The 72,089-nt window shown below is 40.1% G+C and overlaps 1 protein-coding gene across 4 annotated transcripts; it reads right to left on the reverse strand.

The window, feature by feature from the left end:
- Positions 1-3,954: 3,954 nt before the first annotated feature.
- On the reverse strand, positions 3,955-53,284 carry PCDH18 (protocadherin 18). Of its 4 annotated transcripts, XM_055796525.1 has the most exons (9): positions 52,987-53,284; positions 51,407-51,457; positions 46,429-46,475; positions 37,301-37,408; positions 28,682-28,807; positions 10,676-16,396; positions 9,697-9,785; positions 9,398-9,561; positions 3,955-5,123 (listed from the first exon to the last, which is right to left on the reverse strand). In XM_055796525.1, the coding sequence occupies exons 6-9, from the start codon at positions 13,178-13,180 to the stop codon at positions 4,447-4,449; spliced, it is 3,435 nt and encodes a 1,144-aa protein (XP_055652500.1). In that variant the 5' UTR covers positions 13,181-16,396; positions 28,682-28,807; positions 37,301-37,408; positions 46,429-46,475; positions 51,407-51,457; positions 52,987-53,284; the 3' UTR covers positions 3,955-4,446. The 4 variants fall into 4 exon arrangements, with proteins under 4 accessions (XP_055652500.1, XP_055652498.1, XP_055652501.1 ...); XM_055796523.1 differs by lacking the exon at positions 46,429-46,475; XM_055796526.1 differs by lacking the exons at positions 46,429-46,475; positions 51,407-51,457; positions 52,987-53,284 and adding an exon at positions 40,352-41,871.
- Positions 53,285-72,089: the final 18,805 nt, after the last annotated feature.

Genomic DNA, 72,089 nt, shown 5'->3' on the forward strand with positions numbered 1-72,089 from the left:
AAATATTTTGTGGTAGCTTTTGTTTGCTTTCTATCGCTGTTCTTACACTAAGTAACTATAAACACAACCGGGTGTAGAATGCAAAGACATTGACAGCCACATCCTCCACATCCTCTCAACGTGTTTACCCTAATGGACACCGACTAGCAAAGTGCAATGCAGTGGTTACAGAAATACTTTAAACACAAATTAAATAAGTGGTCAAACAACCCACTGTTTCTGATCATTATTTCAATGCATTTTTGAGTTTACCCATTTCAGAAATTACTAAAAATGAAAGCGTACATGGAGTCTGGAGAAAAGTAACAGCTGAGCATCCATTAATTGAGCTTTGTATCTGTTCAAAAGTCATGCTAATTTAATCAATGCTAGCAATAACATCCCCCCAGCACACAGTATTAACCAGTACTTTGGGAATTAGTATTTGCCAATTTTCATTACTTTCTGTTATGATACCAAGAAGCAAAACTTTTTGTCTTCAAGGATAAAACTCTGCCAAGCATTTACAGAAGTGCTAGCACCCTAGTGTTCTGGACATGATAATCATGCTCATGTTTGGTGCTTAAATTACAGCATGAACCTCAAACCCACTATTAGCTGTTAAAATGTAGCAAATGCAGTGTTTCAGGCTTTGTGAGTCAGGTTTTGCGGGTTTTTTTGTTGTTGTTGTTTCCCTCCCCAAATCTGTGTAATAGCAATTTTTCCTGTCCTTGACACAGAAGAGATTTGCTACTAGGGTTTTTATGTATGTGTGTACACACAGGCACGCATAGACACATATATAAGATTTCTCTCACTTATAAAGGAAGCCTGAGAAAAACAGGAACGCTAAACAGAGGAAGATTAAGATAGATTTTCCCCTCATTTACCACAATCTACAGATCTTTTAGCAAGCTTCCCATCAATAATAAATGCAGCTCAAACTCTGACGCGTTTCAGATATAATCTAAGTAAACACTTTTGCTCCTGGAGACTGGTCTTGTAACTGGTCTCTTTACATGATAAGATTCTTGAGCAATGCACATACCAAATGCTATTACTGTGTGTTGGTACAGAAATCCCCTCTAGGAAAACCGTATGTATTTTATGATATTTGGATGCCTAGTGCTACCAGAGAAATTCATTGCAATCTATTTTTGCTAGAAAGCCCCTTCTGCAAACAATGGCTCTTTAAATCATTGAGACTATCCATGTGACATGGGCCAGTGGGCATAAACTGATTTAAGGATTTTAAATTTAAAACAGGTTGGTAATCCCTAGTGGATGATGGGACTGTAAAAATAGAGCTTATCACGCTGCTCTGCAAGTCTGTAGACAGCGCAAACCAGTCTGAGCCTGAAGGGCTAATATTGCCTCTTCTAGAAGTAGAAGCAATACCTATCTGCATTTATTTACAAAGGAGGAATCTGCTCTACTTGGGGGGAATCTCATCCTCAGCTGCCGATTTCATTAACAGACAGCGTTTGATCCATGTCAATAGAACACTAAAATAATTTCCAGGTTTAATAGCTGGGCACATCAACCTGCCACCACCCCATACAGTCCCCAGTAAAAGGCAGGGGGTGTGGAGCTTACAATTACCCATGGAAAAATTGGGGCAAGAAAGGATTTGAGGAATGCATTAACTAGATGCAGCTGAAGAGGTAGAAACTTGGAATTTCAGTCATAGGCAATGCTACTGGGACACCACATACTTAATAAACAGAGAAGTATAACCATAGGCTGCGCAGGGTTGTGGACAAGGCTGACTTAAAGGAAGCAGACTCAGAGAGCTGAGAAGGAGAATGAGATGGGGGGCAAAGGGCGGAGGGAAAGAGATTGGAGAACAGGACCAAAACTGGATACTGACAAAGAGGGAAACGGAAAGGAGGGGAGGCTGCAATGAGACAGAAACAACCTAGCGAAGGAGGAAGCCGTGTCATTGTGAATTTCAGGGCTCAGTAGGGCTGCTACAGCATCTAAACTGGTTTCACAGTCAACCTGCCCTGGCTGATAGGGGCAAGACTTGGGATGAACTGGGGCATGTGGGACTGTCAGGGAGCACCAAGAGCAGGGCTGCTGCAGGGAGTGGGGCAGGAGAAACACCAGGAGCTGAGAGCTATCCCAACACAGGCAGTACCCTCAGTGACAAAGTGCCACCCTACAGTACCTGAATGCAGCAGGTTGAGCCAGGTGCCATCAACAGCCTCCAACGCAGCAAGACAACCAGGGTGATGGTCTATCCAAGGACTCCTTCCAGCAACAGCTGGACGCAGAGTTGGAGGCTCTGCCATAAAGTCCCAGATCCAGCCAGGAGGAAGAGTAGGGACCAACATTCATACAACAGCTGAATACCCCAGGCTGAGCTTAAATGAGCTCCTGAGCCCTTGGGGTGAGGGCAAGTGGGAGGGTGGGACCCAGGTGAGGCTGGCTGGGGCCATTAAAACCTGTTAGTGGGGTGGAAGGGGGAAAAACAGAGGTTTTCAAATATTTGATAAATGAGATGTTAATGTTATAACTTCTTCCTTTCAGTAAGACACATTAGCTCAATGAAACTGAGATCTTGCTCGCACTCAAAGGTGCTGTGACAGCTCTCAAAAACAGAAACAGAACCTCCATGTTTAGAGGATCTTCTTGTACCAATGCTAATAAGCCAGTTCCCTCAAATGTGTAAGTCATGCTGACAAAATGACATTTTGATAGTTCCACCTGCTAATACAGATACTCGGTTAGAAATCTGAGGTCCTGGTATTTCTAACCAGCATGGCTACATTTAGGAACTCCTGAAATGTAAATAAGGTGAGAATCTCCCCTTTATTCAGGTGTCAACAAATGTCTACAGGTCTACAAATGTTCACCTGCAGCACTGGGAAACCAATAAGGAGATTAAAGTTTCCTTATACACAGACCAAACAAATAAAGCTTATACATGCAATGAAATTCTGCCTTTTTTTTTTAAGGTAACATTAAACAGGATTTTTCTGTATCTACCATTAACAAGTATTCTATAGGGTACTTTACAAGTGCAATTCTCCAAAATAAAGGTTATGTGCCAGTTCTTCTGCTCAGGTTCACTTGGATTATTTCAACAGTTTTTCACACTTCTGGTAAAAAATACACTCTATGACAAATATGCATCTGCAGATCTGAATGAGAGCCCACAATACCAGTTTTTCTGGCCATCTCTTAATAACTTAACACTCTCCTGTAATGAACACCAGGAGTCCAGAACCTACCCGTGTTTCTCAACTGTAAGATTGGTTTGTTCAGTATTGCAAAAATCTCCCTGTGTAAGACAGACTAACCAAAAATACTTTTGAAAAAAAAGGAACTAAAAGGACCACACTGACTTTTATCTGAGAAATAGTAGTTACAACACACACACACACGCACGCACACACGCACAGGCATGGCACCACTGTGGAAGTATGGAATTCAGTGAGAGCCAATGTACCTGCAGGATAGCTCTTTCCTAGGAAATTAAGCATTTCTGTACTACTTTGCAAATACAGGATACGCACACTTACAACAGAGGCAAAATATAGCTATAATCAGCCACTTTCCTGGGAGATGCAACATTCCTTTTATTTTGGTGTTATTTACAAGGATAAAGCAGTCAATTGCAATTTTTTATTTACATAAATTGAGAATTCAGCTTGAGGTCAGAAAAGCTGATTTTATTGCTGTCTTTCAAGTATACACCACTCACTTCAACTGGTTTTGCAGCATAACAACAGCAAATTTTTTTTATTTTTTTTTTTCCAGAAATAACATTGGAAGTCCCATCATGGAATTCCACAATTTGTTCACTTGGGAAAACACCTACCTGTAAAAGAGAAGAAGACCCCAGCCGGCAATAACCCATTAATTAAATGGGAAAATGACTCTATAGACCAAAAGCATCAAAAGAAAAAGGACATTTTAGGTTTCATGGGAGTTGACAACTCTTTTATTACAAGAATGAAACGTTGCAAGAAGGTGTTGGATCATTTATTGAAACTAACATTTGCATAATTTTTCAGTGGTTTGCATTTGTATTTGTAACATTTGAGACTTAAAAGAAATAAGGGAAAGCAATATCCCTCCTTTTTTTCTTTTTTTTCTTTTTTTTTTTTTAACATGCCCGTGTGGCAAGAATGCTGTAAATTTGACAAGGGTGGTACCATCTATATACATTTAGGAAAACATGCTTGCTGTGGGTGTACAAAAATAAAATTTATTTGTTAAATTACACATAAATATAAGGTACAAATGTATTTTTAAAATACAGATAAAGATAATCACACTTGCATTGTGTACATATGAAAATACAGTATTTTAATATTCAACATACACAGACACATTTATGATAAATGCAACTAGTTGGCAATGCCAGTTCTTCTCAGTCTGTTTTTTGTCCTTTTCTTTCGCCCCCCCCCCCCCCCTTCCAGTTTTCCATAAATATGGAAAAAAAGGCTTTTGAAACAATTAGTTCTGCCGGACATCTTGCAGCAGCTTGTTAATTTCTGCCACCAGCTCACTGGCATCCATGAGTTCGTGTTTACCATCACTGAGGTGGTTGAGCACATTGTCAAAATCATCTTCCTCGTAATTCTCTGGGATCTCCTCCATGGCTGGCAGCCACTTGGAGGAAGGCTGCGCGCTCGAGTGAGTCCCCATAGTGGGCCCGTTGTTGGCAGGATTTTGGAAATGTGTGCTGGCTGCCCAGGCTGCCACCCCCTGCGGATAATTTACAGTCTTGGCTGGCAAATGTCCCTTCCTGCGCTCCAACGAGTTGGAGCGATCCATCTCATTGCACTCCGCGTAGGCATCTAGCGAGGGAGGCAGCAGGCGCTGGAAGACACTGCTCATTTCAGAAAGGAGAGAGGAGGTACAGGTGTCCCCTGAATCCTCCTCGCTCTGGCAGTCTTTACCAAATGTGGAAAAGCTCTTCTTCTTCTCACTGGCGTCAGCAGGCTGCGCATCTTCCTCAAGGCCCTGCTGCTGCTGCTGCTGCAGCTGCAGCTGCTGCTGGGGTGACTGGAACTCCTCTCCAGGGATGAACATGTTACTTCTGTAGTCAGAGGAGGGAGAGGGCAACGGTGGCATCCAGCACTGGTCAGAGTGCCCCAGAACCCTGCACTCCTCCGTGCACAGTCGCATCGCTGCAAGAGAGAAAAGAGGAGAGTGAGCACCCGCCTCCTGCTGCAGGTAGCACTGAGCATTGGCAGGGGCTAACACAGGGACCCCACTTCTCCAGAGATCTTAGAATCCGGTGGTTGGGTTCACCTCCTGTGTGTAGGAAATGGCAAATACAAATAGTCTGGATCTAAATATACTTGCATTGCCGAATGGTCTCAAAAAATGGGAGCGATAAATGCAGAGTATGTATGACAGTAATGGAATCTCTTAACTAGGGCTGCAGATAAACATGTAAATCCTAGGTGGAAAACAAGTATTCGTGACTTAAAGCCATTTGTTCCCTTTGTACAGTGCTGTTTCATTCAAATAACTAACTAACTAACTAAATAAATAGAAGCGTTTCTACCTCCAAGCATTTACTTAAGTTTTACTGAAGTCTTCCACATGCAATTAGAGAAGCATATAAGTGTAATAAAGTGGGAATAAACGGACAGGGGAAATCAAGAAGAATGAACTGTCATGTGCAGAGGGATCTCCCTCTTCAGTAACACATCTTCTGATCAGACAGCGAGGGGTATGTTGAATATTGCCTTTTTAGCTGAATCACCTAAATTTTAGCCAGTTATCAGAACACCTAGGGTTTAATTCACACCCCGTGTGACTCCAGTGTTTATACTGGAGTTACCCTGAGATGCACTTGCAGCTCTGTAGCTCAGGTAACTGGAACGTGCTGGCTCAGGCGCTGGCACAAGGGGGCCTCTGACCCACAGGGTGGGCATCCGGAAGGGCTGAAGAGCAGAAGACAACAGAGCCACTCTTTCAGCTGCCTGGTTTTAGTGGTGTCTCTCAGGGAGAAACAATATGATGGGGCAAGTGACTGCACCCCTGGGAGCTACGCTGGTCTGAACTGGTCCATGGAGGGGCACTGCAAGAGTCCTCTGCAAACACCTGAAGAGGTCTGGGTGTGCAAAGACGGATGTGCCAGGAGAGAGGCTAAATTTTCCTCTCCAAAGGGAACTGATTCTGTAGGACTCAAAGCCTTGGCTCAGGCTGGGCACTGCCTGGGTACCTGGCAGACCTGCTGGAAAAGGTCTAGGTGCTGCAGCAGCACTGACTTGAGCTGGAGTCACATACTTCAGAATAAAGTTTTCAGAAATGCCAAGCTCTTTGCATTATGCATGTTCTAGCCGTAAGAAACTTTTGCACTAATCCCCTGTGAATCAACAGTTAGATTAGCCCACACAGTATAGTTTCTTCTTCTTTCCCTTTATATACTGAATACATAAGAAATGTTTGCAGTTACGCCCTGTAAATTTCCCTCATTTCTCATCACATTTCCCACCTGGCTCTGGATCCACTCAGTTTATCAAAAAATCTTTTTGCAGTGGTGTAAAGAGAACGTATTTCAGCTTAGGACGTACCAGTGACTGACAAAGTCCTACTCTCATACTGTCAGCAGTATTTACCTCTGCGCTTTACGCAGCCTTTCATATTGTTCCCTTTCCTAATGCCCTTTCCTTTTCTCCGAGTATAAACTTTCGCTGTGAAAGTGAGAGAGTTCATACACGAGAGTATGAACTTCTTCAAGAACACAGGCTCTAGCTGCAGGCTGAATATCGCACAAGCTACTGCAGATGGCCTGCTGATCCAGGGAGCTGCAAGCAAACACCAACACCTAGAAAATACCAGTGGCTGAAGTCTGGATATGAGCGACTGAAACGCCTTCACGCGCTTTGCTCCCACCTATGAAAAGCACACCTGTCCTGTTCTACAGAAAACACCCAAGAGTTAGAAAGGAGCAGAGATAGCGAAGTGATCCATGGTGCTTGGACGAGCTCTCAACTCATCCCAGAAGATGAGGATTACTTTTCTAATTAAGAAGACTCCTGTAAATTAATGAGAGGCTTTCAATGGTCTAGTATTTCATTACTAGTGAGCACTGCCTTATTGTGAGTTTTGTTACTGATGTTGTCAGGATTGGTTTTGGTATAAAATAATGAATTCTGACATTCCTGAACATAAGATCAAAAGATACTCTGAGCAAACTGAACGGTGTCATAGTCTATCCTTAAATCAGCAATAAATAAAAGAAAAACCCAGATGCACAACAGCATTTTATTTCTTTTAGCCAGAACGTAAAGCTTATTGGTGAAGATTTAAAGTGAGAGAGAAAAAGAAACAAGTCTTTCAAGGGTAGTTATTGACCTTTCTGTTCATGTCATTTTCGAAGTTTTGGGGGACTGACACCATTCCTTTCCAGTTCCACCTTAAAGGGACAAACTGGAAGAACTTTCTCACAGCATTTTGTCTGTGTCCAGACTGACAATGCAGAAACCTTTCAAAATGGAGAACAGGAAACCTGTAGGAAGTTTTCTTTTCCTTTTCATTTGTTTGGATTGCCAGTCAGTTCAGGTCTCATCTGAACAGGTTCATCACACTTATCTGATAGATTAAGACCACGTGTAGCGGCAAACAGACATCTGGGTGAACTTAAATGCCTGTCTTGATAGCCCAACCCAGTTCTGTCTGCACTCAGCAGGAGTTTTCCTCACTTTGAATGTGATTAGCCGGGCGCTTTTGGAAATCCTACCCGTTGGCTTCCTGTTTAGAGACCCAAGTGCAATAGCTTAAAACGAATCACGAATCACGGGCACTTCAGCCAGCCAAGAGGGCAGCCCCCCCTGCCTGCTGGCAGCCCCCAGCTGCCCGCCGGGAAGGGGACAAGCTCTGCCTTGGCAGCAGCGGGGCTGGATGCCAGTGCAAACATCATTGCACTTGAAGTTCTCCTGGCAACTGAGAGCTCCAGCAGATCCCTCCCTGGCTCTTTGCTAACCACAGGAGTGAATGAGACATGCCTCGTGCTAGCTGGCAGAGGAATAAGTAGCAGGAGCTGGGGGAGATGAGGATAAAAATATATTAGGGCTCCAGATTTAGGTTAAAGGTTTGGAAAAAATAGTAACTTTTCAAGACCTCCAGTTTTGAACCATTAAGTGTAGAAGACTAGTTAGAGGAGGTAGGTGAATGGCTGGGTAGGTGACACAAGACCTAGCCTGAAGCAAAATACACAAAGCAATTTTTAAAGTAAAAATGTGTAACAAGAACAAATCAGACTTTTGGGGTTTACTCTTGCCTAGCATAACAGCATATTTCCCAGGGTAAAACACACCAAGGCCAGTGTGTAACAACAATAAGCTGCATAGTAATAACTTGAGAACTTTTGGGTCATTGAAAACTGGTGTTTTCCATGGCAGCAGAGAGAATGAGCTGCAGCAGTGTATCTCCTCTCCTCCAGCCCTGGGCAACACACGGGGGTTGCTTTAGGAGGGAGTACATGCTGCACTGCCCCACAAAGCAATGTGCCCCACGTATGAAGTGATTTTACTTAACTTCTTAAGTTTACACTCTTGGTTCAGTGAACCATATTGAAATTACCCAGCCCTGTTGGTTATACTGAGAAAACTAAGTATGATGTGAAATAATTACAAGACCTAGGGTACAACCAGTGGCTGTATAATTACTAAAGTAATTACAAAATCCTCATATCGGTACTTAGCATGATTTCCCATAGACTCCTTTATTCAACTTATAACTGGGCTTAAATTTAAAAGTGGTACTTCATACAGATGAATATGGATGTATATGTCCATCTTCCCTTCACTCGCCCTTTTCCAGCTTTTTCCTTTTCTGCCCTCTGTCCCTGAATTGTACCTCTTAAGCTCTTTCTTCTAGAAATCAGGGTCGAAAGATTTAAATTCTGGGATATATTTTGATCCTTCTCTTGCCACTCAAGTTCATTTTTCGCTAGGAGAAAAATACACTTTTCTTTCCTCTCCATCCACATTTCTAGACTACCCTCACAATTCATTTCTGAATGGCAGAAGTTTGTATCCTATGGATCAAACCCTGTGTGGAAAATGTATCTCCCAAATTATAGTTCAGTGTATTTTTAACAAACCACAACTGCCTGGCTTTGCAAAAACATCCACCCAGTCATTAGAAGTCTAAGGACATGGAGCAGATCGTGCTTTTGGGGGGAATCTGGAGCCAGCTTAGGATGATATGAATAACAGAAAAAAAATGTAGTCATTGCTCTAGGCTGACCTTCAGTTGTGAGTGAGGTTTCATTTTGCTAGATATGTGAAGGCTTCAGCTCAGTATTTATCATGAAGCAGAGTAAAAAGGAAGGAAACACAGGGCTTGAAAGCTAAAGAACTTTTGCTTTCTTAGTAGCAGCTTTATCAAAGTGACAGCCAGGCAGCACTGTAAATAAACCGGTCAGCTTCCATTGTGCTCTCACCTGCAGGAATTCTCCCATCTGTAAGGAAAAGGTCACTGAATCCTTCCCCAAGAAGTCTGTCAATTGGAGACTCTCTCCCCAAATCATAATCACTGTCTCCAGCTTCACTGTCACCTCGGCCACTGTCTTTCAAGCTGAATTTATCCATATCTTGTAGGGCATACCTGTAAAGAGAATTGTGGCGATTGTGGAATTAGATTATGTCATGTACCTTATATTCCACTTTTTGATTAAAGAGACATGTCTGTATTTTCTGGTACACATGCATGCATATGTAGCAGAACAGTTCAGATCCTTACCTGTAGCTTCTGGAATACTTGTTTCCTCGAAAACTTGGCCTTGGTTGATACTGGCCCTGGTGGAGCATCGAGAGAAGCTGAGAAACCTGCTAAAGAAAGGGTGAAAAGACTGATTCCATGAAATGAAATGAAGTTTCTAGCTGTAAAACCACTAATTCACTTCTCAGGTTTGTTTGTAGGGAGGTTTGGCATTTTTTTCTCCTTTAAAGTTTAATTAAATCAAATTCCCGCACATATATAATGCAGTACAACACACTATTTTGTACTGTAGCGTCTGCCACAGGAAACATCTAAAGACTTTGTACAATGAGGAAATACACTGCTGTTCATTAGCCTCTGAACTCATAATAATTAATTCATTAACAAGTTAAACAAGTAATTAAACAGAGCCGGAGTTTTGTTTTGTTTTAGTAGATCAGAACCAACCCTTTACCATTCCAGGCTCCTAGTTCAGAACAAAATGCCATCGCTCTGCATGTAAAGAGTTACCAGGATGCAGCTCTCATTTAAGCTACGCTCATATATTACAATAGCTGTACTTAAACTGTGTCTGTGTTTAACCTTTTAGTTCTCCATCCCCATTAACGAAAGACTTTCCTGCATCGTTTCTCTGTAGAAATACTTGGGCACTTCTTAAACGGAGCCATACAGAGGGAAAAGGAAGGGAAGGCAGGGAGGAAAGGGCACTAAACCAGAGCAGAGTACTGTCAATTGCACTCCACTGTTTCGACCTTACAGGGAAGAACCCAGAAATAACGTTACTAATAACAGATTTAATCCTATTCCCCGTGGTAATGGCTTCAGTTGATATTGTGAGTAAAACCGCAAAGCTGTGACATCTAAAAAGAAATCCATAGCACGTTCTCACTAGGCAGAGACCCACTTGCCTGCTGCTCTCCCAGGCTGCACGCAGAGCACCTCCATGCTCCCAAGGGAACGCATGAGTGAACGTGTGTGTACACCATGGTATGGACCTTACCTCAACAGCCGGAGTAGCGTGGGTGAGTTCCAGCGAGAAGTTTTCAGGCACGTGGTTAGAGGAGATTGTCACCAGGCTGTTCAGCGATTGGTGGCTGTGGTGGCTCTGCCGGCTGCTCATCTGTCCCCTTTCCAGGGTCGGAGATGGCGACGGAGAAGCTCTGTGGTGAGATCTGATGGGCAAAGTGCCATTAACTGTTGGCACTAACGTAATGTCCCCTTTGTGGATCTGTCGTGAGGGTCGTTTTGGGTGGTGCTGGTAGGTCGACTCCGCCACGCGACAGTTGTAGGATCTGGTGTCCTTCTTCTCCCGATTACATCTTGTAGCAAAGATAACCATAATGACCAACAACACAGCACATATCGATCCTAAGGATATAATGGTTATCATGGAGACATCCAGGGAGGGCTGGCTCACCAAAGTTGCTTCTGTGCTTGCAAATGAATAGACATACTCAAAAACGGTGCATTTCAGAAGTGCTTTAGTACTAAGCTGAGGACTGCCTTTATCCTGGACTATCACAAAAAACTCCCATTGTTTTGCTGGCACTGATTCTATGCTCACATTGATAGAGATGTCACAAGTTTTGGGATCCATCACAAAGATGCTGTTTTCCTTGTCAGCTGCTATGGAGCAGCTGAGCTCAGAGTTCATACCAGAGTCTCTATCCGTGGCCCTTACCCTGGTGACAAGAAAGCCAATGCCAGCATCTTTAGGGATGGAGATTTCTGCTGTGCTGTTGCGTAGCACTGGCCCCACAATGACGGGAGCGTTGTCATTTTCGTCGATGACGGTCAGTACAACCGTGGTATTACTAACAAGCTGCTGACTCCCTCCATCCCTAGCTTGAACCACAAAGGCAATTTGATTTACTTCTTCATGGTCAAAGGTTCGCAGGGCATAGATCGCCCCATTGGAGGGATCGATGGTCACATAGGTTGTTACAGAACTTCCCAAAATATAGCTCTCCAAAATGGTGTACGTCACCTGCCCGTTGTCACCTAGATCTGGGTCTGTGGCTGTGACTGACGTGATGTACGCTCCCGGAGAGTTATTTTCCAAGATAACAACTTCGTATCTGTTTGTCTGGAAGCGGGGAGGGTTGTCATTTTCATCACTGATTTGGACAGTAAAGTGTTTCACTGTGGAAAGACTTGGCGTTCCCTTGTCCTCCGCTATTACAGTCAAGCTGTATTCAGATCTCTTTTCCCTATCTAGAGTGGCATTAGTCAAGATTAAATAGTTATTTTCATAAGTCTTTTGGAGTTTAAAGTGGCCATGTCCATGGAGCTTGCAAACTATCTCTCCATTCATACCAGAGTCCTTGTCTTGCACTCTGACCAGGGCCACGAAAGTGTCCAAGGGTGACCCTTCAGAAACGTAGGCTATCTCTTCTTTCTCTGGGGACATCAGGTTTAAGTTAATTTCAGGTCTGTTGTCATTCACATCCACAACTTTAATTATGATTTTGCAATGAGCTGGAATAGAATTCGGCCCCAAATCTTGAGCCTGAGCATCAATTTCATAGGATTTGGTTGCTTCATAGTCCACTTGCTTCAGGAGGGTCAGGTGCCCTCTTTCTGAATCTATCTTAAAAGTCTCTACAATTTTGGCAGAAACATGACTACTGAAGGAGTACACGACTTTACCGTTAGCGCCCTCATCTGGGTCAGTGGCATTGAGGTCTATGAGCAAAGTCCCGATGGGTGAGTTTTCTAGGAGCTGGATTATATAGGACTGCTGCTCGAAAACCGGGCTGTTGTCATTGGAATCAGAAATGCTTATTTTCAGGAGGGATGAGCCGGATCTCTGAGGCACCCCTTTATCTGAGGCAGTGAGCTGGAGTTCATAACTTGACTTCAACTCCCGGTCCAGCTCTCTGACCACAATCAGCTCCGCATACTTAGCACCATCGGTCCTGGTTCGCACCTCAATGCTAAAAAAATCATTTGTAGAAAGGGAGTAAGTGTGAAGGGAGTTATCCCCTACATCTGGATCAAAAGCGCTGTCCAAAGGGATCCGGGTTCCTACGGCTGCGCTCTCTGATATTTCGATCGGGATGAGAGCTCTGGAAAACTGGGGAGAGTTGTCGTTAATATCCAGCACTTCAACTTCAACATGGAAAAGCTGCAGATGTTCAGTGGGCAGAGTGATCACATCAAACTCGATGGAGCAGTTTAAGTTTTTCTGGCAGAGTTGCTCCCGATCAATTTTAGCCCCTATGCTGATCTCTCCGTTATCCTCGCGGACTACGAGCAAGGGAGAATTCCCCCTCTGCATGGCTCGAAACCGAACCGAGGAAGGGTTAGGCATTTTTAATAAAACATCAGCTACATCCTCCGACAGTCTCGCAATTACTGATCCAACTCTCTGCTCCTCATAAATCCTGTATTTCAAATTCCTGCCGAGCGCAGCCTTATTGAAAGATATTATCATCAGTGCAAAAATGAATATAAAGTGCATTTTACTGCCGAGCCGGTGCATTGGTAAGTTTCTGCAATTCATTTCTCCCAGCAAGTTACAAAGCAATTATTTCGACTTCCTCCGGTACCTTAACCCCAGCGCGCATCTGGTCCGTGCAAACTTGAAAACGCCTCTCCTAGCCAGCCGAGCGTTAATCTCTCACCAGATCAGAAAACTTTTTTTTTTTTTCTTGGTTATATACACACCGTGCCGGGACATCCAGATACCATCCGCACGCAATCCGCGCCCGCTCATGGGACTCGCCGCTCCGCTGGCGGGGCCAGGGCAGGGCGCTCCTCCCGCTCCCGCTCCCGCTGCCGCTGCCGCCAGCCGGGCCGCCGCCGCCACCGGGCTCCGCCGCCGGGCTCCGCCGCTCCCGCCGCGCCGCACTGCGCTCGCCGCCCCTCGCCCCGCCGGACTGCGCGCCCCGCTCGGCGGCTCCAGCCTAAAACCCGCCGCCACCGCGCCCCAGCCCCCCCAGACAAAGCCCCGGCCCGGCATGTGCCGCGCCGGCCCAGCCAATCAGCCCGCCGCCCGCCGGGGCCGCCGCGGCGCCCGCACCCAGCGCGCCGGGCGGGGCGGGGGGGGGGGGGGGGCTCCTCCTCCGCCGGCCCTGCCCGCCCTGCCGAGGCGGGGGGGCAGCGGCTGAAGGGCAACTTTAACTCGGTGCAAGGCCCCCCCTCCCCCCAGCACTTTCGAGCGGCTTTTTGAGGGTTTAATTCCTCCCCTTCCTGCCGCGAAAAAATGCGATCGCGCTCCTCATTGACATACTTTTAGGTTCCCTTGCTTAACTAACCGGGTTCTGTTCGGCGCGCCGGCTTAGTAAAGGGGCGGGGGACACACACACACACGTCCCTGTCACCGTGCCTCAGCAGCGGCTGCTGGCGCTGCCGCACCTATTACCTGCCGTGCTCAGCACCGCGGAGCCCGCTCCGCTGCCCCGCACCTCTCCCGCCTCCGCGCCAAGTCGGGAACACTTCGCACCCCCCTGCCCTTCCCCCGGCTCCCGCTCGCCGCGGTTCTGTCCTCGGCGCAGCTGCGTTTGCCTCAGCCTGGGTCTTCTGTGTGTGCCCCTGCCTCCGTGCGTGTGCCTGGGCTCATTTTACGGGGCTCTTCCAGCGGTTCTCCAGAGGATCTTTTTCGCCCTGGTTGAAAAAGCACTTCGTGCTTCACCGTGACGATTTGTGCCAAGCGCACCTTCTACGTGCCAAGTGTTTTAAAGAAAAAGAAGCCACAAGGCAGATTAAGTGTTGGGGAAGTGACACATTCCTTGCCTCCCTGCGACTGCTGAAAACTGTTTTCACGTTTACACTGCAACCCGTTTGCACAAAAGAAAATCGCCTTGTGACCGAGTCGGTGATGCGCTTTGTGCGCACCAGGAATGCCACAGATCCTTACGGGAGCTCCCGGCGATGCGCCGTCTCCCTCCAGACGGGCCTGCCTGGGATGTGATTCACGTTTCCTCCTTCTTGCCTTTGCTTTTTAAGTTTCGCATTTTAGCCACTGCCTCGCCGTGCTTTCCCTTCTTTTGCTGCTAACTTTGTCCATTTGTTTATTGGTGCTGCCCATAATCATACCATCGCTCTCTTTTATTGCTCCCCTTTCTCTTTTATTGCTCCCCTTTCTCTCTCATATTCCCCCCCGCCTGTCCAAAAAATGTGAAAAGTAAATCTCTGTTTTTCCCAATTTACTTACTCTCAGCAGAGCTCAGCCAAAGTCACTAAGAAGGTTCTTGCTGAAAAAGAAAGCAGAGGAGGCTCAGCGTGAACTCTCCCTCTTTTTAAGCATTCAAAAGCATTTTATAAGCCATTGTCTCTTTTTTTTCTTTTTCTTTTTCTTTTTTTTCCACAAACCAGCGCCGTGTGGCAAATTGTGCAGAATAGAAATGCCCATAATAAATGTATTTAGTACTGGGTCACGCTGATGAACATTCTGCCCCCATGAATAATACTGTTTTACAAGTTTGCAGCCCTTTCAAATTGCTGATCCCCAAACCCTATAGGCAAACTAGAAAAGCTAACACAAGCAACTGGGACTTTAGAAACCCATAGCCATCTGGCCTAAATCTCTAACAATCCAAGCCAATAATTATATCAATTCAGGCTTTAGTGAACCTCTTCGCAAACACCAAAAGAGCAAAGAAAGGAATTAGTGGCCATTCTAAGTTCTGGTGGAGAGAATTCAAAGATAATCTAATTCCATTAGTTCATGGACAGCTTTTTTTGCAGCTCTGATAAATCTTCCTAAAACATTTTTCCAAAACACTAGTGTAAACTCTTTTCTGACGATAATTGGGGAAATAGGTTCAATTAAATGCTGTTCTTAGTGTCAATAAAAAGCATTTTGTTGATAAAAGAAGTCACTGCCCCCTTATATGATGAGTACAGGAGATGAATAATTCATAGTAAAAATAATTTCACTACTTAAAACCCCAAATGTTATACATACTCTTAAATGATAACGTGTTCTTGAAAGTAACTGCTTAGTACATTTAGATATGCAGAATTTGTTTAATGCAATTTTTATCACCTTCCAAATAGTAATTCCACTTCATCACATCCATCTTTCTCAGAGGCATACTCTGTGTATTAACAGATAGCAGGATACCTACAGATAGGAATTAGAGCCCTCTTTTCTTTTTTTCTCTTTTTAAAAATACATTTTTATTTTGCAACTTCACTGGTCAGGTTATATATAATACTATCATTTAAGTCCACACTGCCTTGGAACTAGCCATTTACGCTTATAATGATGATAAAATGTCATTGGCACAATAGTCCTTATCTGAATTCTGAACTGAAGTAATGAAAAGCCTTGCCTATTTTTTTTTTTTTTTTCATCTGACACTCATTCGAACCTAAAAGTGAGGAGGATCACATCTTAGGGTTGTTTGTTTAGACTCAGCAATATTTAAGCGCGTGGTGGTTCTAGAAGCGATACTTCTGTAGGGCGCTTCTGAGCATCCACAGCACTGCCAAGGCTGATTCCTCCCATATCCAGTGAAAGAGTTTTGTCTGAAAGTCTGTTAAACTCCAGTCCACCTTTGACATGGCAGACTTCCCTTACAAAGAAAAGGGAGAGTCCCACGTGCAGCCAGCAGACACTTCTTGGGGAGCGTGGTATTGTGAATGCTGTTAGGCACGTGAGTGGAGTGCTGCTGGCCTCCTGGAGAGTAATCTTGGTTATTCCCACCTAATATGGGTCTATTCAGCACAATGTTCTTCTCAAAAGTTGCGTTCAAATTCTCCAGTGATGTACCTGAGGAAGAAAAACAAACTGACTCCAAACAGCACTTCCATTTGCCTACAGTACTGCTTCACAAAACACAGCTGTGCAACAGATTAATTAATTTTTCACTTAGCTGAAAGTAGGTTCATTTCTGTGGTCGATATACTTTAAAGTCTGTCTTGTTTCTCCGAGGAGTTTTATTGAGCTCTCAAGCATATATTTTCTTCTAAAAGTTACTGATCCCCTAGATGCGCAGTATATATGCAAAACTTCGGTGACAGAGAATTTTACTTTGAAGAACTATTTTGAGAAATAGTCCCTCAACAGGGATGGGGGAGAAAGAAAATAATTTTCTTAACAATGACAGAAGCACAGTGAAATTAGCACAGTGCCGTTTGGTTCATTCCTTTCCTCACACACACACGCACACAAATGAGATTTTATTCACTTTCAGTGTGATTTATTGCCTTATGTTGCATTATGTTACAAAATGTCATATGCACTATGCTCCAGCGCACAAGACATAGCAAGACAAAATTTGATTTGACACTTGCGTAATGAATGTGAAAGACAAGTCTTCCTAAGTCAGAAGTGTATTTTAAAAGAATATTTCTATCACAACACATGACAAAACTGGGGGGCTTCCTCTCTCCCTATTCTCTCTCTCCCTCATATTCTCTTTCTTGCTCCCTCTCTGCCCCCCTCTCCCTCCATCCCTCCTCAACAAACTTGTTTCCCCAAGTAAAACAGAGCTCTTCCGGGTCTTTGTACTTTACATTTCCATCTGTTGCAGCATGAGTGCAAACTGGGTGAATGAGTTGCCTTGTAGGCAAACCAGCGTTGCCATTTTATCCTCACTTTTGGACCCACAAATAGGCTGACCAAAGGTCAGGACGATGCTGCTCCGTGGTGTGGGTGAAAGGAGGCTGATGTTTCGATCTGATTTTTGCACAGATGACCGTATTATAAAACTCGTCACAAATTCACACTGTATTTGTCCAATCTACTATCAGTTGTGCTTACACCCGATACCTTTTTCAGAACTGAGGTGCATCAGAGGCTGGATAGCTGTAAGAAATATTCAAGGCAGAATGGGCCATTGGATTAACAGATACGACCTCTGTATCACAGTCTTCTTAATTAAGCCCCAATACAGTCGGTAGGGCGTATATTTTAATCTGTGAAATACTAAACAGCATACCTCTATCAGGCATCAGTTACCTAGTTCACTTGAAAAAGGCAGAGAATTGGTGATCTAAAATGGGGACAGGGATCCTGGCAGGCAAATCAGAAAAGAAAAAAAAAAAATCTACATGATACTATCAATCCTGACCTCCACAAAATCCATGCCTTATATATACATACTACATACACATACACCTGTACCTTAAAGGAATCCTGCTGAAGATACCCTGCCTACCAAGGTCTATTCCCAGTCAGAGCACTGCCCCTTCTGTGCACGTGCAGTGTCCGGCACGAGCAGTCTCAAAGGACACCTCGGAGACACCCAGGAAACACTCGGTAAAGGTAATAGCTGGATCAGGAAAAAGTATCTTTCTGCCCCAACAAATGGCCAGTTGAAGCCCTGAAGCAAAGGCTTGTTCCTACCCAGACCCAGAAATAAACAGAGGAATTTAGTTCAGAGCTCTGATATTTTCACTTTTCCAACTTGATTAAAAAAAAATAATAATCTGATCATTCATTAAAATACATCAAGTCACAAAATTCTCTACAGTTGCTGATGGGTGAGAAATTTTTTTTTGATAAGTGAGTTCAAAATCAGATTTTACATTATCATCAATCATCGTGGCAAAGGGCAGGGGATCAGATTTTCTTCTACATGAGTAAATTTCCATGGCAGTTTTGCAATGCAGCATTGTGTATATAAATAGCCAGTTAAACCCGTATATGTTCCATGCATGGTAAGTACTGTACCTAGATATTCAGTCTCTTTCTGAGCCAATAAAACATTTATCTCTCAAAGTTTTACCAAATACACATGCCTGAGACTTACGGTTTACTAAATTTCTATTAAAAATAAATGCCTGTAATGTAACACTGGATGCTTCTGAATTATTTTGAGGATTAGTTAATACAGTACTAGATATAATGGAAATTCCATTGTTTGATCACTCTAATTAATTTATCACTTCGTGTAGTTATTTCCTTGTAAAGCATGAAGTAGAATATCTCTATTTGATAGCTGTTTACCCCAAATTGCCTTTAAGAATAATGTATGTACTGCAGCAAAATGAGGCTGTGTATATTACACATGCTTGGGATAAAAGGCGCCTGTCAGAACCATGGTACACCTTTCCCACCACACCTAAGCTGACACGGGTGACACTGTGTGGCCCTGTTCCACTTTCTCACACAGCCACCGAAACCCAGCTGTAGGTCCCGTTGTGTATGACAGATACTACTGCCCATTTCCTCGTGCATCATTTTTTTCCTTCTGTCCATCTCTGTCACCACAAGTAACAAGGAGAGCCAGATGCTTCAGAGTACAGTAGCTATAACCTTCGGTTCATGCAAAGTGGAACTTGAGGAACAAAGATGCTCTGTTACCTCCTATCCCCTAACAATGCAGCCACCGTGGGGCTGGACTGGTGGCCAGTGCAGAGACCCCAGACCTCTTTTTCCCCATAGGGGAAAAACTTAGACTCGAGCGCTAGCAACATCTGTGCTCTTTGCCTGAGGTCTGCTTACTGGTTTTCAGCCTTACATGGTGGTGTACTTGCATTGGATTTCCCACATCTGGTTCTACTCCAGATGTTAAGAAATTAATATACTGCACACACTGGAATTTGAAATACTTTACATGAATAAATGTGAAAGGCTTTCTGTGCCTTACAGCAGTGCTATTCTGCTTTGACAAACGTCTTGCTCTTGTACCCTGCAACACACTAACTAGCGTGTGATGATGTTTTCAAGGCCTCTCTTACTTTATACAGAGCAGAAGGAGCAGCTGCATTTGTGACACTTCTTTCCTTCAAAAGGAGTGGGGTTTCTGTAAAGGAAGGGTTTGAAGTTTGGTGTAGATGTGAATTTAGTCAGGGCTGCAATACATACTTTGTCAAATTACCAGTCGGCCTAAGCTTTTCATGGAACTGTAACTTTCTCCGTTGCCCCTGGGAGTTTAAAAAAAGGAGCATAATTGCTGTTTCAAGTGTCTTCAGGCCAGACAAAGCATGTGTTCAATCTTCCACTGACAGCCTAAGCCAAACGATGCAGATCCACTCATGTGTACCTACTGCCAGCAGCTGCTTGCGACCAGCATGCTATAAGGATGCCGGACACTCGTGATGGGAAAGGGTCCATCGTCTCCAGCAGAGCCAGGGCTTGGCTGCGTGCAGCCACAGCGGGCCCAGAGGCAACTCCAGAGTTTTTAAGACCCTTTTGTCTTCTTCTGACCCTGGGGTCGATGGGAACCAACCCAATCCACTGAAGGATTTTGAACAGCTTCCGGGTCAGTTTAAATTGTCTTGAAGAGTGGGAACCTTGCAGGAGTGCAAAGCTGGACACAAAGTCTTGTGGCAAGAAAGGACACTTGGTCAGATTTCTCTAGAAATAGACGCTCTTGGGCAAATGCTTCCTGGAAGGATCTGAATCTCTCCCTGCTGCAGCATTTGGCAAGCCTGTGTTACAAAGGACTGTCATTAAGGGACAGTCTTCTGTCTCCTTTATGGCCTTCCTATCTTCAAAACCTCAGGCACAATTCACCATGCAGCCTGCTTTGTGAATAAGGACCAAATATGTTGTTTATTTTATTTTACAGTAAATATTTATGCAGCACTCCACATGGGTATCTGCATTTTTTTATTCTTGATTTTTCTGGGAAAAGAAGAGAAAAAAAATACTCTCTGCTTCAATGTCATGGGAAAACATGTGGAAATGTAAACCTGCTGTAGGAAGCAGGCACAGTGGGAGCTGTAATGGGAAAAAGGCAGGCATGGTTTATCAGCAGAATATGTAACATACACTGAACATCCGGCTTCCCAAGTAAGTTGTTAACAGTGCTCAATACAAATGTTTCTCTTTAAAGAATCAGATGTTCCTCTCTTTTTTTTCAATAGCTGCAGTATGGTAAAACCGGTGCCATAAAGTCATTGCAAGAGACAGCAAACAACTTTGTTATCATAATAGGCTTTTTTTTCCTCCTTCTTTTTTAAACAATGGCTCTAGCAGGTGGCATGTGGCTGAGACCGGGTCTATCACCATCTCCAGGGTGCCAAGACGTCCCTCAAAGTTTCTGTGGGAGGAATTTGTTGGTGGGATTTGGATTGTAAAGGCACGTGAGCATCTGCTGCCTGCTCAATCTCATTATCATTGACACAATTAGCTCCTGCAGCTCTCTGCCCGGCAGCTAGAGAGGGGACTCAATTTTCTTGCCTCTCTGACAATGCTCATTACCATTCATCTGAACCTACAGGTTCTTCTGCCTCCGAGTCCGGGCCAAGGGCATGTGAAAACAGATCACACAGAGAAACACTTGAGGAAGGAAGAACAAATTGACATAATAGCTACTAACAACCTAAAATCAACCGCCTTGTATACAGCAGCACTGATAAACTTTCAGCATTCACAGCTATGGCTCTCTTCCTCTCTAAGTCGCTTTATTCCTGGAAAACCACATTCCATGCTTTTAGGCTAGCGTATGCTGCCTGCAAGTGGCTTATAACCTTTTTCTGCTGATTCAGGAGATATTAAACAGCATTACTATTGTCCTTCCACACCCTCAACCACTTGCAATGTTCTAACACACTTTCTTTTTTTTTTTTTTTTTCCCGTTTGGTTTTTTTTTTTCATTATGTACGGAAAAAGTCAATTTTCCACCTTGGAATTAATTTGGGAACCAGACTGAAAAGTGAGATTTTTGGTCCTTATAGTATCACAGAAAGTAGTTCATTGACATCTTCCTCTGGCAGCCACAGCCTAAACCGAATGCTGACACATATCTGTAGATAAAGACTTCACATTCCTCTAAGTGTCCTCGCCCCACATAAAACTGCAATTATTTTACATTTCCTTACAATAGATGCTGCATAATTCCTCCTTGCTGGCCTTACGTCCTTTTATTGCTACAAAGAACCCTTAGCCCATAAATGGAAGATTAGAGAAGTCGCACATTTTCCAAATAAATCACTTGGCTAAAAGCAGAGAGGAGGGAAAGGAGAAAGGGGGAGAGAATGTAAACTGATCTATCTCCTGAACATACGTCAAGGATCTCTGTCTTTGAACAAAGAAAACAGAAGGACTTCAAGGCCCAAATCTGTGATAATCTTGCAGTTTTCAAATGTTGCATAGATAGCAATTTGTGACTTTCTTGAAAATGTTAAAGCAGAAATATATTTACCACAACATGCCTTTGCTGAGACTCAGCCTTTGCTAGGTCTTTGTAACGCAGGAGGATGGAAAATATCACATAGAGCTGGGGAGGAGGCAGGGGCATGACATTTGCTTTCAGATGTTTTTAAAACTCAAGGAAGTGTTATTGTTTCCATAAATCATTACTGTAGGTTTATTTTCCTCAACCCCCTCGCTGTCTTGTTAGACAAAATGTAAGCTGGGCATCGTCATTGCTCAGGGCTAAAAAGAAGAAAATGGTGGCGTTTCAGTGAGCTTCCCCCAAGGGTGACTGCTACGGTTTTAATCCCAGGTTCCAGGCAGCACGGCAGTCCTGCAAGCCTGGAGCACTGAGGAGGGACAAGGGTCTCCGGCAGTGATGGTCCAGAGCCCACGCCTGTTTGCAGAACTGCCCCAATTCCCCTGGCTTTGTCATGGAAATGTGAACCCTGAAAGAAGAGTCTATTATGTCAAATTACAAATTATATTATAGGGTTTTAAGTAATTGTTTGCTGACTGTTGTCATGCACATGTGGTTTGTTGGAAGTTGATGTAATCATTTTGGCAAATTTCCACCAGCCAGAATCAGCCGGGGTGAGCTCTTAAATCAGTTGCTGGAGGGGGGTGTTCACATCATGCAATTAATGGGTGAAAGACTAGCACAGACACCCTTCAAAGTTAATTTACGCAGACCCATTTTAGAAGCAGTGCATTATGTCTTAACTGTATGAAATGCATTGTGGACATATCAGCATTCATAAAATTCATTAGAAACCCATTAGTTCAAATGAAAAGACTTCTGTTGCTTTCATACTATAAAATTCAACATTTTTAAGGCCAGCAAAAAGATATAAAGTGTATAGAAAATACAGCAAAAAAACATGCTGTGTTTTTCTGGAGCCATTTGAATAAAGTTTTCATCCCTTAGAAAGATTTTTGTTTCAATCAAACATCAAGTAAAATAAATATGCAGGACTATTCCAAAATAACCTTAACTTCCTGGAATGCGTTCTCTCACCAGGCTACATAAATAGGGGTACACCCACATTTCTTCCCTAATTCTGTGGTCCAAAATATCTACGTCAGATCCTGGAACACTTCAGCATGCTGTAATGAGGCAGCTGGCATTTCTTTTTCATAAATTCAGTAAATAGTAACACTACAGTGACTGGAATTTAAAAGCATAAATTGACACACTTACTTTCTAATACAGCTGTGTTGATTTTTCATTTAAATAACTTCTAGGGGTTATACCTATACACACACACATATATATATTTATGCATATGTTGCATTTTTAAAGAAACAAGTTCAGTAAAAGAACTTTGTCATGAATCTCGATAAGCTGCTTTTGCAGTTTTCAAGTATGTATAATTGTTCATGGGTGCCTTTTCTCAGGGCATCAGTGCTATTAAGGTATTGGTCTTTTGTTTTGTCCTTCCACAGACTTCTATCACAAAATGAAGCTATTAAGCAAATGCAGAATAAATCATGCACACACAGTATGGCATATGGATAATTTCCATTAAAGAAGTTCAATATACAGATAAAAGGAAAATTTGATAAAAATAAGTGGCAGAGTCTAAGTGGATTTGGTATATTGTGAGTGGGATGAAGTGTTACACAAGCTAAGCTCCATGACAGTGTTTAGTATCATTTGTTCTCCTAGACATCCTGTTTTGTTTAAACACTGATTTCTTTATATAGCACCTATAACATAGTTGAAATCTTTTTTCTTTTTTTTCTTTTTTTTTTATTTTTTATTATTAGTACCTGGGTAAAGAAATGGTTCAATAGCTAACAATAAAAATCCGCCACAATTTGCCACTTGAATTCTAAAAGCTATAAAACCAAGTGATAAAACTACAAAGCACATACTAAGAAAACCTCAGTGTTTTGACAAGTTCGATGGTTTTTGTTGTTAGCTTTGTTTTATGATCACTTAGACAAAACACCTGCACGGGTTTTAAACCAGTTAAGCAATATGCAACCTGTCACATGTATATGAAAGTGAACTGCATGCATTTCCCCAGGTCTGCTGTGGTTTGAAACTAAACCAGGGTGCTTTCTTCTTCAACTGTGGAAACCTTTTTCTTAAATCACTATTTTCATTAGGAATCACATCAGCTCACTAAGGGATTCCAAAGAACCTTTTCCTAAGCTGACTTTAACAGCAGCTTTTGTTTACAGCTAATGAAGATAACCTCCAATGTTTCTGCTGATCTGAGCATAAGAAGGATGAAGTCTGTTGACTCGGATACCTAAGTGCACAGATGAGTTAATGGTTTAATTTCAGCCAAAGTGCGTATCACTGAAATCAGATCAAGTTTAAAGGAAACTCCTAGATCATATGGCTGTCTCACATCCGCAGCCAATAATATTTTAAGAGTTTAGTTTTGGAAGTTATAGTTTATATATTTTCTTAACTAAGTTCCGTTCATATTCTCTTTCTGTTACCCACCTAGGTCAAATAGCATTCAACCACGAAAAGCATTCGATCCGTTAGTAATTCAACACGGTTATGACCCATAACTAGTACTTCAAGCAGACATTATTCTCGTAACTACTCCTCAAACTTCATTTCCGTTCATTAGTGTCTGCTGGCTCTCGGTGGTTTGATTTGCTTGTGCCATGAAGGGAGCTCAGCAGACTCTCTCTGGCCTTGGCACATGCAGAGGGCCATCTCTTTCCTACCCTTCAGTTAACTGGAATGAGATGAAACCCTGGAGGCTGCAGAAGGAAGCACTGTTGTTTTGGTTTACCTGGACTCTATATATTAACCAACTTGAATGCCTCTGTAAAGCCCGCCTCCCAAAATATCTACTACTGAGCCAAATTCTGCTGTCACCAGGGAGTGCCTGGGCACCACAGGTCCCTGCTTTCAACATTAATTGAATTAACTGATTAAAAGGAGGAGATGATTAAAAGGAGATAACTGTCTTTGACTATATGACTCCTGATGTGGGCCACATTCACATCTCATTTGCCATAAGCGAGTGTAACTGAAGGGACCTCCGGTTTTTATAAATTAATTTATTTCCTTGAAACACAAAAGAGGTGTTTGCACTGTAACAGCAATAACCCACCTGAAAGAGTATGCCTTTGTACAGAAATAAAAAAGGAAAAAAAACCCCAAACCTGTATCAGCCCCACCCGTGCGGAAATGAGACCAAAATGACTGACCTCTGTTCTCAACTGAGGTATAGCCATGGTCTTATGGTTCACACGTTTATGGAACGAGGACACTTGAGAGTTACTTCCCTTTGAAAAGGACTAGCCCTGATCGCTGTGACTAGGTTTAATTTATGGTGTTCCAAAATCACAACACAGGAATGGTTACCTTTACTTTTTAATAGATCTTTCACAATGGAAGAATTATGAAATGAGTTTCATGGAGCTGAGCACCACGGAGATTACTAAGTTTGTCATTGTATGTATAGACAAATAGAGAGAGAGAGAAGAGGTGGAAAGAGAGCACTTCACTGACATCTCATCATTAGTATTTTGTAGGGCAACCAACATACTGTAAAATCTATTTGCAAAATACAATAATTTTATCATTTATGGTTTTTATTATATATGCTTTCTTCCTAACATTGTAAAACCATGAAAGCCTGGTGTATTTTAAATCAAATGCATGCACTGCATATTTAAAGTAAGAATCTAACTAACCCAAGAGCAAAAAAATATAATAAAATAAAATTCGGTCTTGAACTAAAAACCTATATAAATTTGCATATGAATCCTATTTAGTCAGCCTGACTTTGCTAACAGACAAGTGCTATTAAGTTATCTTTGTCCTATCCTTCCTAACAAAAATTCTCCTAATAGGTTCCTTTTTGTTGAAAACTGAAAAAAAAATACTAGTTTATAGTAGTTTTCAGTTCTCAGGCTCCCACTTGGTATGTCTACCTTACTACATGGCATATACCATTTCTAAGACTGACTCTGTGTTGTTATGCAAAATTGCTCTCACAGTATTTCTACCACTTACTACAGTGGTACAGGACTGACAAACAAATCCAAGCCTTCAAACAGGCAGCCTTAAAGTTATCCCCAGTCCTAAGTGTTTTCCTTGATGGGGCCTGGCTTTTGAATGCTGTATGCTACGTGAGGCAAGTACACTGCACATATTTTGCAACCGGTGTGATCTGAGAGAGCTCTCAAAAATGATGGTTGAGTCAGTTCTTTCAGCAGTTCTTTCTGCTCTATGAAATTAATACTGAAGTGTCTGATACACTCAGTTATCATCTAACAGTCAAAGAAAATGACCCTTAAGATATCTGTTTCTGTAACTAATCAAACTGAGACAGAAAGAGGATTACATTCATTCGTTTGGCTTATGGTTTGTGCTGGTTAAAGAGTCCCCAAGAAGGAATACTTCTTTCCCAATTAATTAGACTTTTCTTTCCATCCAGCATGAATTTTCCAATATCCATTTGAGTACAAAAAATTACTAATTAAAGCCACTGACCATTCCCTTAGCCAATCTCTTCTGCTAAATTACTTCAGTGAATCATAGCCTGTTTCGTGGCTTATAGGGTCGTTATGGCACAGAAATGCTGCGAGCAATTACTATGACAGTAACAGAGAATGCCTACATAGCTAGATATGGACATCTACCTTGAAATGGAAAATCCATATGAAAAATCTATATATCAGTCTTGTTCTCAAGACCTGAGTTGTTTTCTATATATCAGTCTTGTTCTCAAGACCTGAGTTGTTTTTTTTCCCCCTGTGATTACCACTGGATTTGATCAGATGCCTTACTCTATTTTTTGCTTTATCAGATGAGTTCCTTTTGCTGCTTCTCTACTGCTCATTGTGATTTGTTTTCTGAGATAGCTTAAAAAGAGGGTTTTTTATGCATACACGTTTCTAAAATTAAATAGATTCTTGACTGTTCCACAGAACCACTTCCATTCAAAGTGGGTGCCACACTTGGGACTTTCTCCCTTGTAGTTTGGTAGCAGAAAGGGGTGCAGATCCTTTGGTAAAATGGGTGATTTCTGCAGAGGGCTTTATCGAGTCTAAACCCTTGATCTTGGTATCATATTTCATAGGAAGTGATTAGAATGGAGTGCTGCAGCGCTGCTTTGCCTACTGTCTTTATAGCAACACAGGGAATTTGCTGTGTTCTGAACTCAGTGTACCTTTTTCAGGGCCAGTTGACAGGCAAATATAGTCCTCAGAGTATAAACAAAACCAAAAAACAACCACACACACACAAAAAGAAAAAAAAAAAAAAAAAAAAAAAAGGGAGTTGACAAAGGTACTGAGAAAGGATGTCATTTTTCATGACCCTGCAAAGAGGAGCAGGGTGGTTCTGCTGATGCAGAGGACCATATGCTGGGAGCCAGGACACGTGGGGCTCATTAACTCCCATACAAGTTACCGGAGTCTGAAGAAGGAAAGAGCAAGGTTTGAGCAGTGAGACATTTGGGAAGAGCCCACAAGTCAAGAAAATAATTTGTTTGAAAGCTGTTTTGTCAATTAGTATTGCAAGGAAAGGAAAGGAAAGTTTGCAACTGAGTTTACCCAGTCGAAAAGCATTTTGTTAGCAGTATGAAATCCTTCTTAAAAAGATTAAAGATTCCACACTACTTGAAGGTGAAATCTGTTCGAGCGCACGAATCACGTCATATTTCTTGTACAGGGATCTGCCCATGAAATAAGAAATATTTGTAGAATATATCAAGGTTCATCTTTCCTTTGCGCAGCGAAACATGTCCATAGGTATATGTGCATATATGTATACATATGTATATTATATGCATACAAATAAAATTTCTCTTTCAAGTGGGAGACATTTCAGGTCCTCAACTCAGGAAGCATGAGTAAAGTCATGAAGTTAAGGTATTTATAGGAATACAGCTGCTTAAATACTTTAGTATGGAGTTTAGGTTTTGTCAGAAAATGTTGTCAGAATAACACATTGGCATAAAAAAAAATAAAATAACCAGACTTGGTAGCTAGCGTTTTTTAAATACACATATATCATTAAACTACTCTTGAATTACTGCATTTACGAGTGGCAGAAAACAAGGGAACAAGCCTTAATTGGAGCAAGTTTAGATCCAAATGGAAACAAATGCCACAGTGTAGAAATAGCCTTAATGCCAAAATGCCTCACAAGCTGGCTGCAGCAAAACCAGTACAAATGACCAGGAGAAATGAAGGACATTTAATGCTTCTGCAGCAACAGCCAGTTCCCATCTCTTTAGTCCACATAATGGTTAAAGTTGGCAATAGACAGTAGTTTTATAAAGCTTATATTGCATAGGGAAAAAAATCCCCAAAGCGCCCAATGCCTTCTTGGCCAGCCTGATGTTTGTCTTTGGAGTGATCTGCTTGTGAAAAGTCCCATTACTTAAATACTAGCTCAGTCTTTGTAGCTCAATTGTAATAATTGATCCCTTTTAAAATTAAAACGAGATTTTTTTCTTTCATTTATAAAAGCTTTACTTTTGAAAAATCAATTATTTATACTCTAGATCAATTCCAAAAAAAACATTTTCATTGTCATAATTCAAAACTAACTCCCACAACACAGCTGAATCTTGTTCATGCTGCCCAGGTACTCACAGCCTTGCAGTGGCACTTCTATAGCCTTTTAGAAAGTACAGATTTTGCTAGTTATATTTTTGTAAAAACCTAACAGAGTATGACCCAATTTCTCTATGTACATGGATGTATTTAACCTCAAGGAATAAGTTGCTTGAAAGAAAAACACCCTGCACATCTCCTTGACAAAAATGTGAATTCAGTAAGACTTCATTTCCATCACTTGTGCAGCCCAGCCAAGAACCCACTTGGGTTCTGGTGGCAAAGAGGGATTCAAATGTCTCTCAATATTGTACCCATGTAAGTACCTCATTTACACCGAAGTCACATACATATATTTTTACTATACTTTTCAAACTCAACTTTTCAACGACACCTTATTGATTTGTAAGAGAGGTATCTGACCTGAAAATCCACTGTGTTCCTATGTGGATGAGATGAATGGCAGATTAAAAAGCAGTCATTTCCTCAGAGAAAAACACACAGCGAGTGGAGAACTTCTTCTGGATTTGACAACCTTTATTTTACTTCCTAGGGAAGAAAAAAAAAAAAGAAAAAAAAAAAGGAGAGATTTTTATGAGAAAACAAAAAAAATATAATAGATATGAACAAAAAGTAGGACTTGAAATGCATTGCTGGAATTGATTGCGTTTGAAGTTGTTACATTAAGTTGGAGCCTCTCCAGTAAATCATTGAGAATGATCTTAACTCTTTGTGTTATGTTAGAAATAGCTTCTCAGTGAAACTCAGTGAAATTTCATGGTGATTTATTTTCATTACTGGGGAAAATAAAAACAAATCTCAGTAATAATAAAAATTATTATCATTATCATTGTTACTGTTATTATTATTGTTATCATTATTATTGTTGTTGTTATTATTATTTCAGTTGTATTCATTATATTGAGTGTCCTGACAATTTCAATTTTACTCATGAAAGCTCCCGAGACAGTTGTTTGGCTGAACATAAACGTTATTTCTGAATACTGCATATTCTTCCTCACCTAACCCACACTTATTTTTTTTTTCTGCAATTTTGCAAGTTTGCTAACAGAAAGGTAACCCATTATGATTACCCTTTTTGTAGTTATGTATATATGAATATGTGTATACGCATACATGCACATATACAATCAGCGCTATATTTAAATTAATTTTTAAAAAGGTAAGGTTTGTAAATTATAATGAAGTCAATGACATTATATTTGCCTTGTAAGCAATTTTTCATTCTTTTCTAAAGGGACTCCGATTTTGTCATCAGCAAACAGAAGAAGCTGCCATCTTTCTTTTCAAATATTTATGCCCAAATTTTGCTCAGGAATCTTACTTTCTTTTAGCAGCCCCCAGCAACAGCATACAGTTCCCAAACAGCTATGAAAGTGTGGAGCCTCCACGGCAGATCTGAGCCAAGGGCTATTTCCTTAGACATCACTGTGCCTGTATTTGTTCGGGGAGAGGCTCAGTTCATGCATCCAGTCAGGTGAACATTTGTGACAAAATCTATCCTGAACGTAACAATTTTGTCTATGTCAGAAACTTCTGCATGTGGCATATGGTGCATATATATGTACGTATACCATCACAAATGTGCTTTTTGCACACTGAGCTGTACTCCATAAGGGCCTTCCAGAGGGAGCAGCCATTTTATATTCAGTTTGGATTCACCTTGTGAATATCGTGATATCTTACAGGAATTTTTTCTTTGTTATTTCTTCTCTGTTTTGCAAAAATAAAAGAAATTTGAGCTAGAAAGGTATACATCGCTCATTGGATTTGAAAGTTTACAGAAGTATGAAAGAAATTTCCTTTTGCATACTGGGCACAGTGGAAGAGCTGGGAAAAACGTTTCAGTGGTAGGAATGTGTCTAGTATCCAAAGCCACAGAGGATGTGCTTATTCCATGTAGGTACAACCTGGTAGGAAAGGAACATTATCCTAGATTTGCAGCTCAAAGGGCATACACAGCTTAGTGCAATTAAAGAGCATCTCCGAAATGTCATTAAATACAATAATTAAATGGCATATAAAGTCTAGTTTGCAAATGACCTGGTCTCAGCCTGGAAAACTGGCATTAGGTTTATAAAGAACAGTTTAGGACACTTAAGTATCCCTGAGAAATCACCCAATCTTTCCTGGAAATCTCAGAAGTAAAAGCAAGCCTGGGTACAAGTTCAAAGCCTTTACAGGCTGTTGTAGTTGCTTTAGGGTAAAATTTGGGTAAGATCTTGAACTGCCAAGCTGCAGAGTAGCGAAAGCTGTTTGTGCCACTGAGCTGATCGGTTCAGTTCGATTCAGGAGCTGGGATTTCTCTGAAGACATTCAAAACCCACCTCAACATAGTTCTGTGCAACCTGCACTAGGTGACCCTTCTTTAGCAGGGGGATGGACTAGATGATCTCCAGAGGTGCCCGCCAGCCCTGACCATCATTCTGTGGTTTCAGCTCACCAGCTGCTGCGCCCTTTTTGACCGCGGAGTAAGCCCTTCACCCCTTCCCCTTCGCCCTCTGGCTGGCAGAGCGGTTCTCTGGCTGCAGTCAGAGGAGGCAAAAGAACACGTGGAAAAGGGAAGGAAGAAAAAAAGAGTGGGCAGGACAACCCTTCCAAGTGCATGCAGCTCTCCTACAGCCTGTTTGACGCATCTCAGTGGACTGTGCGCTGTAGGAAAAGAAACATGTCACTGCTCTAAAACTGTCTTTTCTAATTCAGTGCATCCATGTATTGTTATAAATCAGTTTCCCAGTCACCGAAAGATACAGAGACAAGAGAACAACTTTGACTGTTAGCTATCAACTCAGATAATGAAAACTTTCCTTCAGCATTAAGCCGACAGTGTATGAAAAAAGACTAAAAATATAAATTAATGCCCACGTGTTTTGCCTAGGAAAGGGTCCCTTCTACTCATGTGCCCACATGCTCACCAGAGTCAGGCATTTACATTCATCCCAGTTCTGGGCTTTTAAAGGACATTTTTAAAGCATCTGGAATTCTCCATTACAAATTGCAGCCACTTATGTTTCCATACTCTCAAATCCTAATTAAAGTGTTGCTGGCTGGCAAAGCCGTTGGATAGTCAAGGATCCAAGCTGCCATGCTGGAAGTTAATTTATGACGATTTTGTTAGAGGTTAACATAGAAGCATACTGATAACCTTACGCACGTTACACTTGGCAATGCTATTTCACAACCAAGTTCTTTGAAACAGATGCATTCATACACATTTTTCTGCAAGTACACCGGTAATTTTACTATAAACCTACGTTATGAGGAACTAATGATGGATAATGCATATAAGAAACAGAAAGATAATACTACTCAAGTCACATTATTGGAATGCTGTACTTACTCCAAGGTCAAACATGTAAACCAAGGAAATTCTGAATGAGTAGAGTGGGTGTTTATTGACTCTTAGAAGTGCTTTCTTCTTACATGTACCTCACCACAGTAGGTAGTCTGCTGTCAATTCCTGATCTTTTTGGATAAGGAGTTAGGAGCATATGTGTGATCTACCAGCCTCACTTTGTCACAATAAACAAAATGCTGCTATCCATGAGCACCGCATGAAGACAATAGATATGGTCTTCATATTAGCATCTCTGCATTTGACAGCAAGGATATGTTTTGCCACATGACTAAGTCTCAGGGCAGACAGCTTATTTAGGTAACTTTGGTTTACCAGTTTCCCTCATAAAGAATGAAACATTTCTCTAAAGTATAATCTTTTGACCTCTAACAGGCTAGTGATTTACAGCCCCACAGACAACACACTATTTAAAAAAGCTTTAAGACGCCATTTAAAGCTTTTATGGTGAAATCTTACTTCTAATAATACACTTGCTGCTCTAAGTTCAGACAGTTCTCTGAATAAAGAAATGCCTGTCATATGTTATAAAATGAAGAATTTACTCATGTTATAAATATATTTTACTCTAACCTGTGAAAAACAGCTGGGAAGATATACTGCTATATACTACAATTTCATAGTACCTGGTAGTAAAACAATGAGCAGTGGGGGCAGAGCAGGAGAGAGAGGCTGCACGAGAAACCCCTGGATGTCTGATGGAAGATAAAATGACATCTTTGATGTAAAAGCACTCTAACAATGTAAACTAGAAGGATGATGTACATAACCATTCTAGTGTAATGGACATGATTTTCACTTGGACAGATAAGATGTTATTTAGATTCTGTCATGAAATATAAGTCTTCATTTTCTTTATACATTCAAGTAACTAGATTTTCCACTCAGCAAAGCAGCACAGTTAAGTAAGTCAAAGGCATAGCATCAGACACTCAAAGTTTAAACAACCTCTCTCTTGTGAGGCTGTGTTATACTTACTCTACTTAGACCGCTGGCTGTAGTAAATTTATTTCTAGGTATCTCAAATGCATAACTCTTGTTTCTCACAATAATTCCTAGATAAAAACTGGCCTGCGCTCCTGTTCATTTGCCTTTTGTGTTGGAATGGGGAGGAGGAAGCAGGACCTTATACAGACCAACCTCTTTGTGCCAGCAGCCAGTGCAAGCACTTTGTGTGTAAAGGAAGTTGGTTCAGATTGCAACAGCGTAAAGTCAAGAGCGGGTAATTTATTGCATGCAAATGTCAAGCTATCTTTTCTATATATGGTTAAGAGCCTCATCCAAAGACCCTTAAAGTCAGGGGGAATCTTGTATGACTCGAGTGTTATTCAGATCAGTCCAAGAGAGAGGCTATCAGAGCATTTGTCATTACATAATAACATCTAGAAAGGATTTCTTTCCCTTGCCCTTTTTCCTTTCCAAGCGAAGATGTTATTTAGATTCTGTCAGCAAATGCAAGGTTTTTCTTTTTTATATATTAAAGTAACTAGATTTTCTACTCATTGCATCACTTTATGAATAACAATCCTGGACATTTCCAGGACATGTTTTCTCCTCCAGCTGTCAAAATATTTAATGCTTTGAATGTTCAAAATTAGGCACCGCAGTTGAAAATGCTATACTTTTTTTCTGCAGCTTTGGGAAGAAATGATACCTTGGTCCCACCGGACCATCTAATACCAGTTTTCTGCAAGCTTCTGGGATAAACTGTGGCTATATTCAGGGTACTCAAAGCCCTAAGTGCTGTGATTTTCAAAAAATGTACTGAGAGACTCTGGCTATTAGTTTACCTTCCTCTGTTGGACATGTGGATTGAATTATCACTTTTAAGCTCAGTTGTGTCTTTTGGGAGCAGGATACAAGCAGATGAAGAGAAGGAGAAATTCCTTGCCAGCTGGAAAGAAACAGTGGGTGCAGTCTTGGGTATTAGCAGTGACTGAGCTCAAAACAAGAGAAGGAATGGGAAAGAGGAAAGGGTTCTCCGAGCCGTTGGGCATCTCTAGAATGTGCATCGTGGAAGAAAACAGCCCTGGGGTGAGTGGAGCTGGAGAAGCATGCAGCACTGCCTGGATTGCAGCTGTCTGGATGCTTCAGGTGACCAGCAGAATGGGGTCCCAGGATCAACATTTGAGACCAGTGAACAGACAGCATCAGAAGCTGGGAAAAATGCTGCAGGGGGATCAGCTAGCAGCTGGCAGTACAAGAAAGAGGGAGAAAAATCCCTGGAAGCAGCAGAACAGAGCCAGCCACCTGGCAGGACAGGGAAAGAAAGGACCTGATGAGAAGCTGCAGCTTCTTCCTTTGCTTTTCTGATGATCTGAGCTCGAAACAGCAGCACACTTCTTCTGCAGATGCTTAGACAACATAAAAGCATACTGAAGTCAGCAGACTGCAAACAAGCCTAACAACGTAGTATAATTTCTGTGTTCCTGGTAGAGCTGGCCAGGATGTTTTCAACTAATCACAGTTTTAGCAAAATATGCTGTTTCACCTAAATTAAGACATTTACTGGAACCTGTTTCTCTCAACAAAACTTTAAATGAAAATTTGTCTGAAGACCAAGGTCATCGAGTAAATCTCCTTCTGTTCTGCCCCATTTCTCACAATATTTGAAGGTGGTTTTTTTTAATTTCACCTGCTTACCAAATGAAAGTAAATCACAATTCTCAAAAACTTTCACCAATAGGAATTTGTGAAGAAACCCAAACCAAATCCAGTTCCCATCTCATAAAGATTTCAAAATCCCATTACATTCTAATCTATTCTCTCCATCCCAACACCAGGAAAGCAGTGTCTGCATAAATCCGCGCTGTGCAGACATCAGTCAATATGTAGGTAAAAGAATCACAGAACAAAGCAGGGAAAACATGGCCACTCTCCCCTCTTCAGGTGAAAGACCTAATAAACAGCAGTGCTTAAACTCAAAGACGACTTTAGAGGGAAGATGCATTATACTTGTGGAAGAACTTCTGTAATTCATTTTCATATTGATTTATCAGTACATAATATTCATTTGGCTGTCACTAAGCTCATTCCCCGAGTTCAGTAGTACTTTTTCTGCCAAAGATGAAAAACAATTAACTTCTCTGAGAGGGAACAGAGAACAAAACTGTGGCACTTACTCCTTTCTCTGGTTCATGGGCCTTGTCGCAGCTTTATTTTAATGTAAAATTTTCTTCTTTTTATTTTGAGAATTTCAGTGCTATACCTTCTATCATTTATTGCTTTGATGGCTGATTTCCTGATAACATGCAGCCAGGCAGCATATCCTTGATATGAACTGTATACAGGCTTATTTTTTAAAAATCTTCCAATACTGTACTCATTATCCAGAACAGAGGCATGGATCACAGGAAGACATACTTAAAAAGAAACTTTTTTAGGTAAAACCTGATACTATAGAATAGTATAGATAGTATAGAATCAATAACAATTTATTTTAAAAATGTTTCTGAAAAGAAATGGGAATTAATTAGGTTCCCTGGCATAGGGAAATGAAGTAATTTTACTGTGCAGTGATTTCTCACTAAACCAAGGAGAATTGGTAGAAATTTCAGGAATCCCTTAGCAAACTCTGAAACGCCAGCTTTCAAAAGCAAGATTTTTGAAAGATGCTTAAACGTCCAATAATCTGAATGATCACAGCAGGAAACTTTGAAAGTACACTGAAATCAATGAGTTAGGAACCTAGACACAACTAAAATACCAGTCCAGCTAAATCTTTAAACACTTCATACCTTTAAAAAACTCTAAGCCTGACAGCTTCATCAGTTATGAGAGTACAAATTAAGACCCCTAAATCGTGCACGTGCTTTTGGTAAGTTTTCATACTATAACAGAATTAGATTAATTTTTGTATAATTTGATGAGTGGAGGACAGAAAGCAGATGTTATTGGTCTACACTGTGAGGTACAAAGTCAGAACCGCGATCCTTTCCAGTGGACTGCTGAATGGGGGCAAATTCTTTAAATGTAAGGACAAAGTCAGGATGGCTAATGCAAATAAGGAGCTGGAAAATAGAAATGGCTGTATCCAGAAAGGATACACCCAGAACTGTATGTGCTCAAATAGGAGCAAGTGGAAAACCCTAAGATTCTTAAAGAATTGGTGCAAGAAAACCTTAGTATTACAGCAAAACCTACAAATTAATCAGTCCAGGCCACAGGAATAATGCATGAGTAAGAAACATAAAATTTATATAAGACGAGGGGAGGCAAATCCAGCTGCAGATGATATTTTAGTGAAGTAGACAAAGTGAGCTTTTTGATTATTTGGATGACAGGCATAATCCTGGAATTTACCTTTTTTAACAAAGTGAATTCAAAAGAGAGAAGAAAGTTCAGTTCTCCTTAGCATCTCTTTCTGAAGATAACTTGCATTATTAATAAAAGACTAGATTATATTCCTCTGAAGAAAAAGTAAGACTACTGTATCCCAAGCAGATGTGTTATTAGAGCTGACACTTTCCCATATTACAGCAACTTTTGAGGCTTTTATTTCACAAAAATGTAAAAGTAGGATTAAAGGATGATTCTGGAGACAGGAAGAAGGGGCAAGTGGCATAAGGGAGAAGTTATGAGGAACTTCTCTTTTATGCAGTGTATTTTCTTTAACAATACTTTTATATAGGGGTTGGTTTTTTCCATTTTCATTTGTGTAGTCAGCTGGTCAGCTTTTTTTTTTTTTTTTTTTTTCCTGGACAATTGGTATGTAAAGAATGAACAAGGCAACAATAAAACCTTGAAAAAATTATGTTAGGGATTTTTTTATCAGGATATAATATAGAAAGGAAATGATAAGATGAATTTAGCAATAAAGAAGTGGAGTTTAGAAGAAGAGCAGTCGTGTCTCATTAACTGCTATATTAAAGGGGATACTTGTAATGTCTCCTTTTTTAACTTGCAAACATTACCAAACTCTAAATCCTGGCCCAACAAATTTTAATGCAAGGAATAAAGCAGAGATTCAAACACTGAATTATGTTCAGATTTAGTTCAGTATTAGCTCTATTCTTTTCTTACAGTTGAAAAGGAAGATTGGAGAGTGAAAGTCCCCAGCTAATTGGAAAAATGTAAATGAAAAAAATTCAAGACATTAGTCAAGGGGCACTGCAAGTATGGCTCATCAGCATCACTCTATGTGTACCTCATACCGTTGGCCTTGAATGCATATGTGCATTTGTTCCCAGGTCCTCTCATCTCCAAACTGAAATTCTGTATGTAAATAAGCAAACTGTCAAGAAAGATGTTAACAGGACTGTTACGGAATGAAAGTAGGATGCTGGTGACAGAGAAATTTGATATTGTTGGAGAGGCAGAATTAATTCTTGGCTTAGTACTTCCAAAGAAAGCTAAAGGTCACATCCTGAAAAATGCAAAGGTGAAATGTTAAAAGGTTTTATGATGACGATGCTAAAGCAGACAGATCATTTAAAGTATCTGAAGTTTGCAAGCCTTTATAAATTCAAGTAAGTTATAAGCCAGGATGGAGGAGAAAAGAACAGGAACTTTTTATACTTGCTTAATCCTTGATAGTCTTGAAAGTGCCCAAACAGGGTTAGTGATTTAGTATTGATATTTACAGAAAAAAATCCCAAATGAGTAGTGCAGACCTATACACTCAGTAATATTAAAGTAGAAATATCAATAAGAAATGAGATACTTACACATAATTTAGAGCTATTTGAAATAGCTGAAGGCAGCATGGTTTCTGGAAATAAATCTCTCCTTCGCTGACATGCATTCTGGCCAGAGGGAAGAAGAATTGAGTTAGCCTGTAGGTAAAAGCAGAAGAGAATTTTAAGGAGACTTTGAGTTAGTCCTAATCTACAGCACATCTTCTCAAATTTGAAGCTCACAGATCATTGTGTTCTGGTCCAGGTTTGGGATAATTTCTTGGTAGATGAATGAAGTATTCAATGGGACTTTGTTCTGAAGTCAGCTATATTAGCATGCTAGCAATTCAGTCCATGTTTCATCCTTACCAAGGACTTATTTTACATATATTATGGAGCCATGAAAGTTATCTAATCTGTATGAGCAAACTTAAAGGTAGATGAGTTTTACCAGTTATAACCATCATTGACTCATGATGGTCACTGTGATACACCGTCCAACTTTGAATTGCAATGAAATTCAGTGAACTACTAGCCATCAGTGGGTTAGCAGAGCTTCTACTGTGTCTTGGGTAGTTCTTGTTCTTTCAGCATGCTTTATGACTTAGACACCAAACAGTCTGAAACCCCCCCACACACACACCCCACCACCAAAAATGGATTAGAGTAGGAATACTTTATCTTCAAAAGGACCATTGTTACTATTCAGTATCTTATTCCAAATATTGTATCTTTTCATCTTAACTCATGTAACACCTTTATTACCAGACCCATGCTGGAGGGTCATGTCTCCGCCACCACCTCTCCTCCCTGACTTCCAGATAAGTGAAACAGTGCACAGAATAGTTATTAGATTAGCAAAGCTAACATGCTAAATTTAGAAGGAGCTACCAGACTTTTATTGGATAACTAATTTTTGTAAGTGATAATGCTTTAAATGGCAATGTAAAAGGTGTGTATTTCCAGACATCCTAAACATCTTGTGGACAAAGCAAGTGAGAACAGTGCACCAAGAAAAGGTTTTCCAATACTGTAATACCGAGAGAGAAGAGACAGTGAGATAAATATATTAGATTCAGAAAAAAAGTTTCTACAACAGTCATCAACAAGAAAGCCCTTCCCATCAATTTCTGGGAAAAGAAAGAAAAAAAAAAAAGAATTAAAAATTACATTTCCCATCCAAACTTGAGAAGCAACCATCTAAAGCAATTTTGAATGGTCTGGCTTACTTTTGGCAGGCTGTGAGGTCAGAAGAATATCAAGGAGGAGTTTCACTGGTGCAGATCCTGAGTCTGAACAGATTTACTGTTTGCCATAGGTGCTGGTGTTATAAAGACGTAGACTTGGCACACTGTCAAAGTTTCAAGAGGACTTAGAAAGTGCTATGCATGGAAAGGCTGTTGAATTCACAGCCTGAATATCACCCTAGAAGAATAGGTATCATTGGGTATGATTCCTGTCTGGAAGAAGCAGATGATCTTTCTTGTATATGGAAAACCAGCATAAGCCAACAATCTTCCCTGCTCAAAAAAAGTAGATCCCTTGACCCATGTAGAATTAGTATTTATTTTAGCAAAAATTCTTTATTTCAGTCATGGAGGAGTTCACCTGGCATGAAAAGACAAGGTGTACCTGGTGTACAGGTAATATCTTTTCAGCTCAGCAGCAGCTGGCTCAATAATTCCCCTAATACTCCTGTCATGATTTCAGCACATGGAGAGAAACTGAGGAAGAGACCCACACAGCTGCCTGCTGAAAGCCCCATGAGTTCAGCCTACCCACTTACTAATTCTTGCTTTCACATTAATAGCATAAACAGTAGTTTACAGTTTATTCAGCCACCTGGATTTTCTTATTCAGATTTTTGAAACTATACCAAGAACAAATTCAACCCCTTGTTGGTTTTGTTTTTTTCTTTCAATGTTAACTAAATTAGGTCTTGAGCATCAGCTTAACAGAGTTTAATTGCTTGTTTTCTCAGAGCACTTCATCTCTGGAGAGCCAGAGGTCTTGCCTGTTAAAAGTATTTCCATGTCTTAAGTAGATGATGGACTTTAAAGGAACTGGAATTAGTGAAATACCCTCATGATGGAGTTTATAGGTATCCCCAAAACAGTGTGATTTAGAAGACGCATTGTGTTTCCAAAGATATTAGATAGGTTGTGCTTCTCCTAGCAATAGGTGTCATGTTTTTGTCTATAAAATATGGAAATTGCTTTCAGATCTGGAGCTGAAAATAATACCTGGGTAATATATTCAAGAGAGCGTCTGTACTTGTGCCTCAGCTAGTAATCGTGTTTATAAGGCTGTCATTATTGCTCTTTGTTTGAGCTCTGTTAATATATATGTATTTTTCAAAAGAGAAGTACAACACAACATTTTCAAGTCTTGCAAAGTAAACTATCATCCCAGGCCTTAGTGTTAAGAGAGGGAAAGCAAGCGTCGAAAAGACAGGGAGCTGTTTCTCATTAACTATTGTGAGATGTCAGCAAGATTAAGGTGTCAGGGTTTAGAAAGATGAAGAAGAAAAGAATTACTTAGCAAATAGGCATAAATGAATATAAAATGTGAATAGAGGGTTCTAGCTTCTTCGAAGGGTAAAAATAGGCCAGTAGACTTTACATTGTGCTATAATCAACTCATCCACTCGATCCTGACCTTCATCTTTATAAGGTGAGACTAGCGGGAGCAAAATGTTACCGTACAGGCAATGCTGGGAACTTTCAGAACCATTATTTCTGAAAAGAAATGAATATTCAAAGGCCCTTTTGACATAATGAAGGTTAAATCCTATATAGAGTTTTGCAGGCCCATGCGAGCGCTGTCTGGGGCTCCAAAATAGCCTGAGTTCAGCCTGTCTGCGAGCTGCCTGGGAGCTGTACGGCCATGTTCAGTCCAGGGCCGATCCTGTGCTTAAACTGGTGGGAAACGGAACATTACAACCCATCTCACAAATGCAGCTACAAAGGTGGGCAGAACAAGAGGCCTGCCAGGAAGGAAGCGTCACATAGGCATACATACACCCATCCAGGGCAGTCGCTCGCCTGCAGAGCGTTTCACAACTGACTCTCAGAAACCACTTCAGGTACTGCCTGCTAATACCTGCAAACTGCCAGCTCGTACCATCCATGTACCTTTCACCTTGCCTGGAAAATACCTGAGTTCAGTTAGGGAACTATGTTTGCAGCTGCACCTGCTAAGGAGAGAAAGGTGACACCATTTTTTCTAGAAGACAAGTAATCCCAGGCAGAAACCACCATTCCTGCTTTTCAGGAGGGGGGGGAGAGGGGGAAAGGACAACAAACAATTTCTTGGCTGCCAACAAAGGGTACAGTAGTAACACAGTGCCACTTCAGAAAACTATTATTATCCTTGTGCAAATGAGTCTTAGCAAATTGTGGACAGCATTCCTGTGTTGTTTTCACCTGACTTGAATTCACAACAGTCACTTACAAGTACAGTGGCCTTCCGTACCTAGGCTACTGCTCCACAGCCATGAACAAGCCATTTCTGAAACCGAAGGCCACTTCTAGCATCTTCCATTGATTTAAATTATGAACCAATTTAGCTAGGCTGATGTAAACCCCAATATAATTACTTTGTATCAGATTTATGCAGACAAGAAAAGATACATCTGTTCCCTCAGCAACAGTTTCGGTCCAGAAATTGTGTAGGCAGTGTATTAGCTTGTGGCCAGCCTTCAGCAATAATAATTAACTCGTTTTGCGACTGAAGCTGCTGGAAGAAGGTTGGACACACATCGCTCAGGACAGCTCTAAATCACACCTTTAACACTGATGAGATCAATTTATTTTCCACATAATGTTAGAAAAAGGAGTATACCAATGCCTCAAACCCAGTGCAAAGCATTTACCTCACACTTTCATTACATTGATAGAAAAATCTCATGTCTCCTTCCAGCGATGTACTTGCAGTCACTCTGTAGATCAGGTGTGAATTTGCTTTGTGTGTAGTGAGGTGCTGTTTGCTGTATGGCCAGTAACAGTGCTGGCAATTCCAAAAAGATAGAAAAAAAAAAGCGCTTCATTTTGCTAGCTGAGCTTGTAGCCCTTTGTTACCCACATGTATAAAGGTGCTCTTTGTTATGCTTTCATCTTTTTATTTATTTGGTTTGGAAATGTCCCTCTCTGTTTTGCTGTGTTATAAAAGCTTCGCTCTGTTTCCCATCTGCTGTCCTTGAGAGATCAATTGCGGAGCATTCATCAGTGGAAACATGAGGCTTTTTGCCACAGTTTCTCTAAAATTCATCTTGCCAGTCACATGCAAACTGAAATGGGTCAGTTTTCATCAGCCTTGGCATTGAGCCCTTGTGCTCTCCCATGAGCCCTGTCCAATCATTTAAGAGGGGTGGGAGTGGGAAACAAATTATGTGACTATTAATTCCAGTTTTCTTGTGCAGATGCCAGTACATCAAAAATAGATCTCCCTGGGCCAGAGCACTTTGTCATGTTATCTGGAGTAATACTAGTTTGTGAATTATGTCTGGTCAGTTTAGTGTCTCAGTTTGGTCACATTAATCTCTTTGACCACTGCCTGAATCACTGAACTCTGCCATCTCATTTTTCATCTTGCAGAAAGAAGTTGTCTGACTTTTTGTCTAGTGCCTGGCACAGCGATTGACCCCATAGCAGTCAGAGGAGCCCAGAGGTCTTACAGGCGGCAGCAGGACCAGCCACAGAGGGTACTGCCTCATCAGCCTCAACTATCTCATCCATCCCTTAATGGCCATGCAAACAGCACAGTAACCCCAGATGATGTAAGCTATCCCATTTCACGTACCTTAGCATGTTAACAACTTGCTGCCTGTCCCAAGCTGTATGAACACAAAAAAGTCTTGAATGCACAGACAAAAAATAATTTTTAAGTACTAGAGAATTCTATATTTATACACATGATTTGCATTGCCAACAATATGCTTCCCTGCGTTCCTGTATTGAGAAAATAGCCAGCTAAGCTAAGCATTCACTCAGTATATATAACCTTGATAAGCCCATGTTGCAGATATAGTTTTGAAATTGCATTTTTATGGACCTATCTAGGTTTATTTGCCTTAGATGTTTAAATGATCCATAGATTAGGAAATACGATTGATAATTTCAGTAAATAGTTTAGAAAAATCCCTACAGAAGGTTCAGAATACATTTGCAAGTGAAACATGTCATCCTGCCAGAGGATTAATTTTGACTTTGTTGTCAGTAAAAATATATATTTCAATATGCTTCTTCTTAAACCAATAAGTGTTAAAATACACTTTTTCAAAAATTAGAAGTTGTATTTAAAATAGAGTCTTTTTCAATTAAATGTGTACAGTTAAGACAAGTAAAAAAAGTCTTTCTACTGTGGAAACCTATAAAAGGTAAGAATGGAAAAGAACTTACCTGCTAATGCTACAGAAATGTATAACACAAGCACCTAGATACTGTTGTATGGTATCAACTCAAGATATTTTAGAATAGAATAGTTCAGTTGGAAGGGATGTACAGTGATCATCTAGTCCATTTGGAAACTAGCCTGTACACAACGCAAGAAATATTAGGTTGCTTATAATAGCTATTTATCTAGAGGCCTTTAGAATGACATTTTATCAAAGAAAAAAAAATTACCTTTTCGCCTTTTTCTTGGAAAAGAACTCAGATCATTGGGTTTTATTTCTGCCATAAAGGAACAAGGGAATGTAGTTCCCTGTGAAAACATGAGTAGTAGCTTTGGGGTAAAATGAAGATTAACTGTCGCTAAAGGCAGAAAAAAGCCTAGCACATCCCCTTCCCTCCAGTCTCACTGTGTCATCCCTTTCCATTATTTTTTTTTTTTTTACAGTTGCCTCTGATTTCTTAGCTTCCCTGATAAAAACAAGGGGGGGTGGGGGTGGTGGTGGTCCTCAGAAGCTAAACAAATAGATTAACTACATTCCCATAAGAAAGAAATCCAAGTTCATGAATACATTCTTATCTCTATGAATTCCTTTGAGATTTTGAAAATTAGAGAAGTTGATAAACTTAAGATTTTGAAAGAGAAACTTGAACTGAAAAGTGTCAAAAGCAACAGTTTCCCAGAGATACATCACAATTTTGAGAAATGTGTCAGGATTTGATTTCACCTTATATGGAAATGATAAGTTGTCTTAAAAATAGAGATATATTTATCTGTTGTAGAAGGATGACCTTCCAGGATACCGCACGATGAATTAGATGTATTCATAGTGCTGGTAAGGGTGCTTAAAGTGGCTATATCTGAAGAATCTACCCATCTTTACAAGAGGGACTGAAGGGGAAGAAAAGTTGTCCAAGGGACAGCAGCTGCAAATAGCATACTTTTTCAAAAATTCATCTGTGATCAAGATTATCAGCAAATCAAGGATTTGTTAATAATGCAATATAAGCCACTACTAGCTGCTTTCGTATCTGTTACAGAGGTTGCTACATTGCTCAAAATAGGATAGAATAAAACTGTACAAGCACTAAACTCAGCTTTCTGATAAGCAGGTTTTAAAACACAGTATGATTTGTTCTAACAGGATCTTCTTTAGTAAACGGTGAAATGAAGTAAGAGAAAGGAATAGATAGTGAAATGCAAGACCTAATATTTCCAAGGAAAATCTTATTTGCTTGAACACGGAAAAGAGCTTTTAAACATTACGAGCCAACCACAGCGATCAGTAAAACCCGGGTGTCCTCATATTCTGGGCATGGATGTTCAACTTTGTAAAATTCAGTCTATTTCTCTATAAGGCTATGCCTGAAACAGATATTAAAATGAAGCTGAAATATAGAGTAGGGTCTGCTTTGGGGGGAAGAACTGAGAAAGGCTAAGTTGTGAATTGAAGCCAATATTTCATTGCTAAAGATCAACTGTGTTAAAAATAGTGAGAAATTTAGAGGAAGAGCTAACTTTGAAAGAATCACCCTCGAGACAGGACAGTAAACCTCCAACTGCCCTAAAAGAGCTTTTGCCAGGAATTTAGTTACAAAAGTTTATTTCATCAAGGCAAGTTGTCAGTCAGCAAGTATTCTGTTCCAACACTTCTGAGTTTCTTGCGAAAAGATACACCACAGATTTATACCCAAGACAGAAATGACAAAGGTCAGTTCAAGAGTGGAAGAATATTTCAGAATTACTCAAGCTTTCTAGCTTTGTTTAGCACAGTCAGGGAAAGGAATACCTCTCTACATAACAGAAGGTCATAACGAGCACCGTGTTAGGGCCCTGCTATATCAAAACCACAATATTGATAGCATCCCCGTGACAATAGAAATGCGAATGAAATAGTGAGGAATAACTGCATTTATGAAAGGGCTCTTTTATGAAATATCTCCGCTTGGGCCACTTGCCTCTGTCAGTGATACACTGGTGGAGAAAATATTGCTGTTGAGACGTGCTGTCAGTGCCCATAACCTCTCTGGCCAGTGACAGGGTAAAAGTGGGGAAGTTTTAGGAAGTGGCACTGTAGCCTGGTCTTTGCTTTGGGAAATTCCTTCGGACATCAGGTGGAGTTGAAACACGGAACTGCTACTCTACCTAAAGACCATTCTCCTGAAGGGATGACCTGATCCCACGGTCAGTGCAGCATGTGGTAGATGTTTCTGCTATTTGAAGTAAGAATATTCATCTCTTTATACAGATGCCTTATCTTCCAGACAATGCAGTAATCAAGGCTCAAAGCAAGACTGACACGGACAAATCAAGGTTTTCTTGTTTACTCAGCATGCAAGGACCTAAGCTGCATGAACATAGAGACACAAACAGGCAAAACTACAGGTGCCTGCACTCTGCTCCTAACTTCTAGTATGGGTTCCACCTACACCAGGCAGATTCTCCAGACTCGTCACTGAAGCGTAAAGTTGTTAAGCAACCTTCTGAATGGAAGGCTGTGATTGATCAGAAACAAGACTGATTTTAATGTGGATTGCGTTAATGAGAAAAACACGAAAGGACATTGAAGTATCATGTTGAGGGTAGCACATCCAGGAGGACAGCAGTGACTCTCCACAGTCTCAAAACAGCAGCAACTCTCTAACTCCACCCTAGAGTCATCTCCAGGAGGGCTGGGCAGTCCAGCAGTGGAGACTGACTCACAGCCTTCTTTATGGTATCTTTGTTATTTATGAAATAGATAGGATTTCTCCCTGTCTCTTACTAGCTAATGATGTATCTGTCACTGGATATTGTCCCAGTTATCAAATCAGATGATGCAAAAAGAACTTTAATTTCCTTGCTGGAGTTCTAAAATGGATGAGGAGAATTTTAGGGTGAGCTATCATTCCAGCCTAAGGACATCTGGAAGTACCAGCCATACTGGGAAGAAATGAAACTGAAACTTCTGTCTGGTTCAAGGGGCTCAGAGAAATCCAAAGTTCTGAAAGAATTATTTACTTTAAGTAATGATAAGTAAACAAGTGGATCTTCTACCTATTGCGCTGGGTGGAGAAAAAATGACACTCCTTTGGATAATCAGGGCTGAGCAGAATTTAACAAAATTAAGATAACTCTTGCAAAGTGTATTTGGGTTTCACAGACAAAATTTAAAGAGCAGACTGATTAAATATATTCCAGAATTTACTTGTAAGAACAGACATCTCAGTAGAGCAATCACTATGTGATTACTTTAACTGCCACAAGAAGGATATAAGGAATGGAATGTAGCTACATAGATGCTGTCTCACATGATTATTTGCAAGAAATCCTATGAGGAAAAAAAAAAGAAAATCAAATAATGGACAGAAGGACTAGCGGAAAGTATGAAAGAAGTGCTTATGGAGTTAGGTGCAATTTGCAATACAGGTTGCCAATGAAATATACAGAACGTCAATATTTTCTTTAGAACCTTAGATTAAAGATTTAAGCGATAACGTTGAAGATGGGAACCGGAGTGAGAGTTGCTGCTGGGGAGAATGCTGCAACTATCAGACATATTCACAGTGAAATGGTAGTGATGCTTAATGTCCAGTTTAACAAGTTTAACAGCAAAGAACAAATTGTTCACAAAATTAAAGCAGTCGATTGATCACTGAACCTTTCAGTTTCGTAGGCTGATATGGGCTGGAGTGGCTGGGAAGTAGTTTCCTCAATAAGTGGAATGAATACCTCGATGAATAGCTTCATTGTTGGCCCCCAAATACCCTACCTCACATTTAGTCACATTAGGGATCAATCCAAGTCACGTTTTCATTCGCTGTTTTCCTTTACCAGACTGGAAATCCTGAGAGTCCTGTTGAACCCAGATGAAGAAGAAATGGAAATTATATTAGCATTGAATGCACACTTCCAAAAGAAATACATGTGGGTAGACCAAACATATAAATTCTGATTTTCTTTATTTTGAAAGAAATTTTGTATATTAGCAAAAGTTTATACAGCTCTATCGCTCTTTTCCCCATCATAGCTTATTGATTAAATTCACTGAAAAGCCTCTGCAAGAGGGAAGTTAATGATTCAAAGAGACACATAAGTGCATTTTAAGGATTGCTAGGAAGATAGAGTAGAAGTATGTGTAGACAAGGGACTATGGCAGTTCTTGTGGAGCAATAAATCACACAATGAATGTGATGTAGCCCTGATGAGTGGCAGCCATCTGCACCCTCCCATCCTGGCACCTAAGAGGTACAAGCCTGATGGTGGGTTTTTCTCTGTTTATTCCACACTTACTATACTTTCACTGTAGAATGCACAATTTGCATTGTAATGCTAGGTACTGTAAAACACGGCTATTAAGGGAGAATTTTCTAAATTAAGAATGGCTCAAGCCTAACTAAGTATCGCCAGAATTAGATTATGTTACTGGGAACTCAGACAAATCATGCTCTGAGTTGTTCAGAAAACCTGCTGGTGAAGGTGTTCAAAAGGTGGAATAAATAGAATAAATAATAAAATCAGAACTTTCAATTGAACTTGTCTTGTCCTTGTACCGTCTTTGAGGGCAACCAATAGATATGTTTTCAAAGGCTGTTCCAGTGGTTAGAGCAAGGGACATCTGCATTTGAATCACAGCACATGCAAAGAGTTTATGTCAAGAATCATTACCACTTAAACGAGGGTCATCTGGTATTTCAAAAGAAAAAAAAAACAACCCCAAACCTCTTCTCATGGCAGGGATTATGGCAATGTAAGATGAGTCTAAGCTCATAGTCATGCACAAGGGCTAGACTGCTTTGCCCACTCCTGTTAGGCAGCATGAGTGTGATACTCAGCGTGTTGGTTGGCTGAGCTCTCCAATGGGCGCTGTAGTTTCTCTGAGACAAGGCTGCTTCCACAGCTTGTATTTGTACAGCACCTAGCACTGTGATTTGTTCTGAAAGCACGTGGTACAAAGAATATATTATAATTGTAGTGGCTTCCTAACTGAAGTCCTAAGTCAAACATGTCAGAAGTAATGAAACTAGATTGGAGAATGACTGATAATACTAATCATTACAGCTATGATAGATTTGAGAGTCTTGAAAATGTACATGGCTACAGCTATTTCTGGAAATAATGATTTTGAGAACTGCCCGTTTCCTATGTTAATCTCACTGCTTGATTAATGCTGGCTCTATCACTCCGAACCATATAAATCGAGTAGTAACGTCATTGCACCTTTTTAACAACTCCAGAGCAACTGTTAAGTTTGATTTGACAACTGTGGTGTCTGCTTAGTTTAGCAGAACTTATGGCGGAGAGTCCTAGAAGATTCCAAGTGCATTTATTAATTTGATATAAAATGCGTGAAAGAAGCACGCAGAGTTATTTCTTTGTTTCCTCCCCTCAAAATTGCAACTGGGCCAGTAACTCTTAATACAAAGTTAATTTAGTCAAGATACTTGGGAGCCACTTGGCTCTGTTTCTAAATTCCTCCCTTTGTCCTTCGCAAAGCTCTTTGAAGTGTTACTCTGCGAGGTGGATGTTGTAATGAGCCTGTTTCTAAGAGGATCAAAGTAGCAGAGCTGCCCAAAGCAGCATCAAAGATACACAACAGAGAGCCCTTTAATGAGCAAGAGGGACATGACTGTCTTTTCCCCAAAATAAACCCCTAAAACAGGATTTAGATTAAATATTTAAAATTGAAAATTATTTTATTTTGTCTGGAGCTTGCTAGCAGAAAGCAAAAACCTCAAAGGGAAGAGGAGACTTCTCCAGCTGACTCTGCTAAAAGTTAATGACTGGCATTTGCTCGATGCTTCACCACCACTTAATGAAGTCCAAATACCTGTGGCCTAAGCTAAAGGTGGCAGCAGCAGCCGGCACAGGCACAGGCAGAATAGCAGCCTCGTGCTAGAGCAGATTCCTTTCCCATGGATATGAAAATAGAAAGCAAACATACGGCAGGAAGCTGCGGCAAACTCTGCGGAGCGAGAAGACAGCTTGGAGAGGGAACGGGGGAAGGGTGGGAGAAAAAAAAAGGAGTGGGAGGCAGGACTGGACATGTAAATTATGTGCCAGGAAATGAATTCCTTATAATGTCTCTTGCCAGAAGCTAAATCCTAGCAAATGTTAAGTTGTCTTTTTTCCCTTTCTTTTGCTCTTTCCACTGTTCCGCTGAGGGTCAGGGAGGAAGGAGCAGGGACAGGAAGAGGGGCCATTCAGTGTTTACTTACTTATTGTGTGACTGAAGTGCTATATGATCCAGCTTTAACATTAGAAGGCATGTGACCCCATAAAAGTGACGAACAGGATAATATCCTGCTTCTCATTACACATGGTTTTTCGACTTACTTTATTTGGCCACGGGGATCCTTCAATATGTTCTGGGGATGAAATACCAGAAGAAATGTGTTTCTGTTCAGAGGCTGGATGTGCTTATTGCGCTGTGTTCAGTAATGAAATGGGGGCTTATTTTGTTTGACTCGATAGCTATCTGTGCAAATATTGCTTCAACTTAAGTTTGTGTTTGTTTAAGGAATCACCTACTGCATCTGTCAAGACTGCAGAAATGTATGCCACTGACCTGCGCTTAACTTGGCTATAAAATGAGAAGACTTGTGTTTAAGGTTAAACCTGTATGCAGGGTTGGGAGGGTTTTTTTGGAATTCAGCAGAAACTATCTGGCAGAAAGTTAAAAAACCCTAGTAGCAAGCCTTTAGCTGCCGAGCAAAGTACAATTCTAGCTTATGAGAAATCAATGATATATGATGCAGAAAACAGAATGACTAATGAAACTGGACACAAAATAGTTATATAATACATTAACATTTACTGGGCATTAAGCATGAAAAGTAGCCCAGGCAACTTTTTTCCTTCCCAGCCCACACAGTTTGGGATACCATATATCCCAGCATACGCAATGCCATGGACAAAACCAGTACCAGTTCCCTTGAAGAATTCTGTGGTAAAAGCACTGGACACTTCCAGAACTAAGGAACACATATCTGATCTTTTTTTCTTTTTTAATTAACTGCAGCACTGCAATGGTCATGGGATTTTGTACATAGTAATGTTTTTTAACTTAAGTAAAGTTAAGTAAAATGCTGCTTTTCAGCAAAAGGCGCTGAGAAACCAGAATTTCCAGTGAAAGAAATTGCCTGGAAAGCACAGCTCCCACTTTCTTTACTTCACAGGGTAAAAAGTACATGGCTCTTCCTAGAGTACTGTTATCTCTGGAAATGTAAATATTTATGAATGCTTTTATCATATTGAAATCAATAAGTCTTCAGAGCTTTAAAAATTAACTAACTTTCTGCATATCCATTTCTAATGAGGATTTGTTAACTTGACAACAATTGGTTAACCTAATAACATTGGAAAATCTTGACCGTTGTGACCTGGTTGACATTTTACAGCAGATACAACTTCTAAGACATTGATAGCGAATACACCTTCTGAAGTTGTCCACTGTAGAAATAGTATATGTACACTCATGTATATATGTAATTCATCATCCATGTGTTTGTGGGTCCACCACTATTGAATTGCTTGAAAAGATTTTGATGCTACAAGTGAAAACAGAAATTCTTAGCATCCACATTCGTCTTTTATGTTCACATTTCTATCTCCTAGAACATAAACCACTAAAGAATATATAAGATGTAAAGAACATAGCAATAGAAAAAGAAAGCCTTTGCAATATCAGTTTTAGATGTGAGATAACATATAAACACAAGAACAAAATGAATAAGAATATCAAATGAGATGTCAGGCTTTTGAACTTGGATTGTTGAAGGCTAATCTTCACAAAGAGCATCAGTCAAGGCTTTGACTCACAGGGATTTGGGTGCAGAGGAGATGCAGGGCCTACATCATTCCACTTTCTTCATATGGTATGAAATATGTTTGATTTAAAGTGATTGTCTAGAACTGTTCCATCTTAGTGTCAGTTCTTCACAGTGTCTTACAAAAAATTAATAATTTTTTAAGAGTGACTTATTCCCCCCTGAATGTTAAGCCCTTTTTGAGCACCATGATTTCTACTGATTTCTTCTGCTTTAATACCAAGTATAGCCTATATTACTCAGTTCTGGTAATGCCCTAACTGAGGAATAACAACTGTTACATAAGAATGTTTTATTTCCCACATGGGTTGAAAGAATCCCTAAGAACCTTTTAAGCACTCAGCTTGAATTGTATTGATCTGTTTTCCTTACTAACACAGATTAACTATATTTTAAATTAAAACAATTGGAAAGCAGAGTTCTACTCAGCATATACAAGCAATCATTTCTTAAAAGTGCTAGTTCAAGCATTTTTTGCTATACCTGTAAGGTGGCTACATCTTGCTTTTGAAAATTTTGGGTACGAAATGAAAAGGACATTTCACTGAAAACCATATGATTAGTTAGTGTCAAGTTCTGGCATATTGCTCTCCCAGGAAATTACTGTACTAGTTTAGTTAGACAGTGTCTAAGCTATTTGCTGCAGTCTTGTTGATTTAATGCTGCTAAAAATGAAGAGAGGAACATGTACTAATAGATGCTATATTAAGTGCTCCATAAAATCTTGTATACAAAACCAACTTGCAGCTTTCTCACACATGTGTTTCAAAATGTAAGCTTTCGGTACCATTAGTCATAGCTTTCAAAGGTTTCTCTGATAAACCAGTAATTGCCTAGTCCCTTCTGAGTAGTGGTTTTCCCATGAGTATCATCAATGAGAAACCTTCTTCCCAAAATCCACTTATGCTAGGGAAGAGTCAAGAACAGTTCCAACTGTCAAACCATAGGAAGGACCTACCTGGAGGCTGCAGGACAGTCAAGGTACAATGAACACTGTCAGCTACTTCCCCTGAAAAAAAAAAGCATAAAAATAATTACCACAGGCTGTAAATAGATTATGTATACACATAAAATACGCTTAACTTTCTACAGATATCCCGTATGAAATCTTACTGTCATTACAGTTATTGATAGGACATAATTTTTGTAAATGATGAGGCACCCGATTATGATACTTCAATAAACGGGATATAACAATGTCTTCGTTGTCAAAACCATGAATAACAGCAAGTGGAAACCAATGCTTTTTGGCATTTCTGTGCTACCCAGAATCATGAACCGAGATGTCTGAGTAAAGCAGTTTTTGTCTAACATCCTGTCAAATGATTTTCCAAAACTCTGTATTCAGTGAAAATCAAGACAGATGTCATATCCTTATGCAGTAATAAACACTGGTTCAGATCCCCTGGCCTCAGAGATGCTCTGTAGCAGTGGTACCTGAAGCAAGCTATCTTTGATGCTTTAGCTTCCTTTTTGAAAAACTAGGCAAAACTACCCACATGCAATACAATTACCACAGGTTTCTAATAGGGACTCACAAGCAAGCCATACTGAAAATCTTGTGGGAGCTGCTGAAACGGGGGTTTTTTTTGCATTAACATGTTTTACCTACATTTGAAGCGCTAGCTCCTTCTCTGCCTTTAAACATAAGGAAGTTTTACTAGGTAGCCCAAACAGAATATTGGGAAAGTAATTATCAGAAAAAAAAGACATCTGACAAAATGAACTGTAATTTGCTTTTATGCTTCTGATCTATACTGAGACTGAGTACTTAGGAAAATCAAATTGTTAGAGAATTTGCTTGACCTTGTTAAAAATGTTCCATTTCACTTTGGGTCAAGTTCTTGACCATACAATACTGTGTTAACAGTTTGCTGCAAATACAATGAGGTGCTACATACTTCAATTCTATTCAATTAAGCTTATGAACACTACATTTTAAGATTGTTTCATCATACCTGGCATTCTTGAGGGTATTAAACTCATAGCTATAATGTGGTATTTTAAAAATTAAATTTTTCTAACTCAATATCACAAATTATGCTACAGTCCATTTAAATCTTATGTGTAAATCAAGAGCAGTTTGGTCAAATTCTGTGATTCTATAAAACATTTTAAAATTGTTGAAATGGTATGTTTTACTCAATAATTTCCTTTACATTATAAAGCACTGATTCAAACATGATAAGAAGGTACTCTTTCACATTAGTTGTTATTTATATTTCCAGCTTCCTCTCTAGAGGTATCAGCAGGTTAAGGATTAGACAAACTCATGGTCAACAGGTCATCAAACGGACTAAAAGGGGGTACATTCCTGCCTAGTTCTAAAACAGCTAGTAAACCAATTCTGCATGTCAAGGAGCTGAGGGGACTGGACTACTGGAAGAGCATAGGCTCACGTGTCCTTCCCCATGGCACTTCTAAGAGAGTTCTGTGATAGATGGGCCACTGGTCTGGCCCATCAGAACATTTCTTCCTTTCTTAGTAATAAAAGATAATCAAAAACAAACAACAACAAGAAATAAAAATATTGCTTACCTCTCTGTTTTTTTGTGTAAATTTGTCCTTCTCTTCCTACTGTAAAAACAGCTGGAGAAGGAGAATACTGAAAAAATGTGCTTGTGACTAACAGTGATTTATAATGCGGGGTCAGAATTTAGCTCAAATGCTGCTTTTCTCTTCAAAAAGCAGCAGCATTTTTTAAGGCGATTAGCAGTTGCAGTGTCTTTTCATTTCATAATATGAATTATTCCTAGCATGGACAAATAAAGAGAAAAAATGCAACAACAAACAACTAACACAATAGTTCTTTTGTGACCACCACCAATCCACAAAAATATTATTTTCCTTTCCTTTCTTCATCTGCATATGTATTTATTTGCAGAAGGCAAAACACAACTATATAGATCATTTAAATTCTGAAAGATATGAAACTTGGATGACTCAGTGGAAAGTTCTCAGAAATAATCTTGATGAAGTGGTTTTATTCATCTCATTCTACTTTTCTCAAGGGCTGACATACGCATAAAAGGGGAACATGATCCCTTGCACATGTTCTCCATGAGGACTGTGTGTAGCACAATCATTAACTTAAAACAAGCTTTGCTGACTCTTACTCAAAGGCATTGCTGAATCCAAGCCAAAGGAATTCAGACTGGCATTTCTCCATCTCCTCTAATGAGGGAACAGGGTGAAAAGACAATCCTGTTTCACTACAGCACATATTACAGGGTTTCGGTGAACCTATATGATCTGCCCCAACGACTCTGCTGCGCAGTGTGGGACGTTTTACAAGTGGGATACTTCTCTTGTGCTGCTGAAGCTGGGGATGCTCAAAGACAGAGGGAGGGATAGCTGAGAAAGAGGGGGGGATGGCTGAGAAAGCAGACAGCTAGGACCATGCCTCACTAGGCACTGCTAGCATGGCGAGATCCTACCAACACCAACCACGGACACTTCAGCAAGTCCCCTGACTCGTGTTCGTCCCTCAAGCAGGGAACAACATTATGATTAGACCATATAACACACATGCTGTGTATATGTGAAAGGGACTTGATTCTTTTCTGGGAGAAATGGAAAACACAGAGCGGTCACATCAGCTCCTGAGTGACAGCATTAGCTAAGGGCACAGAAATGTATCTGGGGGGAGAGCAGCTCTTTAATCAAGTGAGGACTGACAGCAGAAGCCCTTGTCCCTCACAGTCATCCGGCTTTGCTCTAGTGCCCTCTCTGCTGCTTCTGGGTTTTCCAAGGGCTCTGCCTCCTATTCTTCCTTCGACTGCTTTCCTCCTTTGTCAGTCCTACCATATGGTCCTAAAACTTGACAGGGAAGATCCACCTCCAGGTTGAAACAAGCCAAACATATGGAATGCTCTTTCAGAAGTGAGGGTGAGAATCATCTTTAGATGATCAGTAACCCTGGCTACTGTTTTGTGCTGCTAGAGAAAGCCACTTGCAATGACCAGTAAATAACCTAACTAGTCAATTTTGGGAAATGGAAAATCCAACCTCTATATATGAGTTTTACTGGTAACAAAGTTTGTAATTTTTTGATTCAAAACTAATTTGTCTGTTATAAAAAAAATCATCCGGGTCAAATCCAAGCCAAGCAGTTGATTTTTCAGAAGTAGTATTTTGTTTTCAGTCAGTTCAACTTCTTTCAGTAGCCACTTGACCATCGCGTGCTGTCCCATGGGAAGTGGACTGGAGTATTCCCCTTCGAGCCAGCTTTCCTTGTCTGATGTATCCTCACTGTCTTCTCTCCAGGTAAAGCTCAAAAATGAACTAAAAAGGTAAATACATGAACAGTATCTGACAGGATAAATGGAGTAAGGACAGAGCCCAGCATACTGTAAGTAATAAATATTTTATAAGAACAAAAGAATAATTATAATGGGGCAGATAAAACATTCATTTAGTACACATTTGTGTTTTTACAGTGGTCAGCAGAGGAGGTTAGAAGATACAAGAAAATTAGAAATTAATTGCTGCTTCTGATGTATTGTGTCAGCTCCCAAAAATGTGCCATTTCTAGGACATCCTGAGCTACAGATTGCACCCAAAGCACCGTAATATCAACTTTATGCGTCTTCAAATTAATATTTCAATCTGTTTAAATCCATTTATGCTTTTGGCCTTCAGAACTTTCTGCAGCAGTGACAACTTCAGTTTAATTATGCATAGTGTGAAGAAAGGGCTTCCTTGACTCATTTCAAAACTTTTATTTTAAAATTGGTATTGGGTGTCTTCCAGTGCTTTAATTGAGCAGCAGTGAATAATGATTCCCTAGCTACCACGCCAATCCCAATTTTTCAAACTTGTGCCATATCCCTCTCATCGCCTCTTCTGTCCGTGTACCCTCTCTTCCTGTGGAAATGGTAAGTTTCTCTCCTCTCCACAGCCCTCTCACATGTCCCTTCAACTAAAATTCCCATAAGTCTCACAAAGCAGTTCAGGGGGGATGCAAAATCATTCCACATGAATTTAAACCAAAACATTTCAAAATTTCTAAGTAGTATTGTTGATGACCTTCTTGTGCATTCTGCATGCTTTACTTCAGTCCCACGGAGGTATGAAAATAGTTACAGAGATTTAATAATTTTGCTGGGAATAAGAATTGTGATTTCAGTCAGTTTTATCAGAATTTTTCCTAAATTTTGAGAAGTTTGTCCTCATACATATTTCTCTGATCCATGTTGACATCAACAGTAAAGTCCAATTTGCCACAAAATTTAAAAAAATCTCCAGAAGAATACTCTGTTAATTAAGACTCATACGTCAAATTTTCCTTTTCTTTTCTCCAAGTTGAAATATTTTGCCGCCAAATATGGGAGTCAAAGTGACTGCAGGCAGATGTCACACAGGCTTCCTTTTGAAGCTGCATGAAGTATAAGGCAGCAAAAATAACAAGCAGTAAATTTAACTTGGTTTTAATATTATTTTTTTAATAGAGTAGGTCACCTTGGTAAAACAAAGTAATGACCTGTAAGTTTAAACTCAATTGATTTTAGTGGATTTGCACTCGAACAGAGAGAATTTATCATCTGATGTTTTCCTTTAAACAGTCCTTCTCCAAATGTTATGGTGGAGACAGATATTTTTTGGACACTTCTAACATTGTCAGACTAACACTTGACAGTTATGCACACATGGTAGGGCAGAGAGATGTTGTTCTCAAAAAAAAAATAAAAAAATCACAAGCTGAAATGAAGCTGCTGCAGACCGGTGCTGAGGCATTGGGGCTATAAGTCTTTCTCAGATACCATTACTAAGATAACAAAAATGCGTATGCTTATTTTCAAGCGCTGTGCCTGGAGAACGAGCACAGCACGGCTGTCATCTGAACAGCCTGCTCGCCTGCTCTGGAGACGGTTTTATATTCCAAGGCATCCTTCCTCTCTCCACCAGTTGTAGTCACTTGCCCCTTTTGCTCTGAAAATAAATCAATTTCATCTGCCGCAGTTCGATTTCTTTCTTCTCTCTGCCTCAGTTCCTCACTCCCGCTCTCTCTTTGATGAAAGCCTCTTTCCACTGCACCATATGGCAGCTGAGAGAAGGGCAGAGCCATGATCTAGCTTGTAACAAAAGGGGCTGTGGTGTCAAAAAGCCTCATGAATGTATGAGACACATTCATGTATAGAGAAATGCCTCCAGCTCTGACAGGGAGGACTAAAGAGAAGGCTGATAGGCCTGACATCACTTTCGAGTTGAGAAAACCAGCAGCTCTCTCTGCAGCTCATCCCCTCCTCCCTCCCCCTCTTTGGTTTCACGCCAAAATCCTATTAGATCTATTAATGTCATGAGACACAAAGTCAGAGTGTGTGGCAGAACAAGAAATTAAATCAGGCCACCTTATTTACTCCCTATCACTGCTTTTGAGATAGAATCATACTACTAAAAGAAAAAACAACCCACAGCCAAACAACAGGCTTGAATAGTGTGCCTAAGAATAAAAAAGCAGGTCCTATCCCCCACAGAAGGGGTTGGTGCACACCCCTGTACATTGCCTGTGGTGGCAGATTTGCAGCAGAAGTGCAAACTGATCACTTACAGGGCAACCCTGAAAACACTGTTTAAAGTACACTGTTGGGTTTATTTTGCTTTCTCAAGTTTCTCAAGCTGCTGTTGATACAAACAAAGGACTCTGAGGTTGGAAAATTCACTAGACACATTACCATGTGTCCACATTGAGCTGTTACAGAAGAATTACGCTTCATTTTTGAATATGAGAGAGATGCAGACTGGCACTTACAAAGCATGCATTCCTTCGTCCTCCTCTCCCTTCTGTTTCGCTTCCTCTTTTTTTGTCTTGGCAATGTTTGCCATGCTTCAGTCCACAGAAACGTCTACAAAATACATTCACAACCTTTACACACAAAGTTAACAAAATGATAGGATATACACATCTGAACTACATTTGTTGCAAAGTTTTATCATTAATAAGAGAGAGAAAACCCACCGCTGTTGTGCAGCAGAATGTAACCACGCGTATGTTATGAATAACTTTGTTACTGCACTTAAATAGGGAACACGGTGCTGCTTTATTTCCATAAAATGAAGCGCTAGTTAAACCGTTAAACTAGAAACACATTACTATTGCTGTTTCTTCCCCAGAAAGGCCTCAGAAATCACAAAACTCTGTGTCCCTGGGGTTATTTAAAGGAAGCTGGGCAACCTTCCAAATGCTGGTATAGGCGACCTTTGAAAGTATTCAACAATAACAGTCCCCTATGAAATAAATCCATGGACATGTGTATAGTAACTCGGCAGTGGCATAGAAGTTTCAAGATGAACTTCTATCAGTGCTGTTGGATCATGTCCCTACAATTAGTTTAGAAGATTTTACTGAATGCATGGCTTATATAATTGTTTATAACATGTTTATAGTATCTCCCAAGTCTCCCTTCTTGGAATGCACTTAATGTAAAGCTATTGAACAGTGTTACATATCTATGTATATATTAAAGATAGTACTTATAGGTTCATCATGAGTCGCAAACAACTGAAAGTGACTTAGTTTCAAAACCAAACTGCAATTAATTGAGAAATGTAAAAGTTTCACTGGAAATCAGTTCGATGGCATCTTTTTAAAATGAATCCTGTCATACACTGGGAAAAAAACCCGTTGTAAACGCTCCTCAGGAATGCCTCTGAAACGTCTCTGGGCAGGTAACCTGGCGTTCATGATATTTGATAGACTCAATAAAGCCTCAGTGCAGTTGGGGTTTCTTAAATTGTAACAGGCAGAGTTTAAGCTCTCCTCTGCGAGTGTGACTTGTGGCGGGTCCCTGCTGGGAGGGAGGGAGGGAGGCCGGGAAGGCAAGGAACAATGCCGCCATTCAGACTGCCCCATTCAGCCCAGCCACATCTGTTTACATGGCCTGCGCCCACCTCTGAAAAGGGTGGTCCTCCCACCTCCATTTTATCTCACATGGTCCTGAATGGCGAGCGGTCTGAAAGGCTTTTCTGCTGGAAATCTGCAGTTTCAAATTTACTTGATGAGACCGGAGCTAAAAGACAGACTAACAATAACGTTTGCATGTTTCTATAGTCTGGTTTGGAATTTACTGTAACCTGAGAACAACTGTAAAATCATCCCACACTACCCGGTCTCAAAATAAGTCTAGCACATAGGATACTGACACTGAACTCGTAGGGCTGGATTTTGCATTTAGTCTTTCATTTGCATATGTTTTTAAGGAGTTTTTCCTGTAAAATAATGTTATGGCTCAAATATTTTTGAAACAACTTTGCAGCACTCAGGGAAGCACCAGAAAGTACATTTTACCAAAAAGCACTTTTTCCTTATATACAACCATGTTTAGCGTCCATAGATTCACATTCTGAACTTCAATAAATATTCATGTGGAAATACTGTGACTACAATAAATTTCTATCTGTTTAGATACCAGCTCTGCAAGTTTCAGACTTTGCACAGCAGATACTTCATAGCAACCGACATATTTAAGGAATGTTAAAAATGGCCGGAGACTAACAGACCAACCCCACATTTTTATTTGAATCGAAACTTCCTCTGATAGTAAAATTGTGCATGTCCTTCAGAGAGTCAGAGGAAGCCCCTGATAACCAGGGAAAGCAGAAGATGCTCAAAGCCCCCCAGGCCTATGGCTGACAGCTCTCAGCGTACCAGTGTGTGATCCAGTCTCATGTAGCAATATATAAACACGAAGCAAACTTTGTGAATTCAATGTCAGCATGATTTGTCTCCATTGATTAACTGCATTCAATGAACTTATAGAAGTTTTGCCTGAATAAGAAATGCAGGCTCACATGTCTGCCAAAGCCATCACAGTAATTGTACCGTAAAACTGCTAAGTCTGCAAGTGTGCTGAAATTCATGCTGTAGGTGACATGATGTTATCACAATACATTGCACGTATAATACGGAAAAAATCCTGCAAGTGCCAAAGGAGACTACAAAGCGAAGTTGTTAAAGAAAAAACAAGATAGTCTGCTACTTACAAGGTATTAAATGACAGAAAATTAGCTAGAGACAGAACGTGAAAAATCTGAAAAAAGACACTCAGGAGAAGATTACTGAGATATGAACTCTGGCTCACTCAGGTGAATTACCGTGAACTTGTATAGTGCTCGGTGATTTGCTGTGCAGATCTTGTTGAACATGCAGTTCAGTCTGTACCTCCCTGTTTCCAGGTGCCAAACTGTATTCAAGATTAGTTTATGCTACATTATTTATTTTCCTGATTTTATTCTTCTAGGTTCATTAGTTATCATGATTTACGGTAAGACCCTTTAAGCAAGAGGATCTAAGCAAAAATTTGCCTGTTGAGTATTGAACTCGGTCAGTGATGGCTGTCATATTGTTTTGAACTTCTCTTCCATGAAGGTATTTAATCTAATGATTTCTTTATGCACAAAGCAATAAATTAATGGAAGGTCCTGACAGAACCAGGGAGTGTTGTTAAAGCTGAACATTCTCTTCTGTTTTTAACAGAAATATAAATGGGGTGGCCTAAATATAAAGGGGCAAAGGACAGAGAAATCCCCTTTCTTGTTCTTCATGTTCCTATACAGTACAAGAAAAGAGAAGCCCCTTGACTCTAGGGAATGCACACAGTGTTTAAGTAAGGAGGGACTGTCAATGAGCCCCAGGGCTGTGGAGATTTGCCAGTCTGCACCCATTTCAAACTAACATTTGTCTGCTCCGTAATCTGCAACCACACTGCCTACATCATTGGAAGTAAGGAAGGAGGGCAATGAACAGCACCAAGCCGTAAACTGAACCATATTAGTTTGTGAGCTAATACAGTCAATATGGATGTACTTCTCAGATTTTGTCCTTCACATCTACCGTTGTACCCAAAACCTCACAGCACAGCTGGTGAATAAGTACTGTTATTTGAGACACATCATTCAGGAGAATAACAGCATGTACTAAGTCAGACAAAACATAGAATGAAATCACAGGCAATATGAATCTAATCTGAATACAGGAGCTCCCTAGGAGCATCACAGCCTTACCACAATGATATCCTTGAAGGCAACCTTCCCTCTGTTCAAGTCCAAAAAAGTTTTGCCAGTGACGTCAGTGGGGCCAATATATTAACTTGAAAGGTATATATATAATAATATATTTACAAAGAACATTACAAGCTTGCCTGAACATATATGAAAATAAATATTTTAGCATCTGAAGTATAAATCATGCACTGTGCTGCAACTGCCTGAAAAAAATAGGCATCAGAAGGCAAGTAAAGTAAGAGGAGGAAAGTAGAGTCTTATCAAAGCTGTAGCATAAAATCAGGTCATTAAACTCAACTAGCATTTTTTTCTTCTTCTGCATTTATCTTGCATAGAAGCTAAAATATTACTTGTACTGAAGAAAAGAGAGAGCAATTTAAGACTATAGCTAAAAGTTAGCAGAGTATGACCATCTGAAAATCCAAGCTAGGCATATATTTTTTTAATTAAAGTACCAGCACACAAGAATAAATGGTACAGTATTCTGGGTTACATTTGTACACAGGCTTCAGTGGCTTTTTGCCTTACCTCTGGGCACCACCCCTCCCAGCCTTTAGTATCTTTTTTTACTATAATAAGTATTGTTAATTTAAATGTAGAATACTATCGATGGTTTTGGTTATTGATTTTCATGTTGTTGAAACATAGCCTATAGCCCTCATGACGAGGATTAAAGAGCTTTATTTATCTACTAAGCAAGCACTACAAATATAGGGGGAAAGATAACTCCTCAACACTTTTTACCCCATGTTTCCTCATGGTGACTTAAAAAGTTGTCTTAAGTAGTGTAAGATTTCCTAAAGGATTTTCACTTTCTAACAGTCATGATCATACTTTCATGGTATGTGCATGTGTTCCACTAGGAAAATAATATGACCAGAAGCAAACTTCAGCAAAACATCTCTGACAGAGCCCTCTGTGTACTGAAAATTAAACATCAGGTCCCCTCTGCATGTTCACAGATTTATGGCTTATGTGTAACCCTCACCTCCTAATTGGAGTAAACAAATGTGAGATTTGTAACAGTTTGTAGACTGCACTGCTTTCACTTCAGAATGGTGGGTTGTTTCATTTTTTAACAAAAATTACAAAACAAGCGTAAACATTATGCTGTCCTTTGAAAGGGCCTGAAAATAAACCAAAACTTTTCAAAGAGATGATTTCAATTTAACCCAATCAAATTTTTTTCTTTTCATCGACAAAGAAATATTCACACAGCCCCAGCATATAATTCTTCTCACAGAGATAACGCTACTAAATAGTGATGACTTTCACCATGCTGCCTGTTTGTAGATAAAGACCTTTTAGGCTGTGTCTGTCTGGATGCTTATGTTACTTACTTGAACATTTAAACCTGTTGCTTGAAGGGGAGGGGACAGAGGAGGAAGGTGAAAAGACCATATAGCATTGCTAATCCCTTGAGCCATCTGGTGACTTGAGGCCGTGCTTTAGATTATGCTTATATTGAAAACCTATTCCTTTCATTCAGTTCCCCTCCCTGTGCCAATTTGTCATTGGCTTTTCTGCTGTGTTAGGATTTCTTGCAGTTAATCATGGTGAGAATCAATTGTCTTTTCAAGCCACAGTAAATATTCAGACTGGAAAGAGATTATTTTTTTACTCATTTCTTCCCTCCTCTACTACTTGCAGTGATTCGTAAAAGTTGGTGATACATTTTCACAAAACTGAGCTGAAAACAGGGGTAAGTTTGTCTTTAGCAAAGAGGAAAATAACTAATTCCATTAGCATTTCTGTGTTATCTGGAAAAGTTTTGCCAGATGACTGATACACTGCAATGCCCATGTTATGCAGTGTTTGAAAGAACTGTACCTAGCTACCACCTCGTAATTCGGCTATCAGAGGTAGCCTTTGCATGCTTAATTATCTAAGAACTGATCTGTACCTACACTTGTATGCCACAAGCCTCTCAAACCTGCTAAATTTGCATTCATACCCATATAGCGTATTGTGCATTAAGCCTGTCCAAAAGGCTGGTGATTTTCTATAGCACACATGAATTTTTGGTCTACTGAAACGTGCAATTCTATATGAAGCCAAATCAATTGTGCCTCTGCCATGAAGCAGCGGTGAAACTTCACAGCTATTTGACTTTGTTAGCTTTCCTATACACTTGACAAAATTACTCTTTAGGACTCTGCAGTTAGCTTTCAATAATGTGCAGTCTTTTCAACTATTTCTCTTTCCGTGCATAAGATTATTTTTTATACTGTGTTCCCTGAGGTAGCTGCAAAGCAATTCTGTCATAAATGTGCTGGTTCTCTGCACTTTAGGTGAAATCATGTTCTGCTGCATGCTTTTTCCATATATTAATTCTTTTCAGTCCTCTTCTGGCTAGATGGCAGATCTGATTTGTGAACTTTCCTTTCTCAGATAACCTTCTTCCAAAAAAAAAAAAAAAAAAAAAATTCCTTTTCACTGTTAGGTCTATTTTTGAATAGCAAAATGAGAAGAGAAAATTTTAAAGCACGCAAAGATAGGAAAAGCAGATCAAAACATCTGAGAAATTAGCAGACTCTGAAAGACCTCTGGAAGTCGGGAGTCTTGAGTCATTTATAAAAGCGAGCCAAGGAAGTCAATAGTTGTTTTGGAAGGATACCTGAACTTTTGAGCATTTGTTGGGGCTTAAGCTGGGTAGGCAGCTAAGCTCCCACAGCCACTCCTCTGAGGTGGGATGGTGGAGCAGAACGGCAAGGGCAAAAGGGAAGAAACTTGTGGGTCAAGATGAAGACAGTTCAGCAGAGAAAGCAAAAGCTACAGTGCAAGCAAAGCAAAATAAGGAATTAATTCATTGCTTTCCATCAGCAGGCAGGTGTCCAGCCACTTTCATTACACATAATGGTTTCTTGGGAAGACAGACCCCATAACTCCAAACATTCCCCCCTTGCTGCTTTTTCCCCAGCTTTTATTACTGAGCACAACATCATATGGTATGGCATATCCCTTGGGACAGCGGGAGTCAGCTGTCCTGGCTGGGTCCCCTTCTCAGCTCCTTGTGCACCCCCAGCCTACTAAGTGGTGGGGTGGTGTGAGAAGCAAAAAAGGCTTTGATGCTCTGGAAGCACTGCTCAGCAATAGCTAAAAACATCAGTGTGTTACCAAAACAGTTTTGGTTGCAGATCTAACATATAGCACCGTAAGAGCTGCTATGAATGAAATCAGCTCTATCCCAGCCAGGATCAGTGCACCATTGTTCCCATTTCTGATCACTTGTTCACACACAGCCTGCTTTGAAAGATGGAGTTGCACAACTCTGACTCTCCATCACGTGCGTGTAATACAGACTCTGGCCTAAAGTTCTGACTCAATCATTCAGGTCTGAGACAAACAGTGCATCAAATTTCCTTTTACGAGACACAAAGATTCACCATTCTGGCATGAAAGGGAAAACAAAGGATAAGAGATATGATTAAAACTAAAAATAGCAAGTTAAAATATACAAAACATTACTGACTGAGAACATCCCACTGCCTGGCCAAAAACAGTGCATCGTAACACATTCATTGGAAGTAACAGGCTGAAATAAACCCACTTTGTGCTTGACGCTATTTATTTATGCAAAAATCTGCAAAGTAGAAATTATTATAACAGTTTATATAGCAATACCTCCAGGAGGCAGTAATGAAGGTAGCGCTTTGCTGTGACACAGGCTGCAGGAACATGCAGTTAGACACAGATGAGATCAACAATGCTTTTGGGCTCTGAGGTACTAACTGGACTCAATAATCCTGAATTACAAAGTAGGGTTCAATATTATTATGTCTGACCTTCAAGAAAGCAAGGCCCACTAAACCAGGGTTCTCTTGTACATCCAGCTGTAGTATTTATTAAGATTTGTTCCGCTTTCTACTGTAATCGGTACAAAAACAAATTTCTGTGAACTAGGATGAAACAACAAGTCTGAACTGAAGAACAGAATGGTCACTGGAACAAATAATGAATTGACTGCATTTCTGCTTACTTATCTGGGATAACCATGCTGTGTCGAAAACTGCCTTCACATCATAAAATATAAAATCCTGTGATCTTCTCTATTGTCAGCTCTAAAAGTGAAATGAACTCCTAAAAAAGGTGGAAGAAGATAAATATTTCCACTATCAGTATTCCCAGAATCCAAAACCAAATTACTATTGAACAATTATAAGATTAAGATTACTGAATAACAAAAGTACAAGAAATATAAAATGCCCACTTTATAAGGCATAAATAAGCCACTAATTGACAGAAGCTGAAAAAACCCTTCTCTTGTTGGCTGGTTATTCGGCTGTGGATTCTGCTGCTGCTCTGTCCTCTGAAGCATCTGGTACTGGCCATTACCAGAGATCAAATAGAGGACCAGATGGTCTGTTGGTTTCACTCATTACAATGGTATGACTGCTGAAATGTAAAAGCTCTTCACAGATCCAGAAGGAGAGCATTTACCTCTGAATGCCTGATCTCTTCAAAAAGAAAAAAAGAAAAAAAGAAAAAAAGAAAAAAAGAAAAAAAGAAAAAAAGAAAAAAAGAAAAAAAGAAAAAAAGAAAAAAAGAAAAAAAGAAAAAAAGAAAAAAAGAAAAAAAGAAAAAAAGAAAAAAAGAAAAAAAGAAAAAAAGAAAAAAAGAAAAAAAGAAAAAAAGAAAAAAAGAAAAAAAGAAAAAAAGAAAAAAAGAAAAAAAGAAAAAAAGAAAAAAAGAAAAAAAGAAAAAAGAAAAAAGAAAAAAGAAAAAAGAAAAAAGAAAAAAGAAAAAAGAAAAAAGAAAAAAGAAAAAAGAAAAAAGAAAAAAGAAAAAAGAAAAAAGAAAAAAGAAAAAAGAAAAAAGAAGAAAAAAGAAAAAAGAAGAAAAAAGAAGAAAAAAGAAGAAAAAAGAAGAAAAAAGAAGAAAAAAGAAAAAAGAAAAAAGAAAAAAGAAAAAAGAAAAAAGAAAAAAGAAAAAAGAAAAAAAAGAAAAAGAAAAAAAGAAAAAAGAAAAAAAGAAAAAAGAAAAAAAGAAAAAAAGAAAAAAAGAAAAAAAGAAAAAAAAGAAAAAAAAGAAAAAAACCAACGAGAGAGGAAGAGAGGGAAAAAAATCCCCTCGTCATACCTTTGTGAATCCAAGAAAACGGCAACCCATTTACCTCAGTGACACTTCAGTGCAAAAGTCATCAAATCACTTGGAAACTTTTCTCACTGAGGAGGATCTGGCCTTAGCCAGCCTTTGTGGCTTCAGGCTTATATTGTCACAAAATACTATACCGAGGATGATTCGGGAAGCTAAAGCTGAATCAGGAACTAGGTGGTGTAGCCTGGCAGGATGGTATCGGATCAACCCCTTAGGGCTGTGCTGGATTCCTGCATCCTAAGTCAAGGTGTCATGATTTAAAAGCACTGAGTATGATCCTGTGGGTTTGCTTCAGACCAGAGGGCTAAAGGACTAGTAGAGGTTAGAGAGTGGATGAAGTCATACTCAAGAGTGGGAAAAGTTGGCATCTTGGAGAAGGGGAGCATGAAGAGCCTCACGAAGTGCTGAATATGTGGTACTGTTTCCTCTCTGTTGGCTTGCAGAATCTTTCTGATGTTCTAGGTACGTGGGCTCATCATTTCTATTCTCCTTCCTAGAAATATAGTCCAAATAAAAAATACAGACATGATAGAAGCAGAAAAGATGAAATGAAGTAAAGTAGCCTCATATATGGGCTTGCTTTGTGATAATGAGCCTGCAGAAGAGCATTTCCTCCTCTCTTCTTCTACTGTCTCCTTAAAGGTGGTTTTCAAGGAGCCTGGTCCTGAAAGTGGCATCCACCCACCTTAGCAGTGGTGGACTATCACCGCTCTGGCTTCTGCATATAGGAGTTTGAATATATTTCTTCTATGAGGCTTTTGCTTTTCATCCCTTTTTGACCTTTATCTAATAATTATTTATGTTTTGGTTACTGTTTTCTAAATTCAAATACAAATGTTTGAAAACTGAGATTAGTTGGGGTCCATTTCAAGTTATTATGTAGCCAGCCAGAGAACACGTATCTGGAAAGATGCTTAGGGAAGAAAAACAAATGTAGGCTTTTCTTCCTTGGATTCAGGAACAGGATGTGTGTTTTCTGTATCATCACAGTGATTTATGAAGGGGAGCTGCTGTCCCATGATATAAACCTTCAATATGCCAAACCCACATAACTGGCTTGCCTCTTCACACATTCTCCAGAGAGACATGTTGTCACCCTTGTCTTCCCTTATTCCCCTCTTACTACTACTTTCCTTACTAATCTTAAACTCTCCGAGACCATTTTATGTGCAAAACCAAAACCTGAAAGCTACTGCATTGGCTTACATTGTAACTTGCATTGGGAGCTTCACGGACGGCATCTTGTCTGTCTTGAGTCTTTTAGAAAGAGCTACATGCTAAAAATAAGTTTTGAGAAACACTGACTCTTAATAAAGAAAAGCAAACTACAAAATCAACTACTAACATATAAGCAAAGGGAAATAAACTATCACATATGACGTAAATGCTGATACTCCTAAGGTCAAAGTAATCAATACTATGAGAAAATACAAAGTCTTCAGCAGCTGTTTTCTTTTTCTAAAAATCCCTGTGCAAGAGCAGCTTTTCTGAAGAGCAAGGCTATTATTTAAAAGGGAGGCAACGCGGACAGGGCTGTGAGGCTTGCCAGCCGTCTTGGAAAGTTGTAGTGATCACGTGGCAGGGCTGGGGCCAACTGTACCGTGATGCATCCTGTTTTCTTCAGGCAACAGGGGGTGCAAGTATTCATCATCATCAAGCATCATCAAGAAGACGCTGGAGATTCACACTCAAATCCCATTACTCCATAATATGAATGTAGGTGCCTAGTTTTCCACGTGACCAAAGAAAAGCCTTAATAAAAAACCCAGCAAAGTGTATTTGTTCTGTGACTTTTCCCATGGCTTCCCCTCCCCTTGTTTGTTCATTTAGCAGATGAATCGCATTTCCAGTGTGTGATTTTCAGATATAATCAGGACTGACTTGTGGAGCTCAAGGTAGAGGAAAGTGATAGAGGCAGTGAAATATGCAATAATAGATCTTAAAAATAGCTAGTACTTTGGATGGTAATGTTACCAAACGACTTTGTACCAAATTCTATCTCACTGCATCATGTTTAATTTTCTCAAGGGATGAAAAGAGGAGAGGCTAAGTTTAAGCAAAGGTCACATCGAAAAAAACTTTAGAAAAATCCCTACTAAATCATATTTTCATTACCATGGTTTCTCCAATATGCTAAAGGTAGTATAATAACTTGCATATTGGTGGGAAGGCAAAAAGCTATTTTAGAAACCTATGGCCAGATATGGGTTTTCCAATACACAAAAAATAAATCCCGAGAACTCTAGCTGGGTGTGACAAGGAATTCAGATGTATTGTCACATTCTTTAGGTGGAAAAATCAAACTAGCACAAAGAAAGAAAAGGAAAAAAGGATAGCATCTGCTTTTTCCAGGTAGCATGGGAAAGGAGACATGATTCTGCTTCTCTTCATTATAGTTTTCCATTTGGGGCTGAGTGAGCAAGTAGCAAGGGGTCTGAGTGGCAATCTGTTTAGTCTGTTTCAGTGATGCTGGGTTTTGCATTGTATAAATAATGGGGAAACTGCATGAATGTCTACACTTCACATTCCACATCAGCTCCCAAGGCTCCTTCTTCGGTAACTTAGAAAACCTAACAGAAAACATATGAGGATACTTGGTGCCTTCCCAGTTAATCAGGCACTGTTTTAAGAAAGAAAATGAGCTATGGAGGTAACTCCTTCACCTCTTCAAATTAAGGAAGTTTACTTTCCCACCCACAAAATAACAAAAGGGACTACGTATCCCAAAGTTACTCATTTGCTCTACAGCGAAGCCAGGGTTAAAATATAATCTGAGAAATAACATTCCCAACATGGAAGTTCAAAGACCAAAAGGTGTTTATATTCATAACAGGATTTGTTTGTTTTCACTGAGAAAATTAGTTCCTTTGTATGTATTAGAATGTTTACTACTTTCTTCTGATTATTGTTTTCTGGTGAAGTCATAATTACTTGATTAGAGATGATCAAAAAAACACTGGTTATTTACTCAATCTCTGCGTATTCCTACCAACCTGTGCTTTGTGAAGCTCTGACTGGATACAGCTCTTCTGTTTGTGAAGGAAAAACAGTCACCCAAGCTGTCTCACAAAGCAACCACAGAAAAAACTTTCACTGCCAAATTTACCTATCCATGCTCACTGGATCAAGTAACACCAAAAAGAAAAGAAAAAAACCAACCCTCTACCCTTAACCAATCTCTCTCTGACACTTGGATGACTATTTTTCTCATAGGTCTTCTAAGAAATGAAGTTTCTGACTTGCCAGAGATCCCGAACTGTAAACCCAAAGCGACCACAACAGCTGCAAATGCTAGCACCTTCCTCTCCTTATGGTGATGCAGTTTTGGTATGCTTTGCCGGCCTTTCAACTCCGACCCATGTAGAGAGCATACATTTCTAAAATGACATATCAGATGCACAGTTGCTGTTATTTGTAATTGGGTCTGAGTGCCCAAAGTCTCACGTGCAGCAGCTGCATACTTAAGGTGCCCAGTTTCCCACATCACCTAACGTAACTATAAGAAAAGAGCAGTTGTGTAAAGAAATCCTGCTATCTTTCACTCGCCTTCCCTTCTGCCTGTCTGTGTGCTTCTGGAAAATGCCATGTTACTGGGACTGTGACTTTCAAAGGCGGTCGGTCAGATCATCTTGTGAAATCCTGGGTGATAAGAGAAAGAGGAGACAAGGAAACTGACGTCAAAAAAAAAAAAAATATAGCTGCTACTATACCATCGAACTGCTTCATGCGGAGTTCTCCCAGTGAGTCAGGGTAATGCATTCAGAAGGAAGGAGGGAGTTGAACACTGAGTTTTTTCAAAAAGTCTTCTGTTTTAATTATTTAAGCAGTGCTATCATACAGAATGTCTATAGGGAATTGCTTAATTTTATTCTTTTTCTTTGGTGATTGGGGAACATGTTATAAAATATAAATGTGTTCTTTTATTTCTTTCGAGTGCCTTCTGAAGGACCCTCACATTTCACATCCATACCATTCTGCACTCTTTTCTCTCTGTTTTTGTCCACGGTGGTAGGGCTCTGGGGAAAGACGAAATATTATTTTCATTTTTTAGCGAGGCTTTGCTGGTATCTGCTTCTTCGGAACTGTGCCAAATGTGTTATTAGAAGGGATCTCTCCTATCTGAGTTCTCATGGGAAGATTCATAAATAAGAAGCAAAACCACTGTTACCTGCCCAAATTCTGGGGGATACACCAACCAGAGATTTATAGAACTGCATGTAATTTCCAGTTAAACTTTCTAATGGGATATGTCTGCAAGCGGCAGTATTTTCTATGCAACCTTTCAGAAATAGGAAATTTATAAGATATTATATAAGAAATCAGTGTTCCTAGCTTCCCTGTTTTATAACAATTTGAAAATAGAACTTACACAGCAGAAGCAATACAGTGATTTTGTAGCTTTCTCTGCCTAAAATAGTATTTCCTCGCTCATCCATCTACAGTGATTCTTCCAGATATGGGCAAAAGCTGGTGGGCTGAGATCATAAATTTACTAATACCCTGACATCAGTTAGGAACTGGAGCCCCCTTCTCAAAGCAGATCTGTGACATGCCTGGACTATAGCATAAACTGGGAGAATTGACACTGGGGCCCAAGCATCTGGGTTGGCTTAGCAGCAGATGTTCACAGACACTTTCTAAAGCCATCCCCGTGCTTCTGTGTTCTGCTGTGCCGCTCCTGAGGGTATGTCACTAAATTTCTGAGGACGTCTCCTGCATGTTGTAAAGCTCAGCTGCTCTCTGATTAGTCCCCAAGCTGTCCTTCTGGGGATGTAGCAGGGAAGGGAGGACTTGCAGGAAGTGACTAGAGGACTATTAATACTTGCCATATCAACATGCCTCAGTATTACAACAGGAGAAAGCACAAACAGGAGCAGAATCAAGGCAAGCTAGCTAGACCTGGCAATATTATTATTTCTTGCTGACACGTACCTTGGTGTGAGAGTGGGAATCTGGAAAACAAGACAAAAAAAAAAAAAAAAAAAAAGAGGACTCTGCTAATCCCGTAGCGAATATGTATCCCTAAGGTTTTTTGCCTTATTGAAAGCCAAAGCACTTGGGCTGCCTAATCCTCTGAGACAATGTCACCGATTTCACTAACGTCTCTAAAATTCAGAGGGGGTATAAGCACTATTTATTCATTTGAGGAAATACAGCTGACAGGACATCAGAATGATAAAGATGAGGAGCAAGAGCTAATTGCCTCTAGATTTTTGGTTCAAATCAGAAGTGGGGACAGATGTATATTTCCTTCTTACACACCCTTTAATCTATGTATATCTCACTGTAGTAATTCTGTAGTATCTCGCTCCTGACAATCCCAGAGATATAACAAGGACAGGGAACTGAATCTATTCACATTGTAAAATTTCACATCTGCTGACAGCTTGTTTCCTCCTCAGTCTCTGTACTATCACTATTCAGGGGATCATCAAGACAAAGATGCTCATACATTAAAATGCAACTTCTGTAATGTGTCTCTTATAAAACTATCTCAAACAGAAACCACAATTAAAAAACTAGAAATGCTTTAAAGACAGTGACATTAAACAGGGATAACACCCAAAAGAATAAGGTGCAGATCCATTGTGAGTATTGACAAGGAAATACATACCATAGCTTACAGACGATGATGCAGAAATACATGGTTTATAAAAACAACTGAATTTCTCTTGAAAGTCACCAACCATCAGGCCCAGCTATGCAAGCATGTCAGCTTGCAAATGAACACAGCTGCTGCTGATTATGAAAGCATCCATGTATCCATGAGCCTCTTTGCGCTTAAAGTTGTGGGCAGCGCCTGTAAGACATTATGCACTAACAAAAGCAATCAAGATAATTAAAACAAACAACAAAAAAAAAAAGAAAAAAGATACAAACTTAAAAAAGAATGTAATTAAGGCATCATATTCATATTCAAAGGGATTTAGTTATAACTTGATGCACAGGTCCTCCACGTGACAGGACAGATATGTTTTGACAGCACAGTGTTTAGAGGAAAAATAAAATATGCAGCCACATACAAGTTACTTGCTAGACTGCACATTTCTGTATGCACAGCAAGGACAAGGAGAACCCCCTTGGGTGACTGTATAATGTAACTTTGCAAGTCCATAGCTGGATTCATTACTTTGCACAGTATTCAGCAAAAACGAAATAGCCTCTGTCAGCACTGAAGACAGTGTGATTTCATAACAAACTTATTTCAGAACAATGTGTTTGTTGTGAAACTTTTGAGCCTACTAACTCTGCTGTGCTTGGAGTAATGTCTCTGCAGCTGAACACGTCACCAAGGCCAAAGGTTCAGAAAAGCCAGACCTAAGTATTCAGATTATTTTGGACACGCTGATGGGAGATATCTGGGTATAGACTACCTGTGACAGTTCTTAATCATAAGGAGAAACTATTATCCTCAGGAACCAAGCAATTTTATTTCCCCAAGCTGGGAAAAAAATGGTATAGAAAATGTCCAGGTTCCCTAGTAATCGATGTCAGATTTAGTACTGAGTGGAATTTGTCAAAGTTTAGAGTTAAAAACCCTT

Source organism: Falco peregrinus, chromosome 2 (assembly GCF_023634155.1).
Source record: "Falco peregrinus isolate bFalPer1 chromosome 2, bFalPer1.pri, whole genome shotgun sequence".
NCBI lineage: Eukaryota > Metazoa > Chordata > Aves > Falconiformes > Falconidae > Falco > Falco peregrinus.

Bases quoted from the DNA above. Each gene is read 5' to 3' on its own strand.
- PCDH18 (XM_055796523.1), bottom strand. From the start codon at position 13,180: ATGAATTGCAGAAACTTACCAATGCACCGGCTCGGCAGTAAAATGCAC. The intron at 9,786-10,675 runs GTAAGGTCCATA...CCCTTTCTTTAG, and splicing joins ACGCTACTCCGGCTGTTGAG to CAGGTTTCTCAGCTTCTCTC. The intron at 5,124-9,397 runs GTGAGAGCACAA...TCTCTCTTGCAG, and splicing joins AGATGGGAGAATTCCTGCAG to CGATGCGACTGTGCACGGAG.